The sequence below is a fragment of the Fringilla coelebs genome (genome assembly GCF_963513975.1).
Source record: "Fringilla coelebs genome assembly, chromosome: 1".
Taxonomy (NCBI): Eukaryota; Metazoa; Chordata; class Aves; order Passeriformes; family Fringillidae; genus Fringilla; species Fringilla coelebs.
Window position 1 is genome coordinate 72,719,609 of NC_140028.1, and position 72,089 is coordinate 72,791,697.

Genomic DNA, 72,089 nt, shown 5'->3' on the forward strand with positions numbered 1-72,089 from the left:
TTATAATTAAGCTACAAAACCAAATACCAAATTCTGGAGGATATTATTAATACCTCCTTCATCCACAGGAATTTTTAAAGGAGTTTGAATCAAAAACTTTAAAGCTTCAGTCATACAACAGCTGCAAAGTCAAGATCACTGAAGACTTGGTCTTGGGACTTCCACGCACAGAAACAATCACAAAGATTGTTAGAAACAATCACAAAGACAAGTGAGAGAAAAACAATAGTGAAGAACAAGGTTATCTTCGATTTCCATGTTCTCTAATCCAGCCCCAGTTGAAGCCAAAGAACCAAAATCCATAGTTTATCTTCTTCCTTGATGTGCAGAGCAGGCAGAGGTTATATGTATAACTCTCATGCTTAACATTAGACCTTTCAACCACCCTGAGTTCTTATGCACACAGGAACCAGAGACAAGCAAAAGGGTGATGCTGCACACATATCAACTCTATTCCTCCAACCACAACAACAAAAGAGAAACTAAAAAAAGGCAACCAATAAAAAGAATGGCTACTTAACAGCCTCTCATCTAAAGTAGATTTCCTTAAAATAAGTTAACAACAGCACACTTTTTAAAATACAAAGTTAAAAGTGTTAAAATTGAACCAACACACAGACAAAAAACCCTTTTTATAATGAAATTCATGGTCAACACCACCTTTGATTGTCAAGAAACTGTTCAATCAAAAGGCACAGTCCAGGCACTGCTATCACACCTGCCAACACACCCATGTGCTGAAGCAGCCATAGGTCTTGACAGCGCCAACAGAGCTGGAGAGCAGGGGCTGTAAATCACAGCCTTGCACATTTTAAAAATAAACTGTAATAAGGTTTTGGAGCAAGTGCTAAAAAAAATGCATTTTAATGGGTGTCCAGGCCAAGCCCTTCAAAAAAATTACTACAAATATTGAAATATAGATCTGGTGCTAAAAAGGAGCAGGTCATACTTTAATCTTACAACTGGGATAATATTTCCTTGCTACAGAGAACATTCCTAATTAATTAATGACTTTCAGTCCCAGCTAACAGATGTGTAGAAAGCACCAGAGCTATCTAGACTACCTTGAGAAAAGAAAAAGTAGTTCCTCTCTTCCTAGCTGTAAAAGCATAGCTAGCCTTGTAGAGAGACAAAGCAGCAGCCAAGGTTTCCGATCATCTGGGGAACACAGAACCTGCTTGACAGCAAGCAGATCTGATTAATGCCTGTACCCTCGTGACTTCATCACTCCTATTTTGAAAAGGATCAGCCTCGAGCTTCTGATAAAGATCACTTCCAAGCTTCTGAAACCAGCATAAAGTTAGTGTTGATGATGAAAATGAATTCTGTTTGTAGTCTCAAGAATATCATGACTGCTTTAAAGAGAGGCAATAAAAAAGTAAGAAAATGTGACTTTGGCTCCTTTTGCTATTCCAGCTGAAGGGTCAAAGGAATTGGGTGGCTAGCCATCAACTCAGTTCTTGCAACTAGTGGTCTTTCCTGACAAATATGAAAAGAGTGCAGCCAGTCCACAGACCCAAAATTTTCATGTAGAGCAGAAAATCATATTTGAATGATGGCCCTTGCAGAGCTCAAGCTAACAACAGGTACTTTCAATTCTTGCTTCCACTCCCTGTTTCTCAGCCACTACTGGTCTGTCACTTGATGCTTGAACTTGGTTACACTACATGCACAAGCCCATCAGCCAGTGCTGGAAGCTGCTTGAGTTTCACTCCCCAGTTTTTGATGCTCTGTCCTTTTCCAACATCTCTCATCTTCAGTCCTGCACTTTCATTACACACCTGTTTATAGCTGGAGAGGCTGGAGGAGGGAGGAGCCATTTACAGGTAGGTTCTCACTTGAGTAACAGCGAGGGTTATAGAGGAGAGAACAATGGAGTTGAGGTTTCCAACCAAAGTTTGGGGGCAGTACTACCCCTTTACTCCACTGTGATTAGCAAGTCACATACATAACTTCCCACAGGCACCTCCCTTGTTTTCTGGGTGCTCAGCTTGCAAGGTGGAATGAGAATTAAACAGTCATGACACAAATATAAAACCTCTGGGTTAGATTTTCCAATTTTAAAGCTAGCTACAAATTTTCTAAATTACAAATTCTTTACTTTGTTTTTTTCCATTCCCCATTTTTCAAGTGCTGCAGTAACAGAGCTACTGAACACAAAAAAATGCCAAAACCATTAACTGTTGCTGTTAAAAGTTCCAAACAGCAAATGGGTTTGGGCATGCAGGTAGAGCAGAAAAAGTGAAGAGCCTTAAAGTTTCTAAGCAGAATCTCAATTCATCGCCTGCCAAAGAAAAAAAAGGCATATGTGATAAAGGGTACAGTTATGTCAAGTATTGAAGAAAAGGTCATACCTCAGGAGCTCCAAGCTGCCCAACAAACCCAGGGGAAAAAATAAGACTTGTAGGCACAGCAGAATTGTGTTAACTTAAGTCTGACACTGCAATGAACTGAAAACTTTGCACAGCCTTCAGATGGGAGCTGGCTCCCTGCCAGCCAGCTTGAACCATAAACAGAACAAGCTTCCGTCTGCCTTTAAGTGTTGTGTGGGCACATTCAGAACATGATAACAAGAGGCATGAGAGGACACCAAGAAAGAAGTCATACCTCTGTGCTTCTGATCATACAAAGCTGTTTTGTTTTGCTGTTTAATACCAGGATGCATTCAACGCCCCTGAGTCAAACAACACGGAAACGGTATTTCCATGTTCTGGAAGTGCCCTTAGCTAGCCATCATCTTCAGTGTTACAGAAGTGGGAATGAGGAAATCAGATAATTTCCAGCAGAGTTTTGACACCTGCAGAGGTCTGACTACAAAACACACCAATTCATGCAGAAGTTACTTGCATAAGGATTACAGTGAATGAATCCACAGTAATTATCCAAGGAGCAGTCGCTCCCAGACACTGCAGGAGACACTGCAAATGTCCTCTGTATTTGAAAAAAGCTGCACTACCTCAGGTAAGTTGTGTTGTATTTAAATAATAAATCGACACACACAGCATTGTGGAGTTTAAAATATTCTAAACTTAATCTATGTAATATCAAAACAACCTGAAACATACTTCATGGCTCAAGGATCAGTAATTTAGAGGCAAGCAACAGAGTTCCAGATTTCAGAACTAACAGCATGGAACAAAAGATCAATGCCAACTAGGAAAGAAATTATTAACATATGTGGTACAGCACTAGCAATGTAGTGCTAATTGCTAAAACTAAAGTATTATAATAAAGAACACAGATGGCATTTGATATAAAAATAAATAAATAAGAGCATTAAAAATGACTTGTTGCAAAAATAAAAAAAAGAGCCTACATTAGCTTATAATTTGTTTAGCAACAAATTATGCTCTGCACTTTGCAAAATAAGAATTTATAGTCAAAATGTAACTTAGTAAGTACACAAACCAATGCCAGGACTACATTTGTTAAAAAACAGTCTTCATCTCACAGATTTCACAGGTCTGTTCCTGGAAGCTGGGGAGTATTTCCACAAATGCTGAAAGAGATGACAGCCAAGGCTTGAAGCTGAGCAATACTCTTTTTTCTAGCCCGCTCGGAAACAAAGAATGGCACCCTTCAAAGTTTTTTGGGGGGAGGAAGGATTATCTTTGTTTGTGTACAGCTAAATATATAGAGCAGACAATAACCCATTGGCCAGGACAGAAAAGACTTTTCAACTCACTATTTTAATCTATTTTTGTCCCAAGGCCTTGAAGCTAAGAAATCATTATTGCATATTGTTAAAAAAAAAAAAAAAAAAAAAAAAAAAACAACTTTTTAAAATGCCTGGGCATGTTGTTTTTATTCTGGAAGCCTATCTTCCAGAATAATTAACCCAACGCCAAAATTCTGTTTTCTATAAAGATAATAGTCAAACTGTAATATTGCTTGCAAGCATAAAAAAGTCAGTTTTTAATTTTTACCTTAAGATATGGGGAAGTAGTTAGCTTTGATTCCAGTTTCTTCTATTCACTTATTTTTCCAGTATCATTCCCAGTTTCTAATGCATTCCCAGTTTCTAATAACAACCCCACTCTGACCAGCACACTAGCTAGGTGTGTCACTTCCACCACCTGTTCTTTAGCAAAGCAGAAAATATTAATCTCTTTTCCCATTTTTGTACCACAGTTGATCTTGTTCTGTAGCTCACACGCTATTTACATGACTGAAAACAAAAAGTGCCCAAAGTGTTGGCAGAAAGAAACTCCTGTGCCAGGAAACTCTCACTGGCATCTCCATGCATAAGCCCAAGGGGCAGTACTCCAGCTGCCACTGGAAAAGAGCTCCCAGCTCCTTTGCTACACTACCCATGGTGGCTGCAACACTGACCTGATCTGCAAAGACTTTGCATTACAAGTGCAGATCACTCTGCATCACTGGCTCACACTGCAGCCAGGCCAGCCTTCCCTGGACACTTATCCACGCTGTAAGAAGGACCTCCCTGCACTTACCACCACATGAAAAGTGCTAAATTTTCCGTACCAGAATATTTAGCTTTCAGAACAATTTTACTCTTCCCTGTTGAATAATCTCTGTGATAAAAAAAAAAAAAGAGAGAGAAAAAAAACTCAAAACCTGGATGCCATTATTAGGAGTTGGACTTGAGGATGCCTGTGGGTCCCTTCTAGCTCAGGACAGTCTCTGATTCTGTGATTACTGAATAGTTTCCAGGAAAAACTGGTGTAATTAAGTGTGAAAGTGAACACTGGTGACAACCCCAGTGTTGTATTATATTAATACACCTAGGGAAGTTGTACTTTTTTTTTTAATGTGGCATAATTGACCCATAGCAAAATAAATCTTTCCAATTTATTTCTTATTACCATCCCATTGTAGTTTTGATTAGAAGTTACTCTTTTTCCTCTGGTAGACAAAAAAATCTTTTTTTTTCATACAAAATTGATCATGTTGTCTTTGTATAACATGTGAACTCAGACCACCCAAAATTCCTTTCATAATTCCTTAATTTATTGACCAAACATACTCTTTACTTTTAGTGCTGAGTATTAAATGCAGAAATTTGTACTTTAACTTCACATTGGAGGATGCAAAGAATAAAATAGTCAGTAATGATTTAGGAACATATACACTTCAGAGCTATATCACAAATGTATCTTACACACTTGATCACATTTTATTAAAAGGCCACTCTTATTATTTTTTAAAAGCCCTAACTAGTACCTTACTCCTCAATCAGTCCTTTACAAGTACTGTTTCCAGGAAAAAGAAAAAAAATCTTTCTTCCAGGCCCTTGTTTTACCAGAAGCTTACTCATGTATCAACACAAACCTACAGTTTTAAAAGTAACACTGTAGTGTGGAATTCAGCAGTGATACATAAAACCTGTTGGTTTACAACCTGTTGGCCACTTCCATGCCAAGCACAAGATTGCAAACAGCTTTTGCTGCCACACCTAAGCCAGACAATAACCAAAGACAAAGGGTTCAGAACACTATAACCATGTTGTCACAAAATGCAATACCTCCTTCTATGTGTAGCTCAGATTGATTAATAATTAGTTAATTACTAATAAGTTTTGGAATTTTTTTTAAATATGTAGGCTTGGTTTTGCTCACACATGCTATTTTCCCCCCTGCTCCTACACAGTTCAGTTTTCAGTTAGACAATTCTCTACAAAAACAGGAGAAAAAATTTTGTTATTAATGCTTGATGTCAACAAAGATAGATGCTGAAGAAACTTAGTAAGAGCACAACATATGATTGTACATTTTATTACCAACTTAGAAGACAGGGGAACAAAACCCAAATTAACTTTGCTGCAAGCATGAGAGAGGGTGGGACTCCATCAGCCAGACGAGAAATTTATAAATAACAGAGGCTGACGCTTTAGAGGATTAGTTACAGCCTCACTTCCAAGCCATTGCCATAATGAAGGCACCTAGGAAGAGAGATGTGCACGCCTGTTTGTTTTTATTACATCTCTTAGAGGCTGCTTGGCTTTCTTTAGCTTCAGTTATCACGGTCTGTAAACACACAAGCTCCTAATTAGAGGACTTGTAGAGCCGTGTGGAGCACATTTCACTTACTGCAGTCTCCCATTTCTGCCACAACCCCAGAGGTTTCCTGCAGCTTAACCACAGGGTCTCACTTGTATGGAGACATCACAGGAGGCACAGCCAGGGCACTGGGGCTGGCACAGGGAGACCTCCCCACCCGCTTGAGAGCCCGGCTGCTCAGAAGCTGCCACAAAAAATGTCACTGGACAAGCTCAGAGCTGACATAAACCAGAACTCACAAGTGAAGAGTGAACACGGCATCCACAGCCAGTGCCTACCAGTGTCTGCACAGATCCAGCCTCAGCTCGTCATGGATCCTGGCCATCACCATTTGCCCACTGCCTACAGAAAACACTGGTGATTGGAGCCCAGCTTTGTATCACTAAATCCATCAGCAGAATTGGATTTAGCAGAACCAGCATTGACGGTTGCAGCCAAGAATACAAAGAGCAGTTAAGTAAGTTTCAGTCACTAACAATGAAAACAAAAAAAAAGAGTAAATGAAAGTCTGAATATCAGGGATAAATTCACAACAAACTATTTCCAGCTGAATAATCCAACTCTACCTACAAGCACTAGGGGAGGTGGAAGGGAAGAAAGAAAAAATCACACAGAACTAGTAAGATTTCTTAATTTCCTTTAATTTACAAAGGAAAAGGATTTTAAAACATTCTTATGATTTATGCGCTTTCCTCATGATGTTCTGTTGGATGCTCATGCTAAAGACAGGTTTAATCTCCAGCCACATTCTTTTAATAGCAATTGTAGTTTATGTTCCAGGACAAGTGCCAGTAGCTAATGATCCTCCTCTTATCGATTCCACCTTGATGGAATGAAAACTCATTTTCCCGGTCTTGACACACAAAGCCCCTCTCTCGTATATTACAAATATATACATATAAAATAATTTGGGTAGTGGAAAGCATTTAACAAGATCAGGACCAGCAGTATGGCCAGATATAAGGCCAAACAAAATCCCCTTTTGGCAAAGAAGTTTTGTGACCAATCCTTACCACTTCACTACTACTGTAGCTGCTTAAATTCCTCAGGCTACAGGAATTCTACAGGGAAGTATTTGTTCATGGGATAGTTCCATCTTACTGTGGATTTGCTTTTAACAATCAAGTAATTTTCTGAAACTAAAAAAAAATGCAAACAGGTAGTGCAACACATCTACAAAGAACATATATGTGTAGTGGACAAAAAAATTGCTCACTCTGTCAGCCATGCTTTTTTCCTACCATTGTCTTACTGTCAACAGGAATTACCTGTTCAGATGACAAGCCAGAATACATACAAAAAGTTCAAAAGTCATATCTACTGCTCAGAATTGGACCTCACCCCTTGGGTGCTCAGTCCAGGATCCCAGTGATGAGTACATTTAAACCACAGGCCACAGAAGTTAAACAGATTAGAAGCTCAAAGAAAAATAAAAAAATCTGATAGGAAAAATTTTCAGGGACACAACACCCACTAGGCTGCAATTTACAGGGTGCAGCAAGTAGCTGGACAAGTTAATTGAGACAGCACAAAAAATCTGCCTCCTCACCTGATAGCAAAGTGGGGACTCTGGACCCATCTAACATTTCTCACTCGTAGTAGCAATGCTGGAATAGGCAAAGATACCCCGTCTTCTAAAATCATAGTTAGCATTGTCAAAGAGGTACTTAACAGAAGCTTCAGGTGTCCTATTCTCCCAGTGTACGTCAACTTTTGTTTATAACATGCTCTGGGGTAGCAGACACTTACCTAGGAGTCCCATCTGCATAGCTGTTCGGGAACACACACAATTCATCTCACTTTCCTTTTCATTATTAATTGTTAGACTTCTAACTCAAGGCTGTCTTTATCTTATCCCAGCACCAATCTGATTAACGGATGCAAACCTTTCACCTTTCAATTACACAGTAAATTTTCACTGCTTCATGAAACTGATTAATCCTGTCATATCCTTACCCATAGATAACTTAAAACACGTCTTCAGTACAGAACCAATTATCTTTGACCGATAAAGGAGGCATCCTTCCTTCTTCTTATTTCCTTTGGGTCATCCTTTTTTTCCCTACCTATCAAGTCCTCTTAGGTGAGGTCTTTTCACTGCAAGAACAGTGAAAAGTGAACTGTGAATCTCAATCTCACATTTTTAATATGTTAGTCCTGGATTAATACTCTACAGAATATGTAGGACAAGTACTGGAAGTCCTCAAAAGTAAAAAGCTGAGATAGTCTGCAAAATGTCTTAGAAGAGGTTAAATGAAAACAAACACAGTTTGAACACGGGTGGTTGATTGGAAGATCTGTTCCAGTCCCAAGAAACCTTTGCTCAGTGATTCTGTGATGGTCACAACAGCAGTGTCCACCCGGGTCAGGCGTGGGGAGGAACCACAATGACACTGTGTAGAGAGAAAACACAGCCAATGCCCAGCACTCTTTCCCTGAAAAATTAAATGCTAGTCTAAAAGACCACTTTAGAAGTAGCAGAGTGCCTGGAGAAAGGATTTTTGCTCTCTGTTCTGTTAAGCTGGTTTCCAAATGAGAAATCAGCTTTGAATAAGTAATGCACACTCTGCAGTGTCTAGGGGTAAGTGGCTACACTTACTTTAAACACAGTTAAAACAAAAACATCCATGAGTTACTAGGCAAGCAGCATACATTTTCTTTCACTACTGGATATCAAATGTCAGAAAGATCCTACGGAGTAAAAACAAAAAACAAATTAAAACCTAAAAATTCTTCTAATGCCATTAAAAGCATAAAGATCTCAAGGTAAACTCAGATGATACCATACCATACAAGAATTAAAGCAGGAACATTTTCCACTAGCCCTTTTTGCAAAAGGCCATTCACGCAAAAACAAATTCTCCTCTTTCTTCCCTTTTCTCTTTTCTTAGTAAAACATGTCTCTGTTTGGGGAAGTGGAAACTTTCAAACGCACAGATGTTTGTGATTGCACACTAGCAGCCTGCTGGGAGCCATTAATGGTGTAGAGAGTAAAGTTATCCAATCATCTCTAAGTCACTTTTCAAAAGTGTTGCACTCAGTCGAGGGAGTGATTAATGGTGTCCAGCAATGACACAGATTACCCCCTGCCCATGAAAGCTCTTTGATTTTAATGCAGTTAAGCTACTGAAGTAAACAAACGAATTTGGGTGTTCAATGAGCTCTTTGTCTCATTAAAAATTATTTGACTAGACTAGTGGTAAAAGAATATTGCATATGTCCCCAAACTCAATTTGGCATTCTGTAATCATAGCAGCAATTACATTTGCAAAAAAAAAAAGTTTAGAAATTAACAGTAGCAGAAAATGGTCAACCTTTCATTAGGGACTTTCATTATGGATTTTTGTGCATAACAAAATTAATATTTTCTAAACACCACAGTACAGCAAGCAAGCTTCTGTATGTTTCAAAGAGGCCAACAGCAACTACAGTCACCGGGCAAAAGTTTCAGCAAGTAGCTGCAAATTTGCTGTTCAAAAGCAGACAGCCCTCTACTCGTCCCAAGCAGGCTTCCTGCAAATTGCTGGTCCTTCATCCCTCGAGAACGCCTGCTGCAGTTTGATGTCCAGCTGAGCTTGGCACTTCATGTCAGGGCAAGTTTTCCTTCCCTCCCTTGTACAACCAAAATGATGAATATGAAGGCAGCAAGTTGAATTATCAAGGCTGAGGCATTTTGTTTCTTTAAATGTCAGGTGCCCCATAGTGATTGGAATTCACTGTTCTGGCAGTAAATTTGAGTTCACAATACCTATGAGTGTACAGCTGTGCTCCACACACATTCAGTGACAGAGACAGCTACCTCAGAAATCAGAGGGAGAACCCAGGCTATTCAGCAAAGCTGAAGGCAAACCTCTGCCCAAGGAGCAGTGGAGGGAGAACTGAGGGCACGGCCTGATGACCACTTCAATTCCTTTTGAGGTGATGCAACAGGACTGTGCCCCAGAGCTATTTACAGTGCTAACACCACCAGCTCTGCATGAAGTGCCCCACCAGTCCTGGCCCCTGACAGCTGGCAGCAGCAGTGGCTGTGAGATATCCTCCTGTGCCACACCACAGCCTCAGGCGACACTTTACAGCACGGCTCAAGCACCTTCCCCGCGCACCCCACAGCCTCAACACTTCCACTGCTTAGCAGAAGTGTTACTTTTCTGTTAGTCACAGAGTAGCAACATAAAGAAATTACAAGGTCTCATCTGAAGTGGAGCTGACAGCCTTGCCACCCTCGGTTTTAGAAAATGTCACTGGACACGTATTTCACAATACATCAAAGATTGCTTTCAAACCTTCAAACAGTTATCAGAGTCTCATTTTTCATCACATTCCTCCCAACAAATGGATACCAGCCTTCCGCATCTTATGTCTGAGAACAACGTATCCGTTTCCCACGCATCCTGATCAGCCTCTTCACTCTGAACTCACTCCAAACCCATCTCCTAACACCCTGCTACTTCCTGACCACTCCTCTCAACCTTTCTTTTATCCTTCTCACACAATTTTTAGTACTTAATCTACACAAAGCCACTGCACCGTAACCTGATAGGAACTTCGTAAAGTCTGCTTAAATTGAACAAAACTCAATGGATGGCAGGGAGAATTATTTCCCTTTGATGACACATTCATCATTCAAAAAGTATAATAATAAAGACAGATTCCAGATCAAGACAAATAATACAGTTCACATACATATATCTGATGAGCATTTTAAGCTCCCAGCGTCTCATGGTACAAAACTTCTATGTAGAAGATGCTACTGTCTGGTAAATTTACAGAGGAGGAACAATCTATGAGATGAAAAGCACACCAAAATGACAAAAAGAAACAAAACTTAGCAAACAGGGGTAGTATTTTATTTTCTTTATCAACACATTAATTTGGGAGGGGGAGGGTGGGAGACAGTTCCAGCCATGTCACTCTCAGAACAGATATAATCCATATCAAGAAGGCCAAAGGCTTGCTCCAACTGATATTATTACACAGCATTAGAAAGCAGATGTTTTCATATGTACTCCAAAACATGGAAGAACTTACAGTACCCAGACTGTCAAAGTCAGTATGTAACAACTATAACCATCTAGGTTACTTTTTACCTTATTTCTAACATTCTCAGATATCAATTTACTAACTCCTCTGTTGTACTTAATACACAAAGAAACTTACAAGGTTCTAATTAAAAATAATCATATATTTCCAGCAAGATGTATCTGTGTGTAGCTTTCGTTCCAAATACAAAGTGAAATATAAGAGAAATATGTTGACTTGCTTGTATTAAAAAAGAGTTTACATTTTTACTGTATGCTTCCTTTTTAGCTTTTAAGCTTTGTGTCCTACTTTCTGGTCTATTAAAAGATTTCTTAGCTTTTTAATTTAAATTATCTTCTCTTTACCCTTTCTTCATTTCTAAGTTGACAGGATATTATTACTCCTCATGGAGAATTCTCTTCAATACATGACTACTTTAAAGCTGTATTTAATTATTCTCACTCATTTCCTCACCTGAAGCAGTTGCAGTGCTATCTATCCCATTCTTTCAGAGGAGCTCCATACATAAATCAAACCTAAAGAATCAAAACCAGAGCATTAATTGTTACTGTAAAACTGAACTGAGCTATGCAAGGAAGACACTGAAACCTAGAAAACTCAAGTCAGCATGAATGGATTTCTGTGTCATTTCCACTACAATTTTCTTATTTGACCTCTGCAAAACATCCCTTGGTTTAATGCAAAGGACAAAGCAGAAAAGGCACATGGGTTTTTTGGTTGAGATTTCTTTGTTAAAGCTGTCCTTACCGCTAGCACATGCAGCTTCTTATAGCTTCATCTTGAATGATGTCTTCTCAGATAAAAATCTTCTCCAGTCTGTAACCTGTCCACAAAAGTTGAGAAATTTCATTGTTTTCAATTATGTTTTGTAGAAAGTGGGCAAAGGTGATCTGACAGCATCGAGATAACAGAAGAGTGTTCAGAAGTCAATAAATGTTGTTAATGATTTCTATGCCTGATAGCTAAAATTGCAATTTTAGCTTCCTAACAGAGTCAGGAGGCTGCAAAGAACTCAGTAAGGCACCAGATAAAGAAAAAAAGCCCCCTACTGCTCAGTCAATAACCACTCTGAAATTATAAAATCAGAAAGACATGCCATTTTCTGAAGACAGTCCAGGTGTTAATCATACAAGGAAATAGCTTAAGGCATAACTTGCACTTCTCTCCCTCGTTGTTTTTCTTTTTTAAATAAAAGCTTGTTTTTCTCACAGCAGTGTTTACATACAGCAAAGGCAGTGAGTTCTTACAACATCTCACATTTCAAATGTCATTCAAGCTGTTTGTCAATCTGTCCTAAAATGTCATCTCATAAAGAACTAGTCACATTTTCTACTTCTCATGCAAGTCTCCAGTTGTCACCTAAACAAGACAGAGAACTTTCTTCCCCACATCTAAAGCATCTTTGTCTAAAATTAGTGCAAAAACTCACAACAATATGGGAATAATTTATTTCTGTGAAGCTTAAATTCTTTTTATAAAAAGAGATGAACCATCTAAGCCACAGATGTGGTTGTTCAGAGAGATGAATCAAAAATGCTTTGCCCCCACAGGGTGCATTTACCAAGAAGCAAAGAAGCTGAGGGGGAAGAGCAGTCCATGAATAAGCTCAGCCTTCAGGAGCTTTCCTTTCTCTAGCCCCCATCTAGGCCAGCACAACTGCTGTAGTTGAAATAAGCATTAAAATGATCATTTTCAGGGAAGGGGCAAAAGGTGCTGTTGCCTTTTTTTTTTTCCCTTAAATCTTAGAACATAGAAGAATTTGGAACAATTTTGGTATCTCCAGCCTTTCTTTTTATAAAATTCTGGTTATCTTAAATGTGTTTTTCAGCTGTTCATGTTGCTGTCCAGGCTAACACTAGAACAGCATGGGATTTTTTTTCTTTATCAGAGTATTAGAAGCTTATTAGAGCTCAATTTTTAAAATTATTTTTTAAATAAGTTCACTGAAATTTGATATAATTGACCTATTTGCCCATAGAGCACCTTCCACCAAAAGCAGTTTAAAAAAGGTTTCACAGGCTTGTACATATTAGTTTCTCCCTTAGACAGGAGAAAGGCATTATAGGCCCATATTTTTCCTAATCTTTAATTATGTGCCTTTATAATAGGTTTCATGCTAAGACAATAACTACAACTTCATTAGCTCTCATGACACAGCATTCAGCTTTCCCAAAATTCATCCTGTACTGAATACTTTCTTAGAAGGCTCATTTTGGGGCTTGCATTTGCCCACATACATCAATTTCACTTGGAAAGTAAGCCAGATGCACAGAACTCATTTCTGCTTCTAGCTAATATGTATATATTAGCAGTATATATATGCAGTAGGTTTCACTGCGGCTGCTGCCCTTGTAACACGGTTCACTTTCATGGCTGTAACATTTGCTGCTCCAAGATGCAAATGAGAAGCAGAGATCCTTGTGACACCACACCACACCACAGACCCATTAATGCCAGGTTTACATTGGAGGGCAAAAGCTTACTTTTCTTCCTGATTTTTTTTTTTTTAACTTATTGTTCCTACAATAGCAAATACTTATAATTAAAAAAGCAAACGTGCATAGGCCACTGAATTTAGGTTTACTGAGCACTTCCATTTCCAGAAAGACATGATGCATTTGCAATCACTTAAAATTACCTTTATTAAGCATTTTATCTGTGCAGGGGTTTTCCTTGTGCTTTTTTAAAGCACAAGTACTGCTCAATCTTATCACTGTTTTGAAGCCTGCCACTAGTCTACTATGGCAAATAAACAGAATAAGCTTCTGCTTTGAATCTTTGGAGGAATCACACTTCTGTCTTACCCACTGTGCTCGTTGTGTCCCCTTCAGTACACATGAATGGCTTTCTCTTCACTCTAGTCAAGAATACTACACCTAAAAATCCAGCCTCTTCATCCCAACATTACCTAAACTCTTACAAGTGAAAGTAAAGAAAATATCAGACATCATCTAAACTAAGAATGAATAATTTATTTATCACCCAAGAAACTGTTGGAATACTCACAAGTATTCAATATGACAAGGAATTGCTGTAAAAAAAAAAAAAAAGTGACCAAAGCAATAATGATCTGCAGATGAATCTGAAAATGTGAAGCAGCAGTCTCTCACCTTACAGATTGTGTTAAAAAGTCAGAAGTCTATTTATAACCTCCAAAACATTAAGTAATTCTCTCTGAATAAAAAAATTATGATTGCATAAAATATAAAAAATATAGGAAACCATCTTTTTCCTAGGTGTTTGTCCTCTAGGAGAATATTTACATACACACAGAGCTCTGTCATCTCTCTCCCACACCCTGCCCACACACAGAGTCATCTATAGAGAATGAGAAACATATGCTCTTGTTTCCCCTATCTGAAAACAAACACAATACCCAACACCTGTACTCAGTAATTATGTCATAAGAAAATTCTTATTTCTACAAGTCATTCCAATGGGTTTTAAAGAAACCTGCTGCCCACAGTTATTAAAAATCCTTCCTGTGTCCTGCTATTGCTCCAGAAACAGGAAGAAGAAGGTAGAATAATGGAAAGAAAAGGTCAGTACAGACTTTCCCCATACAACACTCATCAGAACCTACTGTAATTTGCATAAATATTCAAGTAATTAATCAAACCATAATACCCGAGCTCTGTTTCTCCTCAAGCTTTACATTCCCCTAACGCACAGATAGAACCTTCCTTCAAGCTTATTTGGCCAAACTCTACTGGAATGCTACAAGCAAAAGAGAATATTGTGAAATAAATCACACTCAAACCTGCCAACTGGCTGTGTGTTTATATGTATTATCAGAAAGAAGTCAGGATCTACTAATACTCCCAGCTGAAGTCAGCTGGAATTGTGCCACTGACTTCCATTCAGGCAGAACCATGACCTAAACATCTCTGGCTAAGGCTTTGTTTTAATTCCTACCAAACACGCCTCACATTTTGATGCCATATAAAGAACTACAGTAATAACAGTAAGGTAGCCTTGCATAAAACCATAAAATGTTTAAAATAAGTATGTTGAGACCTGCTTGAATAACAGAGGGTGCTGAGTACAATTTAGTGCTTGTGACCACCTGCAGTACTATATCCAGGATACAATGCTAAATTTAGATTTCTGGATGGATGCCCACTGTAGGATATTTTTACTAAGTTCTGACATGTCTGTCCAATGGCACATCTCCATTTCTGAAGTGGTACTGAAAGGCTGTTAAAGCTTCCAGTTACCACTTGGCTCAAAACTGCAAATTACGAGTACTTTCACCAAACTGCTCTTCACATTCTGATTGACTTTACACAACAGAACGTACAAATGAAACCAAAACAAATACCTAAAAGCAGTATAACTAAAAAAGGTCCCCCCTCCCCCAAACCCTCTCATCAAAACACAAAACAATAGTATTTTTTATATATTATTGCAATTTTCATTTCAATGCACAGAAAAAAGATACAGAAGTAGCCTTCTCCTTCCAGGCAGACTCTCCCACATGTCAAAGTAGAACCAAAAATGTAACAAAAAACCCCATGCTGATACATGTATTACTGTATTTCACATAATAATATGGATTTTGGGGGCCACCAATCATCAAGTTGCAATTTAGACTTGTAAGCCACAAAGTACATTGAAAAAATCCAACTTTACATATGATTTTTTTTTTTTACATGTGAATACAGAGATTTTTTCCCAAGGAGGTATTTTTAGCTAGGTTATAGGGTTAGCAAGTTTGGAATGAGCTTTAGCAGTTCAAGATTTCTATCTATCTTTCTACTCACATGTGCTTCTTCCCTCTCCTGCCATTTTTCAACAGGTAGAGTGAGAGTGTTCTGAGAGATATCTTCCATTATGACAGATTTAATACATATTTAATAATAGAGACTTAAATATGGGCAAGGTATTTGGCATGCATCCTGAAGCAAACCATAAGACATGTCTGCCACTCTCCAGTGAGGACAACACAGCAGTCAGGGAGAAATGTCAGCCAGAAACAGTTACATGAAGCATAAAACCCCCTGAGAATGAAAAGGTCTTTATTTATTAAATCAAATTCAAATCTTTCATTCTAATACTTTTGATCTGTTTTTGTGGATTTTCCCAGGTATACTTAATTAAACCCACTCATCAACACCAACTTTGCTCAAAAGAGCAATTAAGGAATATGGCACAGAAGCAGCTTAGCCCTGGAGGAGTCTCTGACATTTGTTTGTAGTGAAGACTGTTCATTAATTGCTCCCCTCATTCTAAATCTCTAAATGATATTTTTGACACAATACTACAAGTCATTGTGACTTATTTCTCAAGCTAGCAACATCTGCACTATGTTAGGTTAATAAAACTACCTTTGAAAGGTTTTCAAGAAGATATTTAAAGACACAGGGGGAAAAAGGAAAGTCTGGATGTGCTGACAGTGGAATAAAGAAGCTGTATTGAATTGTTTATTATTATCTCAGAGTACACTTTGTATTACAGATAATTTAAGCAAATATTTTGTGTTCCATATTCTCCACAATAAATAGAACTCAGGCAGAAGTCCACCATGATTTTCCAACCTATTTCAACTGTGTTCCCAACCCAAACTAAGCATTAATACTTCATAAGTCTTCTAATGATCATAAGTTCTCAGACAAATGAAAATATTGTCTTTTTGATTGCTTTGATAAGAAGCATTACACCTTTATTTTTCCAGAAATAACAGGTGGAGAGTATAGAGTCTGGGTTATAAAGCAGCCACACTAAACCAAAGACCTCTGTCCAAGATATAAGACATTAAGTTGGTATCATGTCACACTGACGGCATGCTTTAATTTATGGGATGGTTTTGCTGATCTCTTTTGGGTTCCACAAACCGGGATGAATTTTAAAAGTTTGAAAAATTAACTTGTTTCTTTCCATAACACATACATAGGATCATATCAGCCATGTTAGACTTCTCCTGCGAAGCACAAAACAAATTAAAACCAAGGTACATGGAAGTTCATACCTGGAGAACAGCTGAAAGCCCTGTACATCCACAGACCTTCAACATGCAAAGGAGAACACTGTCCACCATCAGAGCTGGTGACATTACTTCAATTAGCCTGACCCAGTTTTCCAACTTGGAATTTGGTTTCTGCAGTTCCTATTATACAGCAACTCCTCCTGCCTGCCAATTATTGACATTAACACAGCCATCAAGTTTCACGCAGCTGTGTGTGTGAGAAATTCTGTGTTAGCATTCATTAGCTAATTGTACACCTCTAAGCATTTAAGAAAAGCAGTGCAGCAGCAGTGGAAATGGTTAGCTGGCACCTTGGGTTTTGATGCAGTCCAAAAGGAGTCTGATGCTGGAGCAGTCAGGGTGAGACTAAGAGGGTGCCAGTGGGGTGCCAGGTGTGTAGTGCTGGAGAGAAGGGAGAAAGGCTTTCACAATTTTGCAGTTGCCCGTCTACTAGCTCCCACCACATTGCTCTCCAATGCCACACAGCCTCTGTTTTCCTCTGAAGCCTTCTATTCCCCCTCACCCAAAACATCCTATCCCACCTGTTATTTCTACCAGCTGTTCCTCCCCTCTTGCCCACCACCTACATCATTATCTTTGCTCCTTGAAAAAACCTCACCCACCTACACACCAGCAGCTGCCCTTCTCTGTTCCTGAGCTTCAGGACACAAAGCAGCAAGAAAAAAGCTGACAGCTCTGTGAGTGCCAGCAGGCTCCTGCCAGCCCAAGCCCCCTGCTTGCTCAGAGTTCAGTGACAGCAATACATTCAGCCTGGGCTAGGAGAATGCAGGAAAGGTGACCTGCAAATCTTGGATGTGATAGCACTAGCAGGACATTTGGCAACCTCCTGATGGCAAACTTCAGCTTGCTCACAGACACAATTTCCCCTGCTGGGACACCATCTTGGCTGATTCACTGCAGAGGGAAAGCAGAGAAGAGTAAATCCACCTAGTTACAAAATTCACAACAGGTTCTTACCATTGGTGGAATAGGCAGAGAGGGATGGCTAACTACACCAGCACTGCTAGAGAACTGCTTGTTCATTAATACGTCTACACACATTTAACCCAGAAGCAGAACACAGGAGTGCCCCAGCCTGCCTTACACCTTAGGCATTATCCTGCACAGGACAGATCTAGAAGAACTGAGCCAAATGACTAAACAGTAAAGCAAGGGATATTCTGATTTGGCTTTGCCTTAAAATGTACACACAGCAGAAAAGAACTCAACAGAGCATAAAAGCTCATTTTATTAGCATTGCTAATCTAAAACAAAGATAACAAACATTGTAGAACTTTTATTTCCTTTTTTTTTTAATGAAGTAGTGCTAAATGTCAACCATCAATATTCCACCCCTCTTCATTAACATTAAGCAACCTAACATTTAATTAAGAGCCCTACAAAAGCAACATATTACTGCACATTATCTGAATTGCCATACTAGGACCTACTGATGCCACTTTCAGAACTACAGCTGCAGTCTGAGGCAGCAGAACCTGAAGAATTTAGAAATTAGAACATAACAACTGCACTTAAATCTTACAGAACACAGACACTTAATCATAGCCTGTAGTAAGAGCATGGCAAGACATATCATCAAATCAGAGGCAAAATATGGAGAAACATTTGCACTTACAAAGTGTTCATCAGCTTTCAAAAAAGTATATGTGTACATTAGCGTAGTCCAATTGGCCTGTCCATGTTTCTGGTTCATCTAAATTAATGTAACTTCATAATTTACAAAAATTCTTCTGATTCAATTACATCTTCTGAATCCAGTTAAAGGATTTAATCACATCTGCCTCTAAAAGATCCCACTAATAATGAAAGATTAATTCAAATGGTATTTCTTTTATTAACTTTTTTTCATTCTCCGGCAAATGTTGCTGCATTTATCCCTGCAGTCCAGCTTGCCAGAATAAAATTAAGAAGTTTATGAATTTTGGATATTACACAATCAATATTTGATACCAATATTTCTTTGTTCTTCAGAGATGAGCTCTTCAGAGCTCAAAATAAAACTATCAACTATAAGAACAGTACCCTGATCTCTGTTTCAATTCACTTTGTCTTCAGAACAATCTTGCACACTAACCACTGCACTGAAGCTGATAAGTTCTTCCCAGCAGAAAGGTCTCTTTGTCCTTCCACTATTAATTTGTGGGATACTACAGCAGCAATCTAACTATACAAATGAAGAGATTATTATCTATTATCTAGCCTGTGCCACTGCTTGACAAACTAGAATAGACTGCAAAACTGAGGTGAATGCATGTGTGTAGAGAAGGGAAAGGAAGCACCCCAAGCAAGCACCCCTACAAATATGTGGAAGCAAACACTTCCACAAATATGTGGAAGAACTGTAAGGTGAGGTTAATTTTGACCATTCATAGAGTAAACCAGGAAGCATTTATAAATTGTGTTTGCAATGAGTTCTTTAGAAAATTACAACGGTCATAGATACATTTTACTATTATTATGAATCTTTTAAATTATAGATAAGTTTTACTGTAAGGAGCGAACATCACTATGGACCAGTTATCTAGCTAGAATAATTTTGGTCACTGAGCCCCATCCAACAGTTTCTACACAGAAATTATTGCTCAAATGAGCTCTGTCTAGCACATTGTTCATTTAATTCATATACATTTGTCACACATTACTAAAGTAACTATCAACACTGTAGTTTTACTTCAGATATGTGTTATACCTCATTTTCCCTGGATGGGTCAGAACCTTGAACGAATGGAACATGTGACCTACAGGTTACAGGCAGCTGCCTGTAACACAAATGCCAGAGGAAGGCAATTAGCTTATGTCTCCAGGTTGCTTTATGCCACACTACATAAGACACCAGAATCATTAAATCATGAAATGATTAGGTTTGGAAGGGACCTTTAAAGATCATAAAATCATTAAGATTGGAAAACAGCTCCAAGGCCATTTACTCCAACCTTTGATGGAACACCCCCTTGTCCACTAAACACAAAATGCCACATCCAGCCCCATCTTGAACACTTTCAGAAACTGTGACTCCACCACTTCCCTGGAAGCCCATTCCGACGCTTAACCACCCTTTCAGTGAAGAAATTCTTCCTGATGTCTGACCTGAACCTCCCCTGGCCCATCTTGAGGCCATTTCCTCTTGTCCTGTTGCTCACTGCCTGGGAACAAAGGCCAACCTCTACCTTGCTACAACCTCCTTTCAGATAGATCATCCAGTCCCAAACCACCTGCCATGGCCAGAGAACCTTCCACTAGACCAGGTTACTCAGAGCCTCATCCAGACTGGTCTTGAACACCTCCAGGGACTGGGAGTTCACAGCCTCTCTGGGCAATCTGGTCCAGTGCCTCACCAGCCCAGCTCACAGCAGATAATTTCTTCCTAATATCCAATCTAATCTACTCTCCTTTAGCTCAAGGCCATTCCCTCTTGTTCAGCCACTACATGTCCTTGCAAAGAGTCCCACTTCAGCTTTCTTGTAGGACCCTTTTAGGTATTGTGAGGTGCCACAAGGTCTCCCCAGAGCCCTCTCTTCTCCAGGCTGAACAGCTCCAACTCTCTTAGTCAGCCCTCACAGGAGAGGTGCTCCAGCTCTGCTCTCCTCTGGACTCATTCCAAGAGGTCTGGAAACATTAGAAACTTGGCAAGAGTTAGCAGTAAATCTTTCAGGACTTACTGAAGTAGAACTTTGAGTAAAGAAGGTTTAAAGAAAACATAGTTCACAGATGATATTTAAATACAGAGTCTACAAAATCTTTTCTGTAGGACTGCAAGTATGAAAATATTACTTCCAGAAGCATGAGAAGTATCTTACCATTTCAGTGAGTCTGCATATTGACTCGCATCCTTCACTTCCCATGCTAAGCTACAGTGGAATGCACTGGGAGTGATCCTGCCAGACAAAACCGATTCCATCCACCGATGCCTTGGGGCAAGGATGCTATACTTCCATTCACTTTTGAACACCTGGGTATACCCCCCAGAAAAACTGGATTACGGAAAATTGATGCAACAACTTTCTCTGTTGATGAGTTCCTGGGACCAACACGCAACTGTTGTCCAGAAAAATGGGATTCATTACCTGGTGTGCAACAAGCCAATAATTACACACTCAAGGGAGATATTGCTTATTTATATCAGAGTTGCACAAGCCTGGGTGCTCAGTGATACTACTCAAATCAAGCATGCCAACCATCGAAACTTTTTACTATTTATACATTTTAGCAAGCAAAGGAATTAGTGTTCATTGGCTACAAGTTACATAGTTTTCTTATTAATTAGTATTCTGTCTATTGGTAAATTATTCACTTGCTTCCCATGCTAATTAGTCCCATGCTCAGTGCTTCTCTTCTTTTGAGTCACAGCGTTTCTTGGGTCAGCAGTCTGTGAGTTGGTGGCCATAATCCACCCCTGCCAGAATTACCCTTTACCCAGACAGAGCTGAATTCTGCCCCTGCCAGAATTACACTTTACCCAGACAGAGCTGATTAACAAAGCACAGTTGTTTTGTTAGTTTCTTCATTGCCTTGGGAGTTCTGCCAGATATCTTCATGGCCCTTAAATTCTGCATGTTCACTACCAGTGGTACATCCTTCTTCCCAAGCTTTGTTAACCTTCCCCTAGGTCTGAGATCACTGCAGCATGTCCAGCCCTAAACCTTAACAAGGCAATTCTACCAAGATGTAATTTGTTCTTCTAACACCTGGACATCACTTAGAGCTTGCCTGTTTGCTGCTCTCTGTTTTTTGGTCTTTTTCATCTCCCTTCTTATTGATTAGGCTTAAAACTATAGAAAGAATGTTCACTGATGTTTATCTTTCTTAAGAAAATTTTACATATTCCACATGTTGCAGCATAAAGACTACAGTTATAAGCCCGAATGCTGTTTAAATGGTGAATCTTGGGGACTACTGTGGCAAAAAGAAGCCAAATGAAACAATTCAGAAGAAACCACTAGTTTATATACCAGTTGCCATTCCTAAAGCTGAAGAGATTATCTTCTGCTCCTCACTTTCTCACTAGTCAGCTGCCTGGTAGGGCAATACCAAACTCATTTCAGTCACAATATGACATATAAATCTGAAAAATATAATACTGTCTTGTTAACTCAAATCTTTACCATTCAGTCACAAAAGTAAGGCTCCTATGAGCACTCCAGTTCACACAACCCTAATGATTTTAGGACAAGTATGACAATTATGAAAGTAAAATCAGATGCTACTATTAAGCCAAAGGTTGTGAGTTTTTTCTCTCCTTAATATTTTGGGATGAAAGGTGGCATTAAAGTACCTAAAAGGCAACATGAATGATATTCAGGAGCAGACAATTTTTTTCTACGACTGATCATTCCAATTATCAACTACCTATAGACAGTATTACAAACACAGAAACACTATTCTTCAAATGAAGATTGATTTGTAGAAAATAAGTTTTTATGTGGAAGCAAGAACATTCAACACGTGCAAAATTTCTTATAAGGCTGAGAAAGTTTTTGTGCCCAAATACTCAAGAAGGAGACAAAGTACCCAGACATCATAAAGCAACACTTTTCACAATGTAGAAAGAGAAAACAGGCAACCAACTTAGCAAGACACAAACTAAAGCTGCTAGTTTAAACCAGAAATCTCTAGATGCTCAGATTTCATCTGAAATCAGGTTCTCTAGACTAAATCTACAGCTACAGATAAATCTTTGAAGGTGTCAGTGTGTGCACAGAGCTGGGAACAGGCCTGGTGTCAACTGCTCCACTTATTTTGCATGCCACTACCAAAATTTTCAGCATTGGCACTGTTAGAAATTTGGGGCTTATAAAAAAGATCAAGGTTTGTGAGAGTAGCAGGAAAAAACCTCAAACATCTTGTTTAAATTACTTTTTTAAGAGAAATGCTAAATCCCCCCAAAAAATGAACACATGCAGTTATAAATCAGGTCTAGTTTATACAGAATTCACAGTAAACCCGAAAGGTAAGTTAAGCACATGAACTGTTTCTCACAAACATACAAATGGACTTCCCTATATTTCCAGTTCAACAACTCTTATATTTCCTCTTATTAAAATATTAGTGATATGCTTCCACAGCAAACTAGCTCCAATTACAACACAGCAGCTCTACATGTGAAGCTGAAGGACAAGCTTTGTCAACAGCCATCCTATAAAAAGACTAACGTGTCCTTTTCCCAAGAGGCGGAGAGCCAGTGCCAGCAATGAGTTCACAGGGGTACTCTAAGAAAAATAACATGCTTGCTCAAGTTATTTTAAGAGCACTTTATGATTGTGGGTTTGAGAGAAAAATATAAAGTCTCAAGTTAAATATCAGAATTAAGTGTTTACCTCTAGTTCAAGATTATTTTTATTCAAAATTCAATTCTGATCTCATTGGCCTCCAGATTAAATAAATTTGCAAAACAATCTCCCCTGACAGTTATAGATAAGTGAGCAAAAATGGAATTTTCTAATCAAAGCTACTTGCAAACTCACTTAAAGAAAGACTACTGGAGGAAAAAAATCAAGTTCCACCACCCAGACCATTAATTTAATTTAAAATAAAAGACAACAATGGCAAAAAGAACAGCAATTCAGCTCTAGAGCCCAGATCTCTTTTTGCTGTTGCTGATGGTTGCACTTTTTGGTTTTTTCGTAACCAGCCATTAAAGGATGATGCCCAGGCTCCACTGAGTTGCTTTCTATATTAAAGATTTAGCTAATGCTTAGGCAAAGAGTCTGACACTATGAGATTAGGAAAGCAACAGAAGATAAACTGGAAATCCAGCAACTTTCTTCAAGAAGGTCTACAAGCTCTGACCAAGACTTACAACAGAATTACATCAGTTAGACAAGTGTCCAGAGGCCAGGGTAGCAGCATTTTCAGACTTCTACCCAGATGCATCAAGAGAAGTTTTTCTTCCCACAAACACCAACTTCACCTCTTGCATGTCTCTAGAACTGTACACACGAACTCATGCTCCTGGCACATTAATGCAGAAGGGTTTTGTGGCTTTCTACTATCAATTCCAACGGCATGCATCAGAACCCATTACCATTCTTCAGTAGAATAAGGTCTGGCAGATAAGCTCTGGAAGACTGAACTTCAGTATTTAACAGGTTATTACCCTGAATTTCCCCACTTCTGACACACTCAAGGGCAGAGCAACGAGGCATTGCCGCTCAGGTACCTCGCTCCCCAGGAGGCGAGTTTAGACTGCTGCTGAAGACAGGCATACAGCTGTGCCTCAGTCCATTTGCAGCCTCCACAAGAGAGCTTGCTGCCTGTTATAAAGCTGACATTCAAAAAAGCTGTCTGGATACACTCTAAAACACCGAGGCAAAATCCTCCACATTTCACTGTTATCAGAATTTTATTCTGCACACACAACCCTCTTGTCCTTCCTCACCTGACAATAGTGACTGCACACCTGCAGTTACACCAAGACCAGAGCCTGTGGGGTCTGACTGGGATTGGTGGCCATGGGTACTTCAAAGGCAAAGTGTTAAGAGGATCAGTTCCCTAATACTGTTTACACTCTCATTCCACAGAAATAGCTACTCTGGCACAACTAAAATGACCCAGCAGGCGATGGTTTGACACAGTCCCAGAATTTCCAAGGAGGACAACAAACTACAACAGCACTCTCTGATGGCACAGCATTCTCCATCTACACCTGCCTGCCTTCGGGAATCACGGCATACCATGGTGCTCAGGGCACAAAGAGAAGTTGTCAACAATGGACAGGAATTAAGGGGGTTCTCTGCTTGGCTGGGTTTTTCTGAAGTATTTTATCAAGTGAGAGCTAGGACATGGATTTACAGGGTCAGAAAACAAGCACACAGACAACAACAGTACCAACGTCATCTTCAGCAACTTTTGCATCAAAGCTACTGATGAGGATCATCAGAGTCAGCAGGCTCTTGGCTACCCCAGGCTGATTCACCTTGAAGAGCACTATCAGAAAACTATCCAAAGCTGAAATCCCATCTTTTGGCTAAGCTAGGAGTCCCGTTTTGCAGCACTGGGTAATGTAACATCTGACACCAGTAACAATTTTGTGTACATACTGTCTCATTGCTTAGGTTTAAAAAGCAACAAGGAAAAGCATGCACTGGAGAATGAGAAGAAGCTAAAATCTGGACTACACACACAGAGTTTATATGACAAAAACTAAGAAAACAACCATATATCACTACTGCAAGTTCAGAATGAGAAAGCAAGCGAGACCATCAAGAGAAGAGACCATTAGCAACTGAACTCATGTTAAGTAATGTAACAGCCCAATGACTGTGGATGATTTCTTTCCAGTCTTCAGCTTTGACTGCTACTCAGTAAAGAAACCCTAAAACTCTGCCAGGCATTGAGAGAGACAAAGCAATACACGTAACCTATATTCCTATAATTGGCAAGGCCGGGAGTTTTTCCTCAAGTACTTGGTGATTTCACTGTCAGACAAGGTCAACAGAAATTTTTTCATCCCATACATTTTCTCCCACAAGAAGGTGATTTCAGCCCTGCTCCCAGGGAGCCCTTCAAAACATTTGCCAATGCAAATGTTTGTGGGTTTCCAGTGAAAGCAGGTCACTGAAATGACACCGTGAAAAAACATGAAAGAGTGAAAGAAAAAGGCAACAGGAACTTCTGTAGAGACTGTATGCTGAAGAAAACACAGTGGAGGACAACTACCTAATAACTTTTAAACTACAAACAAATACTTATTCTCGTGCCTTTGTCTGTGGAGTTCACCAGTAGCAAAAATGACTGATTGAGCAATAAGATTACTGTGGGTCAGAAGAACAGGATCCCAAATTATTAAAATATTCTCTCCCTAGCTACACAGGCCTTATATTTAACATTATATTAAGCATTCCTGATTCCCAGTTAAACCTAAGTCTAACAAGAAAGCACATTTCAATAGCATTCTGGGTTTTCAGCTAGACCAGCAATTCAGAGGACAATAGCACAAAAGACAGCAGCTCAATTTTGAAATTTGGAGAGAGGTGGGGAAAAGAAGTGGAGAAAACACCATTCACAGTACAGTACAGCTCATTTTTTCAGCCCATCCAAATCACATTATAAGCCAATCCTGCAACCATCACATGTGCTCTAATTTGTTCATCACATATATTTAGTAATGCCTAAGAAAGTATCCCAGTATTAAAAAGAGAGAGGAAAGTAAAAGTCTACATTTCAGTATTTTCAAAGTTAAAATTTCTCTGAGCTTCTCCTAAACTAAACAAATACTGCAAAATGGATGCATGTTGCTATTCATCTAGCAAGGGATTAAAAAAATCAGAATATTATATGCCAAAGATTCAGAGCTGCTCAATCAATATCTCCTAAATGAAACTAATCTCCACTACTGAGGTTGGTAACCATGAAAAGATTGACAAGTTCTGTCAGAAATTAGGATCCAACAATTGTAAGGTATACTGGAGCTCAAGGATATATTCTGATTTTAAAAAGAAAAAATAGAAAAGGATTGAAAAGTTGTATTATATGGCTATCATGCAAGAAACTTCATAACAGATAAGCTAACTGAAGATAAGTCTGGAAACGATAGCACAGCTAAAATGCTACACAGCATTTAAACTTTCTGAACAAGTCATTCAAACCCTTGACAAAGAAATGAAAATATTTGAAAAGATAAGTTTCAACATTTGAGTTAAACTCAAGAGTTTCATTGCAAAGGCCTCAGTGCAGACTAAGTATCAACCCCAGTCTCCTGCTACTATCATTGACAAACATCAGCTTTACTGGGAGTTGCCTGGTTTTCTAATTTATACTGGGACACCAGGAAATTTCTTCCAAAATCAATCTCCCCAGAGATGAATTTTATTAATGTATTTATTATGTAGAGCTGATACTACACAGCAGGCAATTGGATTGCATCAAAGTTGATGCACAATTTTGAGAAATACAAATTTGAGAATAGATGCATGAACAAGTCCACTAACGACAAAAGATTTGAGTGTTTCATACTTTGGAATACACATTCCAGCAAAAAATCAAGAGGATACTAATTAGACTGCAGTTTGGGGATCATTAACTCCGTTTACATTTGCTACCTTCCTGACAAATGTTAAGCAAATGTGCTATACTTAGATGCAAACTGGCAAATTTCCTAAATAAATCATAGGGCATATTTATAAAGAAAACTAAAATAAAAGGCAAAACCTTTTTTTTTTTTTTAAACAATTTGCCATTTTAGCAGCTTCAGATTTAACAGCAAACCATACCTGAAGTGCACAGCTCGGGCCGTGGCATTCCCCAGGTGTCAGTAAGAACTGCAGATAGCAGAGTGCCACCTGCCTTTCACGGGTCACAGCTGCAATGCTGCAGCCTGGAAATTAAATCCAGCCTACCGCCAACAGTTGGCAAACACACCTCAAAAGGGTCAGTTTGAAAAATGTTTATAGTGTTTGACAGATCAGAACAAAATAAAAAAACAAAAAACCCCAAGAAGTCGTTCTTTGGAAGCGGCTACAGCTTTGCAAAACACGTTAGGACAGAACAAACATATAGGCTGTAACTCAACACTGTTTCCAAATCAGAATGCATGCACGTGCCAGAGAGGATAAAAGGATGATAATAAAGAGAAACAGACTGATTAACAATAATTTGGAGAACTCTGCATTGACAAGAATGCCCATTAAACATTTCCATAAAATGATGTTAGAGAAAAGGAAAAGCTCCTCATGCTGCTTCCTATAATTATGGCCATAGCAATAGCAATTCATCTCAGGAGCCATACTAACTTCAGAACATACATTACCAAACATCAAGAGCATATCAAAATTTTATAAACCAGATGTTAAATCTAAAGCTAAATCGTATTTCAGTGCTATTCAGAAGTCCATCAACACAACATACAAACCAATTACTGGATACTGCTTTACATGAAGTAGCACAGTATCAGATTTCACACACCCTCCTCCCCACTATCAACAGATAGTACGGGTAGTACACACCTACTATCAACTGATAGCAGTATCAGCAATCCACTTACGTGTCCACAGCACAGAAATCAGACCCAGCCAACACTGCTGATAAAGCTGGTGCAGACCAGAGGGCAGAAATGGGTCTCTCTGCTCCTGCTCACCACAGAAGCTCAGCTGCTCCCTTGGCTGAATTCCTGCATGCAACCTCTAACACAAGAGCCAAAATTTGCAGGAGAATTATGTTGTATTTCTACAGCTCACAGATTGTAGCGTACAGCTACTCCCTGAAAAGTAATGAACTTCATTCACTGAAAATCCTGTATTTGTACAAGACTATATCAACAGAAGTCAGAATCCACGTGGTTTTACTAAGTAGCTGGGGGAAAAGAAAGTGAAAAACAAACGACCACACAACTCTTTCTTCTGAAAGCAGCAGCAATACAGTTACCACCCTCTGCATCTCTGCCCAGCAGGAAATGAGTACAACAAACCTGCTACAACCATGTTTATGGATCATTACAAAGTGCACAGGCACTCCTACTACCTGTAAGTATTTTATGAAAACAGCACTAGTTAAAGATTAAAAGAAATGAGACACTTCAGTTATTAATGCCTTCAGCTTTGTCAACCAAAACAAACCTGTAACAACATCCCAAGGAATAAGCAGTACAACTCAGAAGCCAGTGTTTACACTACTTAGTTCAAAAGAACCTCTCAGAGAAGTAAACTGCCACACTCCAGAGCAAAACCTTAGCTCTCAGCAGGACTTCTCACAGCTGTTCAGCATTAAAATGAGAAAATGAGATGAATTCATTAGTAAATGTAATAAAGTTATATTATTGGTACCTGCTGGAGAGGAAGGTGGGAACACAGCACAAAATCCAGAAATTTACCAACATCTTTCACTCTACTAAGCAAAGTAGCCAAGGCCATACCTCAGCCTTTCAAGGCAGCAATACACTTTTGATTGACTATGTGTTACATAGATGACATCAGCAAGTTCAACAATTCTAAGTCAAACTTTACTGAACTGAGTCAGCCATATATAACAACCAGGAGATGCTCAAATTCCTAGAAATAAGATTTGAGTGCAATTTCCACTATGAAAAAAAAATCTAATCTACATCACTCCAGCTGGGCTAGCATCACATCAGGCTTTTACAGCAAAATTCAAACCAAGAGTGGTTAGTCAGCTTTCAGAAAGTAAGACCTTCAGATGCACTTCCTTAGGGCTCCCGGAACATGCTATCACAATAACTTTAACACCACACTTTAGTTTTGTTTGTCACAGCTATAATCTTGCAAATTCTAACCATCTTCACAAGGCTGCACGTTCCAGTGTGCACAGATCTCTCCTGCCAATAGTCCGGTTTGCTGGAGGAGCAGACAACTCCCCCCACTCCAGCTGCCCCCCAGGAATAATCCCGGGCAGATTATCGTTGTGTCAATCTACAATGCAGACTCAGCATCGGGAATGATACAACAAACCTAATAGTTGCCGTTTATCTGGTAAGCAATCCTCACAGAACGATATATGTACACAACTGACTGAGGTGTTTCCATCTGCATCGTTGTGGAATGGTAAACTCTAACTCCCCAATTCAGAAAGTGCCAAAATACAGCCACGCCACAGACCGAAGACAGTGCAGTTAAATAAAGCAGCGAGAATAAATACACAGCGGGGTTTCAAATCGCACTACACGAACATCCCACTGAAGACCCACGTTTCTCGACAACTGACGGTGCCTTTCACGCCACTTCTTCTCTCACCAGAAAACGAGCCTCAGCAAACTTCACTTGCTGAAGTGTGACAAAACCCTCCGAAACGTTCCCGAGCCAGCGGCTGCCTCTCCGCAGCCGGGGCTCAGCAATAGCAACGCACCTCACTCTCCTGGACGAGAACGCGCTCCCGCGGGCGCGACCCCGAGGGCAAGAGCGGCGCGGGGGTCCCGCAGCGCGGAGCACCCGCGGTCCGGGCTCCGGCCCCTCTGGAGATGCGGCTCCCTGTCCGTCTGTTTTTTCTGGTCCCGAGCGAACAGCACCGTCCACGGGGAGGACGCCCGCCCGTTCCGAAAGGCTCGGTGGACTTTCGGGGGTGGGGCCGGGCAATGCCCGAGACGGGCTCCGAGCGCCGGCAGCGCTCCCCGGCACCGGAGCCCAGCGGCAGCGGCGCTCCGCCTCGCTGCCGGCTCCCCCTGCCGGCACCCTGCGCCGCTCCCGCCCGGACCCCAGCCCGCCCGGCCTCCGAGCCCCCCGGGGCGCCCGGAGGACACCGGGGCGCAGCCGGTGGAGGACCGGGGAGGCGGCCCCGGTCACGGACGGGGCGGTCGGGAACGCGCAATGCCCGCGGCGCTCCCAAAGCGCCGCTGCGGAGGGGAGGGGATGGGGGCCGGCAGGGTTACCTGGAGGCGCCGTGGGCTGCTCGCCGCGGGCGGGCGGGCCGGCGCTCCGCCGCCGCGCTGATGCCCGCTCCGCGCCTCACGCCGCCATGGCCGCAGCCCCGCCGAGCCGCCCGTGCTCCGCTCGCTCGCTCCCACCAAGTTTGCGGCGCGGCAGCTGCGCGCCTCGCCCGGCGGCCGGACCCAGCGCCCCGCCGCGGGGGCGGAGCAGCCACGGCCGCCCGGCCCCGGCGATGCGGTGCGCGGCTCGGCTCGGCTCGTCCCGCAGCCGGCGCTGCCCCGGGCTGGGGCGATCTCGTATTACTCCCTGCCCTCCCCCGCGCTCCCCCCTCCGGGCCAGCTGAGAAGTTGCAACTGGTTGAGATATTTGTCCTTGGGGTTTGGTTTTTTTATTTTTATTCCCTTTTATTCCTTAATCACCGCAGCTCACAAAAACATGACCTGAGGCTGCTCCTTTCCCATCAGATCTGAGCAAGGGCGCCTCAGCGCCAGTACAACTAAGCGCAACAAATCCTGGCGAGCTGCAGCGAGCGACAGCAAGAGGGAGGGGAGGCGGTGGTACGCGGGCAGCGCCGCCGGTGCCGGGTCCGCATGGGCTCCCGGCCGCTGCCCGGGGCTCCGGTGTCGGGGCAATGTACCAAAACCGGGGAGCAGCAGATAGGGGAGGCGAAGGAGGGCTGGGCGCAAGCGGCTGCCCCGGGACGGAAAGGGCACGGGAGCGCCCCGGGAGCTCCCAAGAGGCGCGCCGGCCGGTTCTCCGCACCCCTCTCAAGCCATGCCACAGCCGGCCAGCCAGCCCCAGTGTCCCGGCCCCGGGGTCTGGCGAGCAAACGCGTAGGCAACAGGAGCCCCGCAGCATTGGCCCCGGCCCCGCTGCGAGAGGGAGTGGGGTACTGACAGTTCTGCCGCCACGTAAGAGCCTCCGGCGAGTCCCTCTCCGCCCCCTCCAGTCCCCTCCCTCCCCCCAATGGCACGATCGACGTGTCAGCCCCAAAAGTTCATTTCCAGGCCCTGGGAGAGTGCCCTATAAAGGTCCCGGGGCGTGCGTGGGACAGTGAGACGTGGCACTGCGGGGCTGCAGCCGCGGCGCGTAGGCATCTCCCCAGCTACGTGCGTTCGCATTTTCGCGCTCACCGGGGTTTCGGCGCATGCCTTTGTGTTTTGTCAGCTCACCTGTATTAAACTAGGAGGTTATTTCTGTTCATGTGTGCATTGTAATTAATTCCATCAGCGTTGTTTTTTTTTTTTTCTTTTATGACAGCATTTGCTCATTTCTACTACAAACTGCAATAGAAACTGACTTTTGTCGTTCACAGCAAGACCAAGCAATTTAGAAGACTAAAAGCAGTAAGAGTTTATTAAAACAAACAAAACCATGGAATTCATCCATGCTAGAGTAATCTTATAAAAATTAGTTAATTAAAACAACCAGCATCAAAACTTATCAGCAAGCCAAATGTTCCAAATCCAAATTGCCTTAAACTTCGAGCTCAATTTTACTTTGGCTAGGATATAAAAGAAACTTGTTCAAGTAGAAACATTAACAGAAGTTTGAAATTATCATTAAAATGAAGTCCTGGAATTTGGAACATTCTTTCTGATTATTTTTTGATATTAAAAAAGCCCAACCCAAATACTAAAGGCCAAACTTTTTTTTTTCATAAAGTCATGTAACCCTGACACTCAAGGACATTTCCTTATTTATAACAATAGTGTTTAAGAAGCCACTACTGTGATTACTGTAAAGCCTGGGGTCACTTTCTCATGTGATTTCTTTCTGATCCAGAAAATACTTGTACAGAAAATCTAAGAATTCATTTTACATCTAAAAATTGCCATCAAGGCAAGTGCAGATATAAGATGATTCACATACCTACACTGTTAACTTCTTTGGAGTGTTATGAAGACGTCTTCAGATCAACAAGTCCTACACTTCTTATACACCTCCACCTATTACAATACATTTAGACTTTCTTTTTAAAGAGGAGATATATTTGTTTTTCCAACTGCTGTGTAAAAAAAATAAAACATCCCTTCTTTATCTGTGAAAAGTAAGCACCGTGTATTCAAAACCAACTGCCAGCAAAGAAACCTATAAAAATTCTAGCCCCCTGAGTGATGTACATTTTAGCCTCTAAAAATTACTCTGCAGTGTGGCTATGAAACAATAGACTTATAAATTAAATTAAAAAAAAAAAAGACACAAAATCCCAAAACTCACCACATTTATATCTTTATATCATACTGTGTTAATGACATACAGTACATTCTGAGAAAAATTCCACTGGAATCATATTGACTCTCTATCACCCACAGAGCATGTGCTTTATAGTTCTGTAGCAGTTTCATGGAAGAATAGTCATGATGTCAATGCTTAATTTTATTTAATTTTATTTTAAAAGCTCAAGGGCAAAGATGTCTGAAACTGCCTGTGAGATTAATCATGTTTGAAATTAAGGCTAAAAACTGTAACATTTTTAATATTACATGTAACTCTGTGCTATGTCTAAGTTACAGAGTTAAACCAGATGAGTTGAGTGAGTGAGCCCAGCAATTTTAGGTGATGCAATCCCCAGATGTACCCTTGCAAGTAGGCGCTGACGGGTTTTGTTTCTTCATAAATTGCACAGTGTCTCAATCCTGGGCTAAGCCTCATTGTGTTACTATATCCAAAATAAATAAGGATGTTCTAACATAATCTAGGAATATTATACTAAGGGCAGGGGAGAAAGCAGCAGGAGAAGCTCTGCTATCTGATTTAAGGAAGGGGAAAAAAAAAAAAAGACCAAGTCCATCGCATCCAGCTTTTCTTCCAGTATGGAACTCATCTTTCTCTTCTGCCTCGTATTTTCCTGACGTTATATTTCTCATTGTTAGTATTTTTTTAATCTTCCCTTCCAACAAAACAGACCCAGCATTTTAAGGGATGGCAGCATGTGGAAGCAGTCATGGTACTGCAGTTGGAAGAGGAAAAGCTGCACAGCACCTTCAGGCTTTTGGCCAGTTTGGTGGGAAGCCAGATTTCAGCTCATTCCTGTGGTGGCAGGATATAAAGAGTGTTAGAAAGCAGGGAAGGGGGTGGATTTCCATCTGTTTAGGTGGGAAAGTCACAGTATAAAGGAAGGCCTGTCTTCACATTACCCATCAAAAGCACCTTGGATAGTAAGCATCTCTTTCACCATTTAGAAAAACAGTCAGATAAGCAAATTGAAAGTTTGTCAGGTAAAAAAGAAAAAAAAAATAGAAAAAGAAGATGTTAGCTTCAGTAAAACTGAACCTTGAGTTATACTTCCATCACAGGAAAAGGACTTTGCTTGCTTCATGATCACAGAGTTCAAAGTCTTTATTACTACTGCATGTTACTTTTTCCAGACCACTGAAAACATTAGTCATTTTTGTTTAATTCATGAAAAACAGTCAGAGGAAAACTTTGAAGTCTCACAGTTAATTGCCTACTTTTGTGTTTTCTAACCACATCATTTTTTACTGAGGAGAAACCCTACTGGTGACCAGAGCCTTTCCAGACCAGACTAGGCAGAAGAATGGTGCACAGAAACAAGCACCCTTTCCTGAATCAATGCTTAAGAACAGAGAGTTTGTGCAGTCTTGTGTCCTGAATTTACCTGACTTACACAACATTGCTGAAATACCCAATCATCAGCTCTACATTACTGCTTCTTTCTTCTTTCCCACTGAGATTCAGGAAAGTATTTGCCCTGCTGCATTTGAGTTGAGTGAGCCCTTAGCATTCCCACCTGCATTGAGCAACAGCATCTTGCAAGGCTGGATCATCACAACTCTGCCATATTTAAATACCAGGGACTTGTGCTGTCGTTGTGTGCAACAATAGGAATGACATCTTCATCCCAGGAAAGTGGATGACTCAGAGGATTTAACTTTGCCATCCTCATCCTCAGATGGCTCTGGTAGGGATGTACACTGCTAAAAAGAAGGCCAGGAAAGGCTGTAGCTGTGTATGGCCAGTAGGAGACACAGGGCAAGGTCAGACTGAGCATCATTTCAATTGTCTTAGCAAAAGACACCATTGTAATTCTTCATTTCAATAATGGGGAAGTAAATGTCAATAGTTACAAACTTTGTTGTTTTCTGTTACATTACTGTCTCACGTTATGTTCTGTATTTAAAGGTTAAGCTGACTGGTCTACATAATATCTATGAATTAGGAAAAGCTAGGTGAGAGTCTAAAACATGGCTTTTGAGAGCTATACATTCTTCTGGTCAGTTTATGTTTACCATTTGTGGTCAAAAGACAAAGTAATATTTCTCATGGCATTTCTATTATTAAGGCTCTTTATAAAAATATGGTTTGTTTTTATGAATGCATAAGATATTTTCAATACAGCTATATAAATAAATGTGCACTTACATGTATAAATCTCTGACCTGATTTTTAGTAATTGCTGCTTTCTGTCCATTAATGTCTCAGACAGATAAGGCAGTTAAAGTTACTATATGAATTCTAAATAAGGACCATCTAACTTCAAGTCCCTCAAAGCAGTTAAATATTTGGTGAAAATGATGAATTCTTGGGTACTGATTCATGTGATCTGAAAATGCCATCCATTTCCTGATTCACCTTCATATCTCCTCCAGGAAAAAAAATATATTTTACAATGAATACCGTCAGTCAAACAATTTTTATGTGTCTGTTTTTCCATCTTTCAGCCAATTCCCTGAACCGATACTTTCAAAATGAAGAGGAAGATAAGAGTGGGAATGAAGAATGCCTTGGAGAAATCCAGTCATAAAATTTGAGGAGTAGAAATAATAGGAAATATTAATAACTCTGGTCTCTTACATGGGTCAGAATTTAGACTGAAATGATATAAAGTTACAAACCTGAGACATAAGGGCTATTAAATTTGAATCAAGATTCAGAGATTTTTAAATTAATACATAATAAAAATATTTGCTTTTTCCCCTCTACTTTGGATGGTAATATATTCTGCTGCCTCATACAACTTTCTTATATAGACTAATTTAAGTTTTTATTTTGTTTTATATTAGCCCCAAGACACCTCTTCAAACTAAGCCAGGGTATATATTAGCAATCCATTAGTTGCTCCTCTCTGTCTGCTTGTCCCTATTGTCCCTAATCATTAATATTGAATTCCTGTGTTAGTACATCACCCAGCAGTACAAGTGGAATTTGGAAGAGTACAAACACACACAAACACACACAAACACACTCACATATATATATATATATATTATATATATATATATATATAGAGAGAGAGAGAGAGAGAGAGAGAGAGAGAGAGAGAGAGAGGAAGAGAGACTTTATCACTGCCAAGAAGTCTAAAACACAGGACACAGAGCTCATGTGGACTTCAGTTTTGTGCTGGCCTTTTTGGGGGGATGAGTGGATAGAAAGGATACTTGGTATAACTCCTGCTGTCATAGAATTAGACCTTTGCAGTTTCTAAAAGGAGTTTTAACAAGCTGTGAAGCCCTCATAACTCAGGCCACATTTCTGTGGCACTAATCTAGCACTAGGAGCCCTATAAGAAGCTTACCAAGTGGTGGTGGAATTGTCCATGCTATTTAATTTTATTTAATAGTAAATTCCCGAAGTAGGCCAGCATCTAAGTCACTTTTAAAAAGTGATTTATCTAAATTGCTGTGAACCCCTGTATGAACCTTATTGTTTTTCTTTGAGCATATCTCAAATCCACTGAAAAATGCACATAAATAGACTTTAACAAAAAAAGACTGATCAGTAATGGGTTTTCTCATAAAGAGTTTGACTGTCTTTAATGAGAGTTCATTTACCCCTTTAGGTAGGCACAGACAGCATATTTATGTGACCAAGATCTCACTTGCTCTCTGCCTTTTCACTCTCTGAGACTGACAGTGAACACAGTAAGGTAGATGTACTTGTCAAGGGGGGTTTTGTAGGAGGGAAGAGAGTCAGCATCTTAACAAGCTGTGGGACATAGTGTAAGCATTTTTCCAGCCATGCACTTCCTGTCAGATCTTTTGATAGCAGCAATAAAAGTTACAAGTCCAGTTGAAGGGGTATTTTCCTCAGTTGCTCCTACACTGTATTCAGTTGCCTGTTAGGAAAGAACCAGATGGAGTTGTTTAAATCCAGTCTTTGTAATCTGGAATTGTTACAGAGCAAAATGCTTAACAACTTGAAAGTGGCTATAGAAGCAGTAGTAGGCAAAGACAAAAGAGAAAATAAATTAAATGAGTGTTTGTTACTGAGAAATAGAAACAAGTAACCAACACACACATACACTAAGGCACACACTGCAAACCTGACTGAATTTAGTTACTTTGATGATTTTACTCAGACACTAAATCACCCTCAGTCTGGTCTTCTGTTTTGTTGCTAGTTGAACTCAGGCCAGACTAGAGCAATGAGCCTATAAGGAGGTACCTTTATCTTTCTTGACTTGAAAAGAAGCCCAGCCCACTGTTTTACAAAGTTTTTGTGCATCTTGGTATCACTTGAGAATTTAGCATAATTTTTTTTAATGTGTTTCAAAAGTTGCCTATAAGCAATACCAAAAATCTGCTGGGAATCTGTGTTGAGCTGAACTCTCTGCTATCAAACTTGAAGCCTTCACTTTTTGCTCGGTCCTGTAGTGATCCCCAAACCAAAGAGATCCCACCATTTCCCTAACAGCTGTGAGCTTTGCTGGCAAAGTAAAGCACATCCATTTAATGCAGGCAGATCATTTAAAAGTGTGCAGCTGTTTTCCACTATGCGTTGGTTTTTTCATTCTTTTATATATACACATATATATATGTATATCAGCCTGCATTGTGACATTGTGACATTGTCAGTTCAGGGTATAAGCAAGGTTATATTCTATAATAAACAAAAATTGGAAGTAGTGGTGCTTCAGGAAAATTGAAATAGGATCACTTGGTGATACTAATTTCAGTTGTATTGGGTTTTCCTGACAAGATTCTGGCAGTGGAGGAGCTACAGGTGTGGCTTCTTTAAGAAGCTACCAGAAGCTTCCCTTGTGTCCAACAGAGCCAATGCCAGCTGGCTCTAGGACAGACACACTGCTGGCCAGGGCTGAGCCCAGCAGTGACGGTGGTACCATCTCTGGGATGTAATATTAAAGAAAGAAAAAAAGTCATTGCACAGAGGTAATTGTGGCCAGAGCAGAGAGGAGTGAGAATGCATGAGAGCAGCAGCCCTGCAGACACCAAGGAGGGTGAGGAAGGAGAGGGAGGAGGTGCTCCAGGCGCTGGAGCTGAGACTCCCCTGCAGACAGTGGAGGTCCAGGGGGACCAGAAATCCACCTGCAGCCCAGAGAGGTTCCCAGGGGAGCAGGATCCACCTGCAGGCCCTGGAGAGCCCATCCCAGAGCAGGGCATGTCACAGGGAGGCTGTGACCCCATGAGAAGCCCAGGCTGGAGCAGGCTCACGGCAGGACCTGGGGGCTCATAGAGAATGAAGCCCACACTGGAACAGGTTTTTGGCAGGATGTGTGACCCCACAGGGGTCCCACTGGAGCAGCCTGCTCCTTCAGGGGTGCATTGCATGGAAGGGACTCACACTGGAGCAGACTGTGGAGAACTGCAGCCTGTGGGATGGGCTCATATTTGACAAGTGCATGGAGGACTTTTCCCATCTTCCTGCACTGCTGGGGCTGCAGTATAATAAATAAGTAATAAAGTTAAGTCCAGGAAGGAGGGAGTGATGGCTGGAAGGTGTTTTTATTGTACTTCTTGCTGCCCTACTCCTATTTCACTTGTAAGTAAGTAATAAATAATGAGTTCAGGTAATTTCCCAAAGCTGTATCACCTGTGTTTTGCCTGTGATAGCAATGAGTGAGTGATCTCTCCCTAACCTTATTCCAACCCATGAGCCCTTCATTATATTTTTTCTCACCTGCCCACCTGAGGAGGGAAGTGGCAGAGTGGCTTTGGTGCTTACCCAGTGTCCAGCTAGAGTCAAATCACCAACTAATACTACCTAACATTTGAGTGCTTGACTTTTTGCCCTCAGCAATAATTAGTATTCTGTATAGTAGAAGTTCAGTTATTAAATATGTATCACTCTTATTCCTCTCCATAGCCTGAAAACATTGTAGTTATTGAAATTATTTAAATCAGAAGTACCAAGTTCAAAATATTTTTTCTTTATATTTTGCATAATAAAAACTGCTTTGTTAAAAATATTGCATAATAATTATTTGATTGGACACATTGAAAACTTGCAAGAGGTTTTGCTTCAGAAAGGGACACCTACTCTGAGTCTGCTCTAGGAAGCCAGAATTTGACTTGTAAAGCTTGAAGTTTCATAAATAAGCCTCATTGCAGAACACTCAAGGCAGGAGGAGGGATGTGTAGACGTGTTATTGAAGAGAAAGAACACTATTTTTTGCAGTTATGCCAAGCTCCAATTCAATTACTAAGTGGTTTTACTACTTATTCAGACTTGGGGGTTCATTAAAGACACAAGTTGACAGGAAGGAGACCAAAACCCATGTTAGCCTTCTAAGTCCACTGTCATACTTTAAATAGTACCAGAAGATAACAAAAGGAGACCAAGGGCTAATGTCTACACACCTTGGAGTGCCTCTTCTGTCTAGTGGACATTCTCAAACCAGAACAGAAGCTGGGCTGGGGGATTGATGTGTGCGCTGATGCGGCTGTGTAAACAAAATAAGGCCGTTCACCATTTGTTCTTCCATCAGCCATATGTTCACAAAGAATTCAAAGGCTAAAATTTTAAAAATAGTTGTAGTGCAATAGAACTGTTAATGAAATAATTTGCATAAAAATGTCAGATTTCAATTGGGTTTGTCAGCAGGGGATAGAGATTCTAATTAAAAAGACGAGAGCGAGTAAAGGAAGAAATACACAGGAGCTACATGTGTAATGCTATCTTCCTTTTTGTAATAATCACTTCATTGTACTATCAAAATGAAGGCATTGATAATAGAACTCAGCTGAAAAATGGAAAAAAGTACTTGAATTATCCCAAGAAAAAAAAAAAACGGTCATCCAACAGTAACCCAAAGCCTCCATGCCTGCCAACATCCTTGACTTTTCACAAAAATAGGCTATGTATTATCTCCCAAAGACTCAACAACTTGGACCAGAAGATAAAAACTAATTCACAGGTTAAGGACTTTTCTGAAAGTCTCCCCAAAGCTATTCATTTTGGGTAAAAGTGGGTAACTAGTACAAAGGCAGAGACACGTTCATTCCAAAGTGTGTATGCGTGGGACAATAGCAAGCAGTCACTCAACATGGTAGACAGTTGGGAGTTTCCAGTTATAGCATGATAAATCATGTAACCTAAAAAAAAAAAACAATCTGACACATATTCATTAGCATCAGCTTCTGGGAGAGTTTTGCATAGTAATTTCTCCATGGGACAAAAGCAAATGCAATGTCACAGCAGCTGCACATGGAAGCAAGAGGCTCCATGGAAAGGTAAGTGAAGACTGTTTTCCCTAGGCTGTCTCCTATGTCTGAATGATGACACCCTCAGCTTCCCCCTGCTTTCCATACCCTGGAAGAGGTGTGAACTATGTTCCTCCATCCCTCCTGATCATGCTGCTTCCACCATGTCCCCTGGCATCTTTGGAGAAAATAAACACAGATCAGCAACCCTAGACATATGGTATAATTGATTTTATTGCCTTTTTTCTTGTTCAGGTTGTTCAGCAAAGAACCTCAGGTTTTGTCTGAAGTTTTCTGGACTACTCACATTTTTCTTCTTTTGTTTAAGGGAGGGAACTGGAGAGATGTTCTATTATTTGAGGGAAAAATTGTATAAAGTGGAAAATTTCTGTATGGTCATAAACACTTTCATTCTGCTGCTGTGATCAAAAGCAACATGAATGGACAAAATACTGCTGGTTTAAATTTTTATTTCACAAGGTTTGAGGAATTAGTTTCCAAACACTTCTACTCAACATTTAATGGTTGATGGTCCCAGGATCAACAGACATGGACCTGCCATCAGGAATGCCCTAGATATTCCTTACAGCAGATTGTCTGGCAAAGCCTCTCAATTTAACAGGATTGGTCTTCATTAGATGCAGGATGAACACCTGTAAGCATTTAGGAGTTTTGTTCAGTAGAAAATACTTGGGAAAGATTTATTTTTTTTCTGACTTGAGTGGGAGCAAGAATGGGTTGTAGCATTTCTGTGTTGATACAACCAAGACCCTTTTAAGGAAATTAAGCGCCTGCAATTTTCTTTCACACCAGTGGGATTTGCAATTAGAGGAAAACTAATAGATAGTATAAATAAATAAAGCTCAAAGTTCCTGCTGTATTTAGTGGCATCTTGCAGTACACCACAAGACTTAAAAGTGACACAGCATGAAAAGAATCCTTTAAACCTGAATCAATTATGTTCTGTTTGGAACTCTCTATGAAGAATCACACAAAACAAAATTCAAATGCATATTCTGTATACCAAATAGCAGGCAAGAACTTAGAGTGTGCCAAAATACTCCTTGGATTTGTTAGTTGAGATCATGAAAGAAAACCAAAATTGAGTCTTTTCATTTTATAGTTTTCCTTCCAGTTCTCAAATTCAGACCACTCATCCAAAAATACAGATAACTAACATATATCCTGTGTTGCCTAACTGTTCAACATCAGGAGTACTGGGAGTTTTCATCTACTTAAGAGCACAACAATACTGGTTTCTGCTGATAATGTGTTGTCATCTACAAATACCCTACCTGAGGAAACCACAGATGAGTTTGTAACTGTGTATTTACTCAGTGGTTAGCACAGCAGGACTGGTTTCATTTGGATCTACCAACAGCATTAATGTTATAGCAAAAAGAAAAAAAAAATCAATGACAGTCCTTCTGTTTGATAGAAAGTTCCACACTGTGATTTTCTGTGGAGGCTGCTACAGATAAACTTACAAATCTGATGGGAAAAAAAGCCAAAGATGTTCAGCTACTATAATCAGATACAAAGATCTGAGAATCCCTTAACACTGCCAAGACCTAGAAATGGAGTATCTAACTATGTCTGATTAAAATATCTTTAAGGGTATATTTGGTTTCTCAGAAATTAATTATCTAACAAACATACATCTTTCCTTGGTATTTATTCTTTTTAACTCCCTTCTTTGTAACTGAAGTGCTGAAGAACAAGTCATGCTGATTGTTTTGAGATTTGTTTTTTTTTCTGGTAACATTATAAATGAAAATGCATTTTACTTAAGCCTGTAGAAATATAATTTGTTATGTCACAGCAATCACTCAGCATGTGTACAGCTGGGTTTGATGATACCAGACCCTGCTTGTTATAAAACCAGTAGCAATGGCCTCAAGGAAGGAAGGCTAAATGAAGAAAGACTGACAGCTTGGGGGCTCAAACTAGTTTGGGTCATCAGAAGCTAAAAGGGAATGTTTTAACTTGCCAATGAATTGCTATTCCAATGCTAAGGCAGAGTAGAGGCCAAATTAACATCTCATATCTCATTTCAAACACATTCCCTGTCTTTAACCAAAGTCCTTTTGATTATTTTAGAATAGAGAAGGGAGAAAATGTTGTGCTATATATATATATCACTTAAAGCACTTTCTAAAAAGATTAGTAAGAGCATAACAAGAAATTCTGAATTTTCAGTGGAGCTTGTCATGGGACAACTTCAATTCCACCCACTTGAAGAAAGCAGTACAGCACTTCCAAAAATTCAACAATATTCCACTTGTTTATGTTAGTTCAATTCAAGGTGACCTGATTAGAAAACCTTCATCTTGGAAAAAACCAAGAGGGTTGCACCACTGTCTGGATTGAAACACAAACACTTTTATCCCTCCAAATGTTTGTTATTGCTATCTTAACACTGAAAACACAGAAAGCACAACAGACCCAACAAGGCTGATGCCACCCATCCCACCAGTGCTGGACCAGGAGCTCAGCTCAGCTCAGACGGTGCTGTTGCTCTGGAACCACTTTTTAACCTGATCTCTGAGCAGCTGATGAACAAGCATACAACAAACTGCAAGTTCTTCAGTAGATAGTAATAAAAGAGAACAGCATTAAACAAGAATCATAACTCCCTTCAAATCTCACCCCATGGAATCTCCTGATTCTGACTGATAGCTGGGTGAACAAAAACTCTGAGCTCAGCTCCACCGTAGAGAGCCAAGAACAAAGAAGGAAAGCTGGAAATGCTTCACAGAGTTTATTCACCAGTGTGGGTGCTTACTTTTTTTAGCCCTGTTTTTCTTTAGGGCTGGAGGATTGTTTGGTACAAAGGAAAAATAATTTAAAGAGAAGCAGAGATGAAAAGCAAGCAGATGAGGAAAAGCAGAAAGATAAAAACAAAATGAAGGGGAAGGAAAAAAATGAAAATGAAAAATTACGTTGACCTTCATTGTGTCAACCAAATAATAAAATGTTTCCTCAGTACTATGCCTGAAATCCACTCACCCTTTGCCAAACAATATTCAGATAGTCCCTCCCCCCAGAGCACTCAAATTCTTTAGTTTAGGAGGTGGAATAGGGCAATGGTCCATCCAGCCGAATTAACCTGTCTGTGATGGTCACCCACATGAGGTTCTTGAGAAGGAGTTCAGCAAGGCAAGCATACAGCTGCCCATCAGTTAGTGGCTTACAGACATCAGTAGTGCAGGATCTCAGTACATTTATACAGTCCTTCACAGACCTATCTTTCCAAAATTTCATCCATCACTGATGCACCTACAGCCTCTTAGGCTGAGGAATGCCACAGCTGAGGTGTGCTTTGAAAGGATGCACTCCCCTTTTGTTTTGAACAGCTTCCCACCTGGCTTCCCTCATCATTTTATCATAAGGCAAAGTGATTAGTCATTACCTCTTTGTCCTCTCCAGACTCATCCAGTTCTCTGAATCTCAATTTTCTGTCTGTCCTGAAAAAGGAGGAATCAAGAGTGTAAGCAGCCTTTTAGGCTTAGGCATGCTAGGGAATTGCATAGTACTAAACCTCAGAGAGAAGCAAGAGGAGGTTATCTCGGTTTCTGTCTATGCTTTTCTACTAATTCCTAACATTCAGTACTTATTTTGACCACCAATGAAAGCTGAGCTGCTGTTTCCACAAAAGTTATTGCAATTCCAGTATCTTGCTTCTGAGTGACAACAGCAAGTTCAGAATCCATCACTTGTGAAGTTAGGATTCCTTCCTTCTCTGTGTGTCCCATTATGGAAGCACACATGGAATTTCACCTTCTCTCTTGTCATCCGTTCACTCCACATTCCGAGGTCTTTCTGCAGAATTTGTAGTTGCTCTTCATCTTTGCTACCCAAAATAATTATACATCATCTGCATGTGCTCTTGCTGTACATGAAGAATTACAGATCAATTTTCATCAGATTTTATTAAACAGAAAAGCCAAAATTAGTATTACAAGCACTTGAGGAAAATGTAACAAAGCTCTATGCCTACAACTGAAAACAGCATTCCACTGATTTTGGTGGAGTGGGGGAAAATCTACAAAACTTGTCATGATTACCACCTTTACACAGGAGAGTTTTGGTTTCCAAACAATTTTCTACAGCTTGGATTATTTCTTTGATCAGCAACAACAGAATGGAAGAGACTATTGCCAATTCAGTTTGAAGCGACCATTTTGAGCCGTAAGTTTAAGATCTGATGATGAATAAGACCTTTTGATAAGATCTGATGACTGACAAGACCTTTTTTAGTTTGATGTTTTGTCAAAGAAATACAAGCCAGAAGTACAACCGGCATTCAAGCGTTTTCAACAATATCAGTCAGTGAGCCTTGTTATTCCTAGAGTTCTGCTGAGGTTACTGAGGAACTGAGAGCAGTACAATGACAGAACTGCACCAGAGAAAACAATTAAGTGTGAATGCACAGTGCCAGACCAGCTCACAGCTTGCAGCTCATTTCAGCTTCTGGTTACAGCTCTAACTGGCCACAATTTAAAACAAGGAATACATAATATAATGATTTTGGTCAATGTATGCTGAATATTAAAATTTCAGACATGCTTACCTCATAGATAATAGGTTGGCACTTCCCCGTTTTTTTTTTTCATTTTAACAAAGCAAATATGAGTAAATTAATTTATATAAAAATACAATTTCCCAAGTCCCCTCTGTACAATCTGAGGTAAATAAAGAAAACTAATTGAAGAGGTCATGATGAAAAAAATAGTGGATGAAGAAATAACTGTTTTTCTGGAAAAGCATTATTAAATTCTTTGTGTAATAAGCCTCTCTGGCTTTTAAACACATTAAAAAAATTTTGGCATAAATCTTCACAAACAAAAGAAGAAGCATAAAAAGTTGTAAAAATTAGAAGAAGAATATATTGACGAAAACAAACAGAAAAAAAAAAGGATTAATATCCCTTCAAGGCACTAGATTATCTTCTGATAATTCCATTTTCAGGAATTCAGTTAATGAGTATGAAAGTGTGACTGAATCATCATTTCCAGAAGACACATTGGGTTCACAGCTGTCTGCATTTCCTTCCCCATTATTCAGAGATTTAAGAAAAAAATCTGAGATTAAGGAAAAAATCTCCCAAGTAACAGGTAATTACTTGGGGGTCAAATCATATTTTTAACAAGTAGCCAGAGGACAAGGCTGGGCTTTTAAGAGAAGTTGTTCCCTTCTATCAGTTTAATTAATTGTGGGCTCTGTAGAAGAGTTGTGGCTCTTCATACTGTAAAGGCTCCAACAATTTATACATCAGTCATGATGTAACAGGCTTCTAACACCACTATTTTAGGCTAAATTTTTTTTTATTGATAAATAGGAGTGCCACAGAAAATACCCACACATATCCATTTCCCAGTTCTTCAATATTTTAATAATTTTTATATTCAATCTTAGAAATATGGAATTAAAACTCTCTATCTTATCCATCAAGTATCTGATCAAAATTAAAACAATAATGCATTGAATAAATTGAGCAATTCTGAATCAGAGGAAGGCATCAGACTCTTATATGAAAAGATTATGCTTACACGCAAGAGGCAATATACCACACACATGCAACTAGCCATTTATGATGAGCCTGTTATCTAAATCATCTAGTAAAAATATCACTAAAATTTACAGTAGTAACAACAACAATGATGATGATGATAAAAATCAGAAAATATACAGGAAGATCTAAGTGACTACACCTCTAGCCTGGGCATTCCCAAAGTGAAGCCAGAGTAGGCAAGCATCAGGCATGTGTCTACCAGGCAATTTCTGCCACAGCTAAAAGCAGCTCCCACCAGGGCAGAGCCAGACGTGTCCTAAGCCCCCACATTTCCAAGCCTGTGACTTTCTGCTATGGGCGACAAAAATCATATTTACTGGATAATGACTACAGAAGTTCGTTCATAAGTATCACCTAGATTTTCAAATCATATTAGATGGGGAAAAGTCCTAAATATCAGTGAAACCCATACATATAATATTGGATACATATGAACATTTCAAAGGGTGAAGAATACATGAAAGATTTCCTATTTTTAGACTTTTCATGGGCCTTCAATTTTGTCAAACTTGGAAGAGACTGCAAGAAACCATTAGAACCATCTTACCTTGGTAAATTCAACTATAGCTAGCTTTGGTACCTGCTTTTCTTGGCAGATTTATATCTGTTTATAAAAGCATTCAGTTAAGGAAGACATCACAGTCTTCATGGATTTTTACCCATATTATTGCAAATGTTTTTTGTGCTCCTTTACCTTAAACTGACACTTTCTTTTCCCAGTTGTGATAGAGAGCAATTTTCTTCATTTTTCAGTTACCTTTGATGCTCATGTAGACAGTGCTTTGTTTTAAGGAAAAAACATCTTTATTCCTTCATCATTTTCTCATAGGTCACATTTTCTACACTTCCAATAGTTCTTGTCCCTTTCTTTCTGATTCCCTCCTGATTTCATCTCACATACAAACTCCATTATCATCTTAACCTGAATATCTAAGATACTGCTGCATTCCAGACTTCTCTCCCCCAAAATATTAGCTTCATGGGGTAAGATGAAGGCATGCCTTGATGATATTCCCTTGGCTGTCATCTCAAGTTCAGTACAGCTAAAACAGAGTGTTGTCTCTCTTCTTCAAGGTATCTCTTCCCTGCCTCTTTTCCAGATTCTGAAAGGACTTTTCCAATCCTGCTAAACCATAACTTGGATACCAGGTTTCATTTAGACCCTTTGCTATACCTGCAGATCCATGTCTAAAACTTGGCCTTTTTCATCCACTCATGCTGTTAAAGTTCTCATTAAGGTTTCAGTTAATTTACAGCTTACTTACTATAACATCTTGGCCCCAGAAAAGGCATTTTTGTCTTGGGCACATCTATTTATACACTGCTGCCAAGACTGTCTTCAAAACCCACTAGTTTGATTTGCTCATGCAGCTCTTTGTAAGGTCAACAGTAGCCATCACAACAAACAAAAAAAAAATCATTTTTAAAGAAATCGATAGCCATTTTCATTCTATGAATAATTTTTCATTTATTATCCAGGAATGAGGTTCAAGCTTTAATTAGTCCACCTATTGCCCCATCTGCTTATTTGTTCAAAAAGCCTATATGGAGCTACCCATAGATATACATAACTTTAGGCTTTTCACTTCCCTGGTCCCTTCATGCACATCTTTGTTGTAGTGCCTAATAATTCTCCCCTCCCCCCCCCCAAAAAAAAAAACAACTGATAATTATTAATCTGTTATTGGGTCAAAGACAAGCACATTTAATTGACATTATCCCCTAATCTCCTGGAACATTGGTTTGTCTTCAGTTTTTCACCCTTTATTTTAGATGGACAATAGGCTCTGTTATGTAGTGAGTGCCTGATCTGGGCTTGGGCGTCCTAAGAAAAATAATGGTAACAAAATTAGTACTTCTATTGTATCACACAGAAATTGAATGATGCAACCCAGCAAATGAATTCCTAAGATAGGGTCTTGCACAAGCATTGTAGTTCAGAAAGTTTAGAAAAGCACAAACATCTGCCAAGCTTGCAATATATTTGTTCTCATTAGAGTTGCAGAGGCAGTAGTCCTGCTAAAACTAGTATAATTACATATAAATGATGTTGGCAGACTTCACAAAATGTGTCAGAAGGACAGAACCAGATGTTTCCTTTTCTGCATATCCTCAGTAGGTTTTACACCATCAATTTGCAAATAAATGTGAAAGTCTTTTTAGTGAAGTGCGTTTCTCTGTTTTTCCTGAAAAGACCATCTCTAATATTGAACAGAGATAGTACATAAGCTTCCAATTAGATTTCCAATCACTCAGACCTTCTAGGCAATTCAGCTGATCTGCCTTGTATCAGATGCTGTGCATTTCCTTAATTTGCTGATATTTTAATTCATTTGTCATTTCGTTCCTGTTTCCTAAGTCTACTTCCACAGCGTTCATTCCAGTGCACCTGTGAGTGTGAACTCTCTCATACAAGAAGTGCTTAAAGAATTCTGTGCAACTGAATAGAAGCCTATTTCTATTTTCATGGGGTTTTTGGGGGTTTTTTTTGGTTTTTTTTTATCTTAGTACTCCCAATTTTCCATGCTCTCCATAAGCTTTCTTCTGGAGGAACTGCAGTAGCCTGGATCTAGTGGGCACATATTGCAGGTTCAGGATTTTGCATCATCTCTCTGTATCTTACTCTTGATCTCTGCCATGAAATCCAGCTTTTCTGTTCCCATTCTCATATAACTTCCATTACCTATGCTTTTTTTATTATTTCTCAGACTGTAATACTTCTATACACTTGCAGATCCCCTTACATATTGTGACATAACTTCATATAGTGATGTAGTCCTGAAACCTATTTTTTAAGGATAGTATTTCCTAGAAGCAAGCATATCCTTTAGCAATAAAAGGAAACGTATATTGGGCATTCTGCATCTCAAAGAGGAATACTAGTAACTAGGAAAAATAGACAGTAAAAATAAGCTGGAGTTAGGAAGCATGGGTTTTCCAGTAAGTGTTATAACTTAAATAAATACATACCTCCAGAAAATTTACTGGTAGAGCATTGAGAAAGAATTCAGTCATAAGGAGGGAGGTAAAAGCCTCTCATTTATGCCTTGGTACTATTTCTTCTGATAGATAATTCCTGATTAAGTAGTCAGTGGCATGGCCTGACTCATATTGCACTGATTAGGCTTTCTCAGGCAATGAAGGCTCAGGGTTATGCCTGTTTAATCTCAAACTACATAGAAAATATTCCTCTCTTTTTGTTTCTAGAGGCTGGGATGAATTGCAAGGAATCCATTAGGTACAACTGTCCTGGACACTTAGAAGCTATTAGGATAAACATAGTTAAATTCCTTCCTTCTCCTTTTTCTTATACTCTGATGGGGGATCAGAGGAAACTCATACATAATGCCTGATTCCTTGTATTTGCAAGCATTCTGAGATCAGAGTCTTTCTGCAGAAACAAAACAAAAGAAAACACTTGAGGTATTTTTGATAGCGAATAGGTCTTTAACTGGACTTACAGTAAGACCTGGATCCAAGGACAAATCATGAAAGGGAGCACAAACTGACAAGAGATTGTTTCCTGAAAGGAAAACAAAATGTAAATAGTTGCCAGCCATTGCTTTGGGAAAAAAAAAAAAAAAAAAAACCCAGACTAATGGGGCTCTTTCATACTTGTGCATACAATGACTTAGTGAGGTGTTTTCTGGCAACATGTGGTCTATGGAAATCTTTAAAAGAAGACTGAGTGTGGAAGCACTGATTTCCTTGCTTACAATGTTCATGCAGTGTCTCCATCTGGGTCCACATACAGGGGTCGTGTAGCAGGGATCCTCCAATGGTCCCAGTGAGCAGCCAGCCACAGAGGTTTTATGAAAAAGATGCATCTTTATGAACCTTGTCAGTTTAAGCCAAGAGAGGAGACATATAAAGCTGTTTGACATTCCACAGCTTGATATACCAACCTCTGCCAGCTCTGCAGAGGAGGAAGGGTGAGGTCTGGCTCCAGGCATTGCATGAGTGCAAGCTGACATGTGGTGTAACAGTCTGAAACAGTCTGAAATCTGCCTCTGACAGATTTATCTTGAGGTTACAGATGACTGTCCAGATGGACTGGAAATCTCTCCTCTGGAAGGTATGCAATTGCTATTTGTAGTCCATTTGAACTCCAGTGAGTGACAATTTGCTTCGGTTTCTCATCTGATTCAGCTGTTTGTAACAAAACTCAAGTTCAAGGTTTGTAACGCTGCCCAGAAATCTATGGCTTTGAGTAAGTAATTGAACAGACTTTACTGCATTAACTCCATAAGCACAATGAGTTGATGAACACTTTCTATAAAAATCCTTAGCACCAGGGAGAGTCTGACTATTAGTTTGCTGTGAATCACAGATATTTTATGGGAAAGAAAGAGGTCACAGTATGGAAGCATGCATCTGGAAGGGAGCTAAAAAGTGTCCTTAGCATTGTAAAAAGAGAAAGAAGAAAACGATCTTGAGACTTAGGCAGTCCAGTTTCCTCAAGCCAAAGACAGAAATAAATATTTGTATTTCTATTTTGGAGAAATTAATTGTCACCAGTAGACTTTTCCCCTTGATTTACAAAACACCAATTACCTACCAATCAGGTATCCAATAAGGCAAGGTTATATTTTTTCACATGCTATTCATGAAAGACATCCATGAAAAAGATGAAAAAAGCCACAAAAAGAATCTGTAATTGATGAGGAAATCCAAAGGGCTTGGCTAAAAATTATTCTATCTCAAACCTAAAACAAAGGTAAAGATGAAATTTGAAGACACTGTTTGAAAAAGACTGTCACTGTTCTTCCACATATCACCTTGGGCTACCTTGGTTATCTCACCAATTGGTTGCATTTGTAAATGATGGCAGCTTTTTAAAATGAAAACTATTTTCTTAAAACATAACCACTTGGTTTTCACTGCAAACATGTAGGTACTCTGTAGCTGTCTGGCCCTGATATTTGAAGGGCCCCCACCAAAAGACCAAGATATATTTGGGCAGATATTTTTCTTAGGATTTTGCATTCTATATGTTAAGCTGCTTAAAAGACTTCTGCCTTCAAAAGAGAAAAACTGCACTGAGTTCTCTTCAGAATTTTCAAAGAACCCTTTATCGTCATAATCATTATGGCAAATTATATGGAAAAATAAGTAATTGTAAAGACTAAACTTCCAGTGTTACTCATGGAAATGTAAACACCAGTCAGAAAATGAAGCTTGTATTATTTAGCTTGAGACCGAAATCTGTTCCCAAAGGCAGATGCTTTGTTCTGTCAGTAAGCAGTATTTACATGTTATTTTGCTAGGCACAGTTAGAGTGAAATAGAGGAGTACTTTACTTATTTTAGTCTGGCCTTTGGAGTTATTTGTCCCTGGGAACAGCTGTCATTAGAGAAAGCTGTTTAGTTTTCTTAGCATCTGGAATGATAGTATCTGGTGTCGTTTTAAAATAACTTCAAGATGTCTTCTCTAAAACAACATCACTAACTTGTCTCCAGGATCTAAATGGGTTGGTAATTGATGGCCCTTTTTCCTCTGATCATTGATTTTTCAGTCTTCAGGGTAGTACCAGCTATGGATGGCACCTCTTGCAAAGCTTTGAGATCAATTGGGAGCAATGTAAGAGCAGAACAGTGTGTACCCATGTCATGGTGATAAAGATGAAGGGTTCTTGGGAGAAGCTGCAGGGTATGTCCTCATGATTCAAGATCTCTTTCTTTGCTTACTAGGTGTTCATCATCTCTGTCCCTAAAAACTTATCTGAGAGTTCTTGAAACCTGAGGACACAGGAGTATTAGGCCATTCTAATTCGCAGTACGCAGTAGATACATGGGAAGAAAATTTGCTTCTACACTTTGATAAACTCAGCAGTATATTTACTATGGATAGTACTTAAGAGGAAATAACTTGCACAGCAATAAATTTCTATAGTCATTTTTAGAATGATGATTTAAGTTTAAGATGATAATGTAGAGCCTGTGTCAGTGTTGTGATTGTTATCTTTAGAAATGAAGAAATTGTATTAAATGCTCTGTTTTGTTTTATTCTTTGCAGAATTCTGGTTATTAAGGGACTAGAGTACCCTTAAAAGCTGAGCTGGTTGGGGAACAATCCTCAATGGTGTTGCTGCCACAATGGTACTTTGAGCTCTGCTTTCAATCAGGAAATATAGGCATATGTGATCTTCTTTTCTTCTGTTTTCTTTTTCATTTTTCCTTTTTTTTCTGTTTTTACGCCTCTGTACTTTCTCTGCATCAGCAGTGGAAGTTTGGCACAAAAAACCAAGCTCGTCCAATTCCCTGCTTTTAGAACTATATCCTTACTGACAGCAAGAGACAGATAATGGAAGATCATAGAAAAAGATAAAAAAGCTTCAAGTTTTTACTTTTTGCTTTCAGAGAGCAATCTCATTTTGTTGTTAGTGCCTGTATTTTATTCTCCTGGAAGAGAATGACTGACAGATGAAGCAGCTGAGTGTTTTTCTTAAAACAATGTAGACAGAAGCTTTGCCTCTCTGGAGAGGCACAAGTCCCTCATGTCTGAATCCAACTTCTGTAACCACTGTGATGCCAAATATGCTGGGAAAAATTCTCTTTATAAAAAATTTTAAAAATCAGAATTGAAATTGGCAGATTTTACAAGGAATTAATGCCTGTTGGCTTGAAGAGGACAGGTTGCAGAATGAATGACAGATGAAGAGACATTCAGGGGCAGTAGGAGGGAGTTCTGGAACTCCTGTCATTCTTTCTTTTATGACCTCACTGGATGAAGAGCTGAAAGAATTACTGATCATACACTGGGGCCAAACAACACTACTGTTTGAAGGCTTCAGTGTAGTATTCACTGAAGTCTAGATAGAGTGGTTTCTAAACAGATGAGCTCTTATTGAAGGACCAAAGAGTCTGAGATTTAAAAACAAAGGTTGAAAAAGGTCCTCCTGCAAAGTAAATAGCATCTGTTCAGAGAGCAGGAGGTTTAAATAGACATTTTCTGTATCACTGAGCTCAGCACTGACAGCTTAGCTCCTCAAGCCAATTTTTCTTATGATATTGACTTTGGACAGATTGCTGGGCTTTGGTTTGGGTTGGTTTTTGGTTTTGCTTTGTTAGTTTATTCTAATATGACAAATGCTTGTTATTCCAAATGAAAAATCTATGGTGCCTTCATACATAGATCAAAGATCTATGTATGATCAAATTTCTTGTCATTTTTCCAGAATTATACAGAAAATTTGTAAAGAATCTGATTTCTGGCAGGTATGTCCTAGAGAACATTCCACAGATAAGATAAAGGAGAGTTTAATTATATTTCTGATGAGCTCAGATTTCACTACTGTCCTGGATTCAGCCAGGACAGGATTAGTTTTTTACAGTAGCCAGGAGGGGAACGTGGCCAGACTCCTGTGTTGTTCTGTCACTTTTGTCAGGTTACTTGCCAGGAACAGGAGTAAGGGATTCTCTCTCTTGATTTTTCTTGGAGGAAAAATCATGGTGGGCGACATGATCCTGTACTGTTTTACTTTCCATGTAAAACATTTTTTTGTCTTATACCTTTCGTTATTAAAATTGTTGCTGTTACTGTCCATTTTCTTATCCCATTGCTGTTTCCAGTAAATTGCTCTTACCTTAACCCACAATTTTATCTTTCATGCCTCCAGCTCTCATCTCCATCCCCAGAGTGGGAAGGGGGAGAGGAAGGGGCAGGGAGCGAGTAAGCGGCATCTGGTTTGGGAGAGTCCCAGTGAGGGCATGGAATTGGAGAGTACGATTCCTAAACGATGACAACTAGCAGTTTCAGAAGGTCACCATAACACACAAATGATCTGGTGCAGCATAGCAGCACAGAGAATGCACTTTCTAGTGATTATGCATACCCTACTTACAAAATTTGTATTTCAAATTACACAGAAAGGACAATTAAACACCATCATGAGCAACTTGGTAGAAGAATCAGGGTCTAAGAAATTAATAATTCCTATGAAAGGAAGAGTTGAGCCTGTGACACAAGTCCAGTGCCAGTCTTAGTGGGTAGTCATCCTCTTCTAAGTCATGGTGCTTGTAGAAGAGGTTCTTGTCTCAGCCTCTTACCACCATCACCTACAAAAGTTTTGGCCACTCCTCTGTTGGTGGTGTAGGTTGCACAAATGACATAGAACTGGACAGGTTGCCTTGGACAATTTTAACTATTTACATCAGAATTAAACCACATTAGGAAAAGAAGGGTGTTGTGATAGTCACAAAAACCTATGATAGACCTGAAAAATACGTTTAACTTCCTAATGCCTAGTCCTCCAACTATGAACCAATGCTTGGTATGGCCAGAGCACAAACTCCAGATTCTTTGTCCCACTCCACCATTTCCATTTGCCAGTGGATGAGGACTGAGTAGCAGATGCTCCTGTGCTACCCTATTTCATGCACAAGCCATAAGACCACTATCTCTAACAAAGCCACATTTGAGTGAGTGGAGGAAGTTGCTCCCAGAGGAGCAACATTTCTCATTTTTGTGTAAGTAAGGAAGTCAAGCACAATATTTAGTTATGGCCTAACTTCTCTGAAATGTAGTCAATCACCCAGAGCATACATCCCAGTCCTTGGACTACCTCCATCTCTCTTGCCAAAACGAGAAATAGCAACCATGTACACAGACAACAGAGACCTCAATTCATATCTATGATTGCCTTATATCAGAAAAGGCATTTTTCATAAGTTTGCAAAATTAGCAAGGTTCACGATTTATTTGATCACAAAATCAACTCACATTAAACTATTGGGCTTCTTTGATTCATGATCATAGGACTAGTTTATTTTCCTGTAAATTTATTGCATATTTTATTCCTGCTCAGACAGTGGAAGAGGCTTTATGCCTTTTCTTTATGAAGGGAAAATACATTTATTCCTTCATGTAAATTCTTTTATCCTTTCACCTGTTCAGGCACAATGGAATCAGGCCTGATAAATGCATTAAAAAATTGTTTTCCTTCTTAAGGAAGCTTACAAAAGTGTGACACATGGCTAGCAACTTATGCCAACAACGTGTACTAGATGGAGACTGAAAGGCCCAGCCACAGCCAGCACCTGGTTGTCACCTTTCAGTAATGAGTCTCAGGTGTCTATTTGGATGCAGCAGTAGTGGGAGATTGCTTGTGCCTGCAGATGCAGCCAGACAGCATCCAGCATGGCTTGCCAGTGTGTTGCTGACCCTTGATCAGCTACAGATTCTGTCTGCTGTGTAAATGAGACCTTTTACAAAAAGACTTTTCCAAAGAGCTTCAGTGCATTTCATCATTTCATCAGCATCTCACTCCTGGGGGGCAAGTTCCTCTGAGGAAAGTTCTTCTCTTTAAAGGAGCTCATACAGTTCAGATAGGTGTTAATAGCCAGATTCCAGAGGGATCATCACTTGCCCTTCCCTTTCTGCCTCAGCAAGGCTGGAGAAGGGATTTTTTGCTGTGCTGGGATAATGAGCCATAATGCTGTGCTGGGATAATGAACATATCTCTCTCTCAGTCCTGTTGGGACTCTTCACTGATGCTGATCTTGCCACAGTTGCTTTACAACTCCAATACTTTTTAACAGGACAGGCTACATATTAATCTGGAGCTCAAACACAAGGGTTCCTTCCAAACCAGTGTTCAAAAGAAACGTTTTATCTCCTTTCACTACATAGTACAATACCATGATCCAAGTGGGAAAAGGTGGCATAAGAAGATGCTCGATGTATTGCACTTACTTCAAATGCAAATTTAGTGTGTTTTTATAAAGGCTAAATCTCCCTTTATGCACACACTATTGATTAAGAATTAGCTGACAGAGATCTCTAACAGAGGTATTGGCGCAGAATTGTCCTTCACAGAGGGGATTTTCTATAAAGATTCTCAACTACATTCAAATTTATTCAGCTTCTCCTGACTAGAAAAATAGACAAAAAGTAAGCCATGTACTCATCCAGTTTTTCATGCACTATCCAAATGTGGCAGAGATCACATGATAAAAAAGCCTGTGTAGTAGGAACTACAGAGGATCCTACTGAGGTAAAGATCATCATGTGCCCTTTTGTCATTTGAACGTTCTACTGCTGATACTCTGAACAGCTGCAGGCTGTGAAGCTGTTTCCTGACAGCCTTCCTGTGGGAAGGAGCTACTTGTCTTCTTCAAGGAGGGTACCTTTTGCTCTGATTGGATACTTATCTGCGTATGGAAATGGCCACTTGCCTGTAATGTAACATATGTCTCAGACACTGCAGAGAAAAATATGTTATGAAGCCAGTAATTGTTATGGGACTACTCCATGGCAAGCTACATGGATTTTACATCACAACATTTCACAGCAGGATGAGACAAACACTGCCCTCTCATGCACCTGAAAATAGCTTCTGCAGTGGTTCTCCTAAAAGCTGCCCATTGCACATCAAGCAGCAGAAATGAGCGCAGGATATTTCTGAAACACTACGGCGCTTGCTGCACTGCTCACCCACAGCAAACCAGCTGCAGCAATTCTCGAGTGACTTGTACAAAAGGAGTTCAAGCTTCCTGGCAGGAGGGTACATTCCTTACCCCATCTCCTGTCTCTGTATTGCTTTTATTCATTTCCCAGCAAAATAAAAGAAATTATCAGAAAATATTCATACGAAAGGGCCGATCCATCATTCCACAATATACAGAGGAAAAATAAATTTGCCCTCTGATTAGTTAAAAAAGACAGAATGAGTTACACTTCAGTGGGCCATTGAATGTGACCTTGATGCCAAAGCAAGAAAGGAGAGGACACTGTCGAGTCTTGAAAAACAAGAGTTATGGTTTTTTTAAATGGAATATAGTCCTTCCCAGGTCTCATTTTATGCTTTTAGGAGATAAAAATTTGGGGAGTGGAGAGCTCATACACAGAACCCTGCAAGGCATTTTATTTAGTGTCCTTTGACATACTAATCAAACAGCTAGTGCTACACAGTATAATTTTATGCATACTTTATCAGGAAAAAATAAGAAAGAGCAAACGGAGAAATGCCTAACAAGAGACAGAGATTTATAGAAATCTCATAGACTAGTAGGGGACTTTCTTTCCTTAAGAGAATTGACAGGAAAAGACTGCAAAATGACCTTGCTTCACACTATTAATTTTTAGTGAGAACCTGGACTGCTGTAATAAATTCAGAGGAAACAAAAGCCAGCAAAAGGACAAATGACAACATTTATGTTTGTGTGGTATAGGGCAGGTAGGTGAGGGCATGGTTGCTGTTGTCTGGGAGGTCCCTCTGCCCATACTTCACCTGATCAGATCAGCAGAGTGTAGGGGGTGTTCTTGGGATGGGAGCTGTCTCATAGTGCTGCTGGGAAAGCTGCTCTTTCCATGTAAGGGAACACAAAATGAAGAGGGGTCCATCACACAGAGCAAACAGTCCCACATCAGAACAGGCCATTCAAACAGACACATTTTCACACTAAGTCATCTGGCTGACAAGAAACATCAGACAGCTCTTGTGGGAGAGAACAAAAGGCCCAGCAGTAGCTCCCAGTGCCATGCTCTGCCATGAGGACAGATAAAGAGGAAAGCTGTGATCAGCAGTAGCAAGCTGAAATTACACCTGACTGTGACTTTAGTGAAACTAGCAGTAAACTAATTCAGATTACACAACCACCGTCAATATTTGTGCTTTTTAAAAAGAGCCTTGAGAATTGAAGATGATCAAGAGCCACAAAATCAGTCTGTAGTCTGAGAAAAAAGGGCTTTAAATAATTCAAACTGTCACTTCATCACAGGTGAGAAATAGAGTTAACATGCATGCAGTACAACTGTCTTTATTGTGGAAAAATTAGTGAATACTAATGCTCTGACACTAAAAGGAAAGGAAAAAGTACTAGCATTCAGAATCTGATATCAGAAAAAAAATAATAATAGAAATTAGACACAGCTTTTGCCTAATGTGTCCTCTTTGGAAAACCACATATACTGGTCAACAGATTATTCAGATCAAGAGAGACAGTAGGTAACGAAACAGAATGAGATGCACCAAAGGGTCATTTTACAGCATGGGCTCATGGGGACCACTTTGCAAAAAGGGCTCCAGCACCTGATTTCAGTAAGTCTGATGAAATTGAAGGTGAGACCAGTGGCGTGGATTTATTGTGCATGCAAAAGCATCTGTACCACGGGCAACACAGACTCACAGATGTGGGTAATAGGATGAGCCAGTGTGATCCAGTGCTTCCTCCTGTCATTGAATTCTATACATCTATGATAAATGTAGTCAAATGGCAAACTGTTTACTGCCACAGTTAAGATCTATGAACCTATTTAGGGTAGGGTAATGACAACTCAAATATTTGAAATGTTACTCAGGTTTAACTCCTCGATCAAGCGTTTCGGGTCAAAACATAGCGCATTTGGGGGTCTCAGTGATTAGTTGAGTTAGTTCTGCCAGCATGCAGTGCCCCAGAGCCTCACCCCATAAAATTTACTCAGTTGCTAGTTTATGCTGTTTGTTCCTGTGGTATATATTATTTGTTACAGTATTTTTGATATGCTAGGTTGAACTGTTAATTTTCCTAATCCAGGTTTCTTGATTGGGGCAAATAACTGTTCACTTATGTTTTCTTCTATGCAGCAATATGACTGCCTCAAAGAGAATCAAAGGATGTTTCCTGATAATGTTTCCTGCTCCAGTTAAGCAAAGCAAGTCTTGGTAATGTTGTTTTATTCTCCTTTTGTGCCTATTGGTGTCTCATGTAAAAGATTTTCACTGTATATGGAACACAAAATAAGTAACTTTCCCTTATGGGAAATTATGTTTCTCTTGAATACCGTGATCAATGTCACTCAGACTTCTGCCCAGCTTCTTGCACAGAAAAATAAATATAATCTCTGCCTGTTGTTAAGATCAATTCCCATTAAATCCATGCAGTCATTTTTCCATCAGCCACTGAATCTTATGTTAAGATTTTTATGGTGTTCTAGGACATAAACATAATCATAGTTTCCAAATGCATAAAGCTTTGAGCCTTTGATCCCACAATCACAATCATTCATGCAGCACTACTGAAAGTGGTAATATAACTTAGAAGTGTAATGTAATTTAATGAACATGCTTTCACACTGGGAAAACCTTGCTGCTTTCTAACCTCGTTGTCTGAGTGAAGCTGGAGTTGGAAGAAAGCGAGAAATTACACTATTTCTTTGTCTGCTGAATTAGGAAAGCACCTGGAAAACTCAACGACAACTGAAATTACTTAAAGTCTCTACAAATGAACTAGAGTAAGAAAATGACCAACAGACACACTACAGGCACTAATTTAAAAAGGGTAAATGTAAAAAAGGGCACATTAAATGAGCAGAAAATGTGACAAGGTCAAAATGAACTTTCTACAAAGAGCAATCAAAAGCTGTACTTGAATGGCCCATCAGGAAGAAATTTATCAGAATTTACAGTTACAGTGCCTTAAATATTAATTTCAGTGTTCATTTCTGACACATTTTTATTTCAGCAATATTTTAACACATTTCAGTTGTCTGCCTCTAGTGCATAGCACTGTTGGGGTTGATTACAAGTGCTCAAACTCTAGTCAGACAGAATGATCTGAACTTCTTCAGTTCAAATGCTGCAGTCTACACTGCCAGGGACTATTCTAAACCCTTGAGGTATCATGGCAGTTTATACACCAGGACCTGAAAAATGCCCTGTGTTTTCCAGATGGAAGTGCTGGTGAGCCTGAGGGCTTTCTAAATGCTATTGCAAAGCCTTCAATATGTCTCACTTAAATGGTCAAATATGACATGCAATGGGCATATTTAAAATGGATTCAAGAGGTCAGAAGTGGTAGGCATTTTCAAAAGAGAAGAACTTTCATAGGTGTCCCTTCTAAAAAGAGAATTGTCATGAGCAGTAGCTGCTCAATGATGAAGACTGAAGTTTACACAGAAAATTGCAGTTATAACAAGCATTATGCTATCAGGGACCCAGGTAACTTCTGTCTGGTGGGAGCTGCAGCCATGCTGCAGAACAGGGACTGAACAGAAGAAGGTCCACAGAAAGCAACATGTGCAGAGACAGTGAAATCAGCAAACATGAAGCTTATGAGTTAGCATGCCTTCTTTCAGAGTCTTTGGCATCTAATTCCTTAAAATAAGAAAGCACCTACTTTTACTGAAGTGTCCTTATTTTTTCAAGAGCTAAGTTCCCAACCATTTCCTATAAATCATAAACAGTGACTGAAGGAACCATGGCTCCTTGCAAAGCCCAGCTAGCACAACTGATTCACTAGAACTCAGTAACTAGAGCATTTATGGGACAGGTGGCTTTAAACCTCTACAGAGAATGAAGAGGAAAAGAAACCAGAGTTTCCAACACAGCAGATATCTCTCCAAATTATCCCATCTTATTTAAAATAGAGGATACATTCTCCATCTTTCTCCTTTGTCAGCAGCATTTTACATGATAACCCAAGTATGTCTTGTTGGATTGGGCTCTCTGATCACCCAGCACAATGCATCCCCACAGACACTCTTAGGTCTTAGAAATCTGTTTAGCATTGTTAACATACATATGTGTGGGTATTCAAATATAATTAAGAACAGGTATATAACCACTTTTGATAACAAATGTAAATGCAAAGGCCTTTTTATGGATCTACATTATCTCAGTCACAAAAATTGGACACATGCAAAGTATGTCCTTTTTAATATTTTCAAATTCTGCAGTCTTTATGTTGTTGAGGTGTGAGGGTTTTTTGTGGGTGTTTTGGATTTGTCTGGTTGCAGTCATTGCAATTTTTTTTCCCCCTAAAAACTGGGAAATAGGATGAGAAAGAGACTCTCTGAATGAAATAGCTCATAACTGTATTTGTCATTTTTACCCACTTTGGGTTTTTAATTTGCTACATCAAACTAAATCATGATGTGTTTCACTACCAGCAGCACATAATTAGAGCAGGTTGACATTCACAAGTCCATTTCACTGGTGCTCCCAGATGTGAGTGACCAATTGTCTGAAGAGCCATTTTTCTCACCTAAGTAATAAATAGATAATTATATTACTCTGGAGATAACATTGAGAGGTGCAATATATCTTCCTGGAGAGGAAAAAAGATCTTCCAACCAGAGCTTTCAAGACAATATCCTGAACATCAAACTGCATTTAATAATTTAATTATTTAATATAGGATTCAACTTTGCTCTCGCTGTATAACTGGGAGCTTTGCTAGCGTGCTTAATGGAGAAGTAATAACAGGTTAGAGAAAAAACACTCAATAGAAATCAATTCTGAAACAGGTGCTCAGAACAGCACAGAGAGCTCCCCTGAGGAGTAGCCAAAGACCCAGTCACCTCCTCCCAATGACAGCTCCATGCTGCTCTTCAGAGTCTCTCTCCCCAGTCTCATTTCCTTGGCTACCAAAAAGGTTGCTAAAAATCTTCTCTAAATATAGACTACTAAACACAGTCAAAGAAACACAATTGAGAGATGTGACTTATAAAATCCAACTTTCTAGAGCAGGCTGTCAAAATTAATGACTGAAAACACTGAAACAAGTTTTTTTAAAGATGCTTTAGAATGATGCACTATGATTTAAAAATCAGACCCCATATGATGAAGGCATGCATGTACTGTGACTCTGTGCCACTGTTTACAAGAAATTCCATTTGTTCCTTGTGGTGAAATCACTTATAGAGATATTTCTAAAAGAAGAGGGAAAATTGAATTGGAAATATTGGTCTCATTTTCAAGTTCAAAGACTTGGAAAACTGTCTGTCAGTTTGAAGGAAGCAAATAGGAAGGACATAATTGTTGTGATGGAGAAAGTAACCCAGGGTGATGGCAATGCTGGTGGAGTTGAATTATGTAGAGGATTAAAAAGTCTTTAAGAGAATGACCCACCATATCCTAAATAGTCTTTCCATCTGAACTTTGTAAGGAAAAATGGTTTTTCTTACATTGCATGAGGAGAGGTTTTATTCTGAATAATCGTGCTAAAAGACAGGATATTTGGGGAGCCCAGAGAATGTCCCTAGGGACTTATAATGGGCAAACATTTTATTTTTTTTGAAGAGGATGAGCCAAAGTCTGCAGAAAGAAAATGTCTCATAACAGCATCAGTGTCATTTTTCAACACAGGCATGGAAGGTATTGGTGCAGAAAGAAAAAGGGAGCTGACCAAAGACCAGCCAGATGGGAATTAATAATGTGGATTTTGAAATGAAAACCTGAAGAACAGAGGACAAACAGCAGTGACTGATGGCTAGTAGGGGTTTTTCCTTTTACCTGCATTTCTAGCAATCTCTGTACTGAACTCCAAAGAGAAAAAAAAAAACAAAACTAAAACCCTAATAAGCAGGTCTAAAGACAGCACAGGTTTTGACAAAACAGAAAATGGTCATTTTATCTGTGCCATTTGAAAATCAGTGTTTCCAGAACCCAGTAAAAGACAGTCATCTCCACCAAGTAAGGTTTAGCAGGAATGCACAGTGACTGAATCATCTCAATCTTTCCTAGTTTTTGTTTTAATAACAGATATTGAGAAAAAACTAAGTGATCAAAGGTAGGGGAAAAAAGTATGTTACAGAAATAGTTCATCCTTTCCCACAGTGATGTTCTTATCCTTCACCACTGGTGAGGAGAAAATAGTAGCAAAGTGGTACCAAGGCAGCATAGTTTCAGAGAAGTGGATCTTAATAAACACTTTTTTTTTCCATGTTTGAAGGACCTCATCTCAGTTATGTCATTATGACTATTTTTAACTTTAACCTTGTAAAACAGAGAGAACATGCCACAGCATCTTATTTTATATGGAATTAGATGTCTAAAACACAAGTAAAAGCAAACCCAAACCAACAGATATAATGAACAATAATTGATGTTCCCTGTTTTAGCTTGCACTGACTACATGTAGGGTACAAAGCCTTATAGTAATACACAGTAATAAAAAGTATGACTACTAAAAAAAAAGGATGACTATAACTAATGTAGAAACTGGAAAACCAGCTCTGCACTGTCTGCATTGGGTGGTAGCCATGCAGACACAGCACCAAGGCACAGTGCAGCTTTGAGTTGAGTATTTACACAGATTTGGAGAGCTTGCAGCTTGCACTGCACTTCATGCCACAGCAGCAGCAGCACAGCTGGAAGCACCTGAGCCAGCAAGCTCACAGCTGGGACATTTTCACACAAATTGCCAACAGACTTCTGGCATTCTGCGACACTGACATTCACATACAGCTTCAGGATTTGTATTCATTTTGCATGGTTTTGCTTTAATATGAAAAATAAGAGATTTTGTGGCTCATCTCAAGGCAAGATAACTGGAACATTTAAAACTAAAACTTTTTTTTTAAGAAGAAATATGACATAAAGGAATTAAACAGTGGTTTTATTAGACTGAAAAAAAACCCCAAAACCCCCAAGAGAGAAAAAACTATCAATAATTCGCAGCTTGGTGTTCCTGTTCTGTCTTCCTTCTGTGTTTTAACTTCTTTAAGTACCATACCTCAGATATCAATCACATAACACAGGAATCTGGAATTGTGTGCACATGTAAACTGCAGACATGGCACAAGACTTCCAATTGAATGTTCAAAATGTGTGATAGTAGCTATGGTATTACTCTGATCAAACAAAATACACATTTCCAGCCATCTGCCACAGGCATTCACAGGGGGAAAAAAAAGGCAAAATAGACAGTATTTAAAGAACAGCCCCTAGACAAAAGAAAGTAACACTGAGATTCATTTTATTTTGCAGTTCTAGCGGAAATAAACATTTCTTGAAACATACTTCCATAGCAATTCTTTGATAGGCATTACTCCTTAATTTTACTAGGCAGAAAGAACAAGTAATTTTCTTTCAAATTGTTTACTGAAGAAAACAAAAAAAAATGCTGGGCAGAAATCAAACTGAAAATGTACTCTATTTTGATGTTTTAACTCTATAAACTTCTTCACGCTTGATTGTCATGTTTGTTTTCAGTATCTGCCCTTCTGTTTTTGTCCAGATTCTAAGATATTTCAAGTGAAATGCACCTTAGGCTAAAAACCCCAAAGTTTGTGTACACACAGGCAAAATTGATAACTTCCAAGAGAAACGACTGCCTAATTATTACACAACACAATCCTGGTTCTCAGCCAGCCAGGGTCATTTTTCACTAGTTGCTCCTGAGACAATACCTTCACAAAAATAGGATATTAAAAGGTGGACAGCATATTTTATATCATGTGTCACAAACACATATATCTTTTCAGTGTCTCTGCGCATTCCCCTTCCATAGTTGATTGTGAAGGAAAGCGAACACTTAAAAACAATTAAAGAATTAAAGTATCCTGGAGGGAACAGGAGACAAAGACAAGCAGGGAGTAAGTAGAGGTTAGAATATGAAAAAGTAGCAATTTAAACTGATTACAGTCTCAAAGTCCCAACCTGCTTCCTTAGGAGCTGCAGGAGACCTGTTAGCTATTTTTAACCCACTTTCCTGGGCAAGAAATTAAACAGGGATATTCAATAGTTCAAGCTTATTTTATATATGAGCAAAAGTAAGTCGAAACTGGATGACAGCTTTGGAACTGGCACTGAGAACTGAGTTTTTGGCAGCAACAAGAAAAATATGAATCATTCACAGAACATAAAAGAAAAAGAAGAGCAAAGGTCACAAATACAATGGGGACATGCAAAATTTCAGATGGTCAAGAGAACATTTCAACTGCTTGTAAGTGTTCTTTCATGGCATTTTATTTCACACTGGGAAGATTATTTGCAGGTCTGTTCACTCCAAATTTTTTAAAGAAGATTTTGTAATAGACATATGTAAAAATAAGTGATCCATTCACCAACAGTAACAAAACAGTCCAGGATTTATATTATTATATAAATAAAGAAAGCTTCAGATAGCTAAAAATATTGTACATAGCAAGTTATGGCTCTAAAGGCAGTGCTGTGAGGAGGACATGGCTTACTCTTGCCTACTCTTCTTGAACACAAGAAGGGCTGGGGGCTGCAACAGTCTGCCAGGATGAGTCAAAAAGAAAATGCATCATGCATGAAATGTAAGAGAGTAAAAATGTATTAGTACCTCTGGTTTCACCTACATTGTTCAGCTGCTGAGTCCACCAACCAAGAAACACAGCTTAGCTTTACAGAGTTCCAGTCAACTTTATCAGTGTAGGAAGAACATTTACAGGCTTCCATGAGTAACAGAACTGCAAAGCAGCTGCAGAGAAGGACACATTTCCTTGCTGGGTTTTACAGAGCATGAAAACACCTACAAATTCTCTGCTAATTTGTGATATAGCAAATCTTTTTAACAGAACTAGAGTTTTTGGCTTGATTTTTGTTTTAGTGTGTTTTTAAGATCTGTGAAAGACTACTCATGCAGAAGCCAGGAGGTTGTTACGGGATAGTCTCTTGTTAACATTCGACCTAGCACTCCTTGCCTGTATTTCAGTAAGACCAGGGACCTTTCTGTAAACTTCCATTTCTCCCTTTAGATCTATTGACTTGGCTAGCAGTTTGATTTTTCAGTGCAACATGTTACAGTAATCACACTTGGCAATCACAAACGTGGATTAACGTAGCCAAGCGTAGGAAGACAGGGTGCAGTTTCCTGTCCAGCCTCAGGCAGAAGGGACATTTTGCACAGCTGGCATTGTGCATGTTTGCAAAAGCAACATCAACATGCAAAAGGCCCCTCAGGCTTTACATTTTGACACATCCCAAAGTTCAGCCTAGTTGAAGCGCTACCTTTTGCCAAATGAAACCGAACCTTATTGTGGAATGATAAACACCACTACATGCTAAGAAACTCACAACATTCACTCTAGCAGCAAAGTAGAAGTTGTGTCACAAGCTAGATCAATATCAGTTGCTACAACTGTATTTCCTAGAAGAGTGAAAAAAAGTATGATGAGAAATGCTGAACTGCTTGCAGATCTCCTTTCTGATAATCGTTCCCTCTACTCTCTCATCTCTAAGTAATTTCAGCCTTATCAAATCCGAAAGCACCACTGGTAAAAGATCTTCTATACAGTGGATGTAGTTTTTCACAGCTGTATAGTGATCCTTTATTAACTATCAGGACCGAGGGAATAAGAATGCTAACTATCAGGACCAAGGGAATATTTGACCAAGGGAAGAAGAAAGAACTGTAGTTCTAGTAAGACTGAGGGTGATTTACCCTCTTCCTTGATAAGACAGCTGTTGTTTAAGCTGGCCATTCTTGCTTTCTGCCTCTGACCCATAATCAAACTCTTATTTTGAAAAAGATATTAAAAAATTTTCATCTGAAACTTGACTGGTATATATCCAACATTTCCATTATGAAGGAACATAGGTTTTTACCATAGTTATTTTTCTACTGAGCCAAGCATGATGTATACATGAGTAGCCAGTCAATCCTGGATGCTTTAAAGAAAGACATAAAAACTAAAGTTGATCAATGATTTTTCATCAAAATATATTCTACCAGAAAAATGGGATTTTCGGTAAGTTATCCTCTAGGTTCCAACTGAAAAATACAGCAATGATTTCACTACCAATAGTAAATACAAAGAGGTGGCTTTATGAGGGAAGTAAAGGTGAGGTAATTCTACAAAAGAGCAACCTCAAACTGTGGAGATACTTTTTCAGAGAACTGATGAAAAGGGGAAGAAAAGTTTTTGAAACTGTTCTAGGAAAAATATAGGGGTATTTCTGGACCAGACCTTGACAAAACCCCTCATGCAATTGTGCAGGATTCCTGGTGCAAAGAGTTTGTCAGTAAAATGGCCTAGGTGCTATATTTGTAATAAAATTTACAAAACCCTACCCTTAATCCTCTTTCTCAGCGCAGTTGTTCATGTAGGTTAATGTGCCACAAAGAACAGAAGCTTTTCATGCACTGGGAACTAATGCCAAAGAGTGTGTGATTTCACTAACCCACATTCTGAAATGGAAAGCACTTAGTGAATTACTCAGCTCTTTAGAAAGATCTGCTTCAGGTTTTACCAGCTGTGACATTTCACATGTGACAGTCTCTGACTCCTTATCCAGTCTAAATCCTTATAAATGACACAGCAAGGAACACATACATTATTTTTCATTAATCTCTTTCCTAAGGGTTTTGGGGTTTTTTTTAGTAAATTTTAATATTTTCTTCTGCTTGTTGCTCCATAGACATGCCATCAGGCAATGCTTATCAAGGACATGCACTACCAGAGTATCCTCTTAAATCAGGGTCACTAAATCTGTGATATTCTACATAATCAGATAGCTCTGATAAGATAACCTACTCTATTATCACCCTTTAACACCTTTTCAATTGCATTTTTGCCTGCCAGGTTCTGTTGCACAGCACAGCATTGTTGATATCTCATGCAAGCAGAGTAAGTGTGCAGATGGGTCAACAATTCACACCAGCAGTGGCATTGTCAGCCAGATGTGTAACCAAGACTGCTACAAATGTGCTATTGAAGTTTTCCATAATTGTTATCCTCTGATTTTGCTAGGCTGCTGTAACAGGCCTTTACAGAGAAGCTCCCCAAAGGAAAACTACAGAGGTCTGCAGTGGATTTAGGATAAATAAATAAACAAATAAATAGGAACAAACAAACAAATACTCTCTAATTCTGCATTCAATTCACATATGAGAATCAAGGACAATCATAACTTATAGGAAAAGGAATGTCACTTTTTTTTTGTTTTTGAAAGCATGTAAAGTTCCATATGCAAGATGCAATGTGGACAAAACCATGTGGTCCAACATCCTACTTTTTCCCTGCATGATAAAGAGGACAGAAGTGTAATCAGTAGACTCCCAGAATAATTGAGGTTGGAAGAAACCTCAGGAGGTCCAGCTTCCTCCAAAACTCAAAGCTAACACGGAATTCACATCAGTATCTCAGGGTTTTCAAAGCCTCCAGGGTCACAGAGTCCATAGCCCCTCCGTACAACCTGATAAAGTACCTGGCAATCCCCACAAAAGAAAACAAACCACAAACCAACCTTATATCCAGTCAGACTGTCCCATTTCATTAAATAAGCACTGCCTCCAGTTCTCACAGCATGGACCTCAGTAAAAAAAAAAACCAAACTTTTCGAAGAAATGAAAATTCATTTTTAAAGGAAGGAAAAGTCAAGGAATAAAATCTTGTCTCCTTATGTGTTTTGATGAATAATTATTTAAGGCTGCTCTATGTTTCGCATTTATTCTTCAGTTCCAACAGCTCCCAAAAGTGGCATGTGACAGCTTCCTTCTCCTTGCTCTCCTGTGATCTGTCTGCCTTCCCAGTAATCACTTGCTTTATTTTCTAAATTTCTACCCTATATTTAAGCTCTAAGCATACTTGAAATTAAGCATTCACTGACGAACAGCCTGACAGGAAGCCTTTAAACAGTGAATGGTGCCAGTTCGGCTTTTCACCATTTCTATTTTCATGAGAACCTTCTGAAAAGCATGTAGACTCCCTGTGCTGCAATGTTCTGTGACAGGGCAACAGAGAACACAGAGGGACCACAAAACCACTCTACAACTGCTCTATGGGGAGAGCTAATATGTGCAGTCTCTCTTTGATACCATAACCTGGATGTTGAACCGTTCTTTTTTTGTCCCCATTTGATGAACAAGCAGTCTTCTGTAGGCCTTGCATGTATTTCTGTGTAGAGATTCATAATGTACTGAAGTAGTGAGATGGGGAACTGGATTGCTTTTAATGTCCTTTCCAAACAAGAAAATGGAGAAGCTCAATTACTGAGGCTCACTACTGCTCTCACTGTTAGTTAGACAGACTATTTAAAAATCCTAAATACTCTTCTCAAATATCAAAGGAAAAAAAACCCAAACAATCCTTTTCATAATATTCCATTTTTTGTGTGTCCTCTTCCTTGTTAGCCTCTCTCAGTGCCCTTTCTTTTGTCTTCAAACTCATCTTCACTCCCATCGTCTTTTTCAAAAAGGATAGTGTGAAACCCATCTCAGCTTTGGTGTCTGAACTCCTTTTATTTGCCTAAATAGTGTTAAAGGGAAAAAAAGTAAAAGGTGTTCAATAAGTATTTTCTTTTCTCCCTTTAGTACCTACATCTTTCCCTTTAATTTCCTTCTATTTTTAGTTCATTGTCTTCTATAGTATTCACTTTTTCTTTCTCTCAAAGGTGCCTGATCTTTCTGAATGTAATATAATTTTCCCTTTTACAGTATCCTCTATTGCTTACAAGTGTCTTTTGATGTCTCAGACCTTTTCTCTGTAAGTTCACCTTTCATTCTTTTAAACTATTCAACCAACAATTGTCCAACCCTCTGTTATTATAAGCAAAAAAAAAACTTCAAAAGCTTCATTGTGTGTGTTTGAATTACACTCTCTGGAAAAGAGTTTGAATTACTTTTCTCTGGAAAAGACAAATAAACATTCCAGATAACTACTTATAGACTAGACTAGATCTAGCACAACTTCATATATGCATAAATGTTCTTACACAAATATATAAGTATTTGCAATTTCACACACAGTCATGAGGTTTTACATTCGAGTGGCCAGCTACTGGAAAGGCTGAGGCCAGAATGAAGATAAACTCCAGTCTTCCTGAAATCCTAAGGGAAGGCTTGCACTTGTCTTCATTTCATGGAGCCCTGGGACTACTTTATTGCCCTAGCCCTCGCTAGAGATATGTGCACAGAGACAGCAGATTTTGTGTGTTTCTGCCATCGCTCTCTCTAACTAGCACAGTCTCTCTATCCATTGCTGAACAAGGACACACACACACAGCAAACTGAGTGTAGACTTTGTATCAAAAGAAATATGGCTCCACTGTTTATTGTAAGCACCACACACTACAACTTAACAGCCAGTTAAGGCTTAATAAAAAAGAAAATCAATTAGAAACATATTTTTTGCAGTAAATTTTTGTTTGGACAGCGAGACTATGTACTTCACATAGTTTTTAAGTACTGGTCATTACAGAGAATAACCCTAATTATTTTTACATATATTTACAAATTCTCTTTCATGCTTGCATGAAAGGAAAACATTTAAAGAACTTTGAAAGGATTTTATCCAGTGACTATTTAAAAAAAAAATACATAAAGAGTGCAGAAATAGAAAACTGAGGATCTTGTGAACAGTGATTGGAGTCCAAAGACCCACATTGTTCAATCAACTACCTGAAATACTGCACTATGTCCCACCATGCCTTCTGGTATATTTAGAGGAATTATTTAATTCCTTCCTTCTCCAGTGGCCCAGCTTGTCAGGAGAAGTGGAAAACGCTTGCATTCCGTGCAGGTGGCAGCCTAACACCCAGGGCAGGCCCTGACAGCAGAGGGTACCCTCAGGATGAAGAGAAAAGCAGGTCCCATGGCCCCTCTTTCCTCACTAGGGGCTGTAACCAGGAAAGCTCCTGCTGGCTGGAAGCTCTAGGCAGGGGCTAGGCACTGGCACAGACAAGGACAGAGCCTGACTGTGCAATCAGCAAGCTCAGGAATCACACCAGGATGGAGATGGTTCAGTGCTCCAGCCCAGCCAAAGCAGGGAGGCACTTCTGGCTGTGAGACTGACACTGACTGCTCCCATCAGCAGAACATGCCACTGCGCCAGAGACACAGATCTGCGACACTTCTGGGATTACCTTAACACAAGCAGAGTTTTTCAGAGTTGTGGGGAATTCCAACATCCCTGGCTCACCTAGATCCTCCCTTAAGTCTTTTCTATTAACAGATAAATAACCTCACAGTGCTAGTATTTTGTTTCATAATGTACACAGCATAATTCTAGACATTTTAAAATTTTATAAAATATACAAGAAATAATACACAGTAAAGAAAATAAACTCCCACAAAGAAGCCTTCTCTTTCCATTGTGTCATGGCCCCCTTTTTCCTAATGAATGCGCTACTGAGGGCACCTAAGCATGCTTTGAAATCAAGGTGAGTTATGTTTTGAATACACTAGTTTTGAATATATATACCTTGAATATGGAAATTATAACTTCTATTGGTAAGTCATTCATCACTACTAATTTTTAACCCTAGTAGTGTAGGTTGGGAGAGATGGCACAAAGCTGGGGGAAAGTAATGACTTTTTCTTGATTATGTTAATGTTTGAGAACAATCACAGCTCCTCCCCAGAAGCCTTAGAGCAAACAATTCTGAGTCCACGTCTCCCAGTATACCCCTATGCTTCCTTCCTAATGTTCACCTTTTCTTTCTCCAAGCTTTATTCCACAAACATCAAATGCACAAACTGTACATTTAGAACGATAAAGGCAGCTGGAATATACATTATACACAGAGAATTTATTTATCCAGCCATGCACTGGTCATAGTCATGTCTAGCAGGTGTGAAGCCTGTAGCAACTACATTGTTTTGTACAGTTCCATTTCCAAAAGAAAGTTCATCATGATTTCCCAGTCTAGCATAAGGCAGCAGCATGCCTGGTTACCAACACATAAATGAAACCACCTGAATTTGAGGGTCAAATCAAGCCTCCACCAGCTTCCACATCACCCATCTCACTTTACAACTCAACAAAACCACTCTGAAGGTTCACCTTAAAAGCCTGAAAAGCTGGATTGTCACCCAGGTTGTGTTTTTACTGCACCCCTCGAAAGCCAGCAGGCAGGTCTAGCCCTACATCACTCTCTGCTCTGGGGTGTTCATCTGGGTCCCTTCCAGCAGCAAGCAGACAGACAGACAGACAGACACACACACACACTCAGGGACTGTACTGCCAGGTGCCAGAGCAGATGGGGACTCAGGAAGCACAAGAACAAGGCACTGGTCTGCTGAACCTGGATCCTCTCCTCTGAAAGTGGCCAGCTGAAAATGTCTGGAGATTGCTATAAAAATAAAGTCTATATATGTCTACACAGTAGCCAGACATGTGCCTTCTGAGTCTGCATCCAGAGCAGATTTTCTTCTAGCCACCAATTGAGTTATTCTTTATGAATTCACAGAATTGTTTTAGAAACCTATTTATGCTTTTAGCCCTCTCAAGATTGCACTGGGAATGAATTCACAACATAATGGTACATTGTGTGAAAAAGTACTTCATTTATTTTTAAATCAAACGGTTCCATTGACTGACTTGAGTCCCTGTATTTTGAGAAACAGTGATTAAATTATTCCACACTCCCATTTTTCATGCCAGTCCTGATTTTATGGCTCTCTGTGATACTCTGCCCTTTTTCAGGCAGGAAGGTGTGAAGTTTTACCTTGTTCAGAACATATTCCCTGCTGCTGACTGACCTCCTTACAATTAATCTAGATGAGTTATGAAAAGAGCAGTGTAAATGTGATTAAAACTAAACATGAATAATGTTCACACCCTGAATTTTGAATTCTAATCCACTCCAACAGAGCCTTGAATAGCTAAAGGTGAGACTCAGGCCTTGCACACTAAAAACAGCTGGGCTGTCTGCAAGACTTTCTGGCGATCTTGCCAAGGTGGACAGAAGCAGCTCCGATTCAAAAAGTGCTGATTGCACACACCCAGCACAGCACTCTCTGAGCAGAGCTGCCTTAGGGCAAAGGAGAGGCAAGATTGCCAAAAAAGCTGGGCAGGCAGATTGAGCAGTGCACAGAGGAGATTGTGGCAGAGAGGCAGAAGCATCCCTGATGTGAAGTGGGGAACAATGCATGTGGCAAAGCCTGCCCTCATGGATACACAGCCAGAGTGTTCCTCTGGAGAGACAGGGGGCTGACCTGCATGCTGCCTTCCAGATCTGACTTCAAGGACACAGCTCTAGAACTAGGACCCACAGAAACAAAAACACTGCCAGACATTTTAATAAGAGCAGTATTTCCCCCCCCAAATTAAAATTCTAGAAAAAATCTGGGTTTTATTTGGCAT

At 39.6% G+C, this 72,089-nt stretch overlaps 1 long non-coding RNA gene across 2 annotated transcripts; it reads right to left on the reverse strand.

Annotated features, from left to right (window-relative positions):
* Positions 1 to 11,511: 11,511 nt before the first annotated feature.
* On the reverse strand, positions 11,512 to 30,485 carry LOC311160528. Of its 2 annotated transcripts, none has more exons than XR_014616588.1 (3): positions 30,359 to 30,485; positions 11,808 to 11,883; positions 11,512 to 11,575 (listed from the first exon to the last, which is right to left on the reverse strand). It is a non-coding gene; the product is annotated as an uncharacterized lncRNA (long non-coding RNA). The 2 variants fall into 2 exon arrangements; XR_014616589.1 differs by lacking the exon at positions 30,359 to 30,485 and adding an exon at positions 29,839 to 30,051.
* Between the last annotated feature and the right edge of the window lie 41,604 nt (positions 30,486 to 72,089).